Raw genomic sequence first — 72,089 nt, 5'->3', positions numbered from 1 at the left:
TACATTTTTAACACAGTTGGTTAAAATTATGTTGGATATTTTGCTTCATGGGAAGGATTTTCCAAGATTGGAAAAACTCAGACATGGTCCTCTTAAAGAGACTTGATTTCCAAGTTTTTCACATTTTTCTTGTTACCCTCTACATTTTTTTCTGTGGGCGATTTAGGGCCCTGGGCCCCAAATCGCCCACGTAGAGAAATTGTAGAATCGGTGATAACGATTCTGTTAGTTTAGAAAAAGAAATATCGTCATTATTATTGTTATTATTACTTCAATTTTTCCAGTTAAAGGTCATTGTCAAGCAAACCCTAGATTTTTCAAAAGACAGGACCCGTTGCACCATTACGACACTGAATTCAGCTTACTCAAACTAATTCGAAATCAAACTGTCGTATGTTTTTGCGTGTTTTATTTCTGACTCTTACCTTATCAGCGACTTAAGAACTCAAAACTGGCAGTAGAAAATCTTTTATTAGAGTTGTTGGAAAAAAGAGGAAAATTCCCCGATGATGATATTTATGAAAACCAGGAATTCAGATAGTGTTTTGGCCAAGAAATTCTAATGTACTAAAGTTCATTACAATCCTTTACTTATAGCAATGCTGTTCACACCATTCTCTTATCTTATATTATTATTATTTTAATACTTTGTCTGATGCAATTAAAGCAAAAAGAAAAAGAAAGAAAATGCAGGGGGGGCTGCTTGGAGTACTTGTAAGCACACTGTAAAAAAAAATTGTGTAAGGTTGCCAGGATTAATGAGCGTAACGTTACACGAAATCTAGAGTGTGTAGTATCATTGCTTTAAAAATTCAAATTGTTGGAGGATCGTTGCACTATGGTTTCCACCTGCTGTGAGTAGATCTCAAAGTGCATGCGTAGAGATCAGCATCGGAGCAGAACTGGTAAACTCTCCTTAGCGAAACGAAAACCGGGCTTTGTGGCCAATCGAAAATAACTTATGCTTTGCGTATTTCCGTGGAAAGGTTCGGGATTTCATGGGTTTTCATCTATTTCCACGTAAAAGCAAGCATACTTGCAACAATGTTTCCGGAATTGCTACAAGTTGCACGACTGCAATCTTTTCACTGCCATGAAAAGTATTTTCAGCTACCGGTTTAAAGATTGACTGAACTTGTTTAATAATTATATCGGTTTTAATTCGAATGTGGCCCATCCAGGTAGAGTAAGTTCCCATTGAGAGCAAATAAGCCTCTTGATGAATGCTGAATTGCAAGACAATTCAGTTTCAGCTTTGGCCACTAGTAGTGGAAAAGACTAGTTTTAATGGGTGTAGCTTTTGTTTTTTTCAAACTATCGCGTGTCACATCAAATTGATCCATATCTACAAAATTACAGGAATATTTCTATATTCCACAAGGAAAGTAAAACACTGTATGACTATATTCAATGGAAGAACTCTTGTAATAGGCAGAAGAGTTTATGCCTTTATTTGTTTTTAAGCACCGGTGTTGCCAACATTCTTGAGAAATTTGTCTGCTTATTCTGAAATAAAAGTATAAAAGTTTTTGTCTTGAAATAAAAAGCACGACATAATATTTCCTTAGCAAAATGTCAGCCTGCATATTTTGTCGCCTTCAGCACTAAAAACGTTTAAATATTCTTTCCATATATTCAAACTCAGATTTAAAAATATTTTTTATCTTCAAAGGAATGAGAAAAAAATTAAAAGGTAGCAGTTAAAAAAATTCATTGAATAATTTAAGTATGTATTATCGTTTAAAGTAGATCTAGAACAAAGAGAGCGTTCTTAACAAGAAACACTAAATGTCAAGCAGAACAGTAAATAAGTAGGTAATTACTCCTATTTCGACATTCAGTCTTGCTAAAATTCTGTAAGAAATTCAGATGGCAGCATTGTTTTCTTCAAATAATGCTATCCAAAGGAAAAATGGTACCTAGAATTGGCGATCAATGTCAACACTGGCACTTTTTCAAAATTAGGATTTTTCCAAGAGAGAGTTGATTTTTTCTCTCTCTCTCTCTCTTTTCATTTGTCATTTCAAGCCCAGTTTTCAATATAACTGCCTCACGAGAAATTTAGATCACTCTATAGTGAAAAAAATGCAAATGAATAATAAAAATTCCGTAACTGCCTCGCCGTTGCAGAAATTTGGGATGTGAACTCAAAAAACTGCAACGCCTCCTACTTTTTCACTGCTTCTCTCTGCCAGTCAAAAGTTATTATTTGAAAAAGTATGAAAATTATATGAGTAATAAAAAACTCTTTCTGATGGAAGTAGTACTAATATGAAACATTCATACATTCAAAAATTGAATTTGGAGTCATTTCATTTGAAAGTCAATAGAAAAATTGCTTTTTTTTTTTTTTTTGCTTTTGCGCAGTCCAAAGCCCCGTTTTTAATTAATCAACTAATTTTTTTGCACGGGGTGACCCGTTTAACCTACAAGACCTTTTTTTCTGCAACGTTTAGTCCTAGATGCACACTTTCAATTTCAAAAATTATCAAAATAAGATGCAGAGGAAAGAAATGAAAATTTTGAAGCAAGAAAAAAAAATTAGTGAAAAATACGAACTCTAGTTTTTATATGGTCTTCAAATCCCTTATATTAGATTTAGGAAAATCACAAGCATGAAAAAGCAATTCGAACACAAAACAGTTGATATTAATGCGACCAATATTCACCGAGGTAAGAAACGCAGCGTTTTGTGACTTATACCACATACAATACCACATACTTTACACTCGGAGTTAATTACAGCTTTTGAGGGGGGGGGGGGGAAACGAGGATAGATCAAATATAAACCGGAATTTGACTCTAACGCTGCTGTTAGTAATACATCTGGGGTGCTACTTTGCCAATATGTTAGTGGGGACATCTGAAGAAGGGTTTTTGTGTTTGCACACACTTTGGAGATCTGGGCTGCTTCAGTACGCCATGAATGAGCAAGAAGTACATCTCCGTTTCCGTTGCACAACGCATAATTATTAAATTTCTCGAAAAAGAAGGAAACCGTCTGATTCATTTTGTGCTTTTTTTTTCCTCAATCATGTTAGTTGTAAACGACAAAAACAAAAGCTACACTATATTCGGTGCTTTTATCCTATAGGGTAACGACCCCAGTAATTGGCACTTTAAGAGTTTGTCCTAAAACTTACCTCTGTTTTGATTACGAAGAAAAAAACATTCACTTGCAAATATTTTTGTATTAAAGAATGCACATCACATCTATGCATCTATTTAGTTCACTGAAATAAAAAATATTTCAAATGATATATATATATATATATATATATATATATATATATATATATATATATATATATGTACCAAAGTTACCAAAATCACCATTAATTGGTACCTGATACCCCAGTGTATGACACCTTGTGATCCAGTAATTGGCACATGTTAATAGAACTGGAAAATAACTTTATTTTTCACTATTGGATTGCATACAAATTTTATCATCATATCTAATGATCATATCTAATTTTATCATCATAATTAATGTTAATTTAAAGTAGGTAATTTTGCATAAATTAATGTTAAGTCGCACATCTTGACGTTGAAAAAGTATTTTACAGAAATAAAAATAAATTTGGAGTGTTGCATGGGAAAAAATATCGAGATAATTGCTGTTTCATTAATCGGTATGCAGTTTCGATTTTACGAATTATAGCTATTTTCACAGAAAAGGGAACTAGACCCGATGATTCTAAGCGACCATAAAAAATAAAGGGATTCTCTACAGTCGCAATATCTGACTGATGACCAAGCATATTTGTTTTTTATTGTTTCTCTTAAAAATTTAACAGTATATTCTGTAGGATTCAAATCAATAATAGAACCCATATAACATAGTTGCTGCAAAACTATCAGAAATCAAACTAGTGACATATTGCAGAGCATATTAGTATTTATAGGTACATGTGCCAATTACTGGACACTAGCAAAACTGAAGCACACCACTAAATGGCATCCGTCATTATTTCAAAAATCCAAAAAGGGACAAAAATATATTTTTACCCACTCAAAGTAACACCTTTCTACTAAAGAAAACTTCTGACAACGAAAATTTAAAGTATATTTTAAGTCAAATTTTAATAGATTAATGCGCATGCTTCCCTTAAGACAGAGAAGAAACTTTTTCAATAAATATGACTGATTTGACGCAAGCCACAGTTTTTTATCTTTCCTATGCATTGCTACCATTTAGTAACATGAATTAAATTTATACTTTTTAAGGTAAATGTACATTCAGTTGGTATATAGCCTTCTTCTTTTAAAAGATTGGATACGAATCTTATTTTAGGACTTTTTTTTTTTTTTTTTGGAAGTGCCAATCACTGGTGACCTGCCAATTACTGGGGGTGTTACCCTAGTAAGCTATAGCAATATTTATTACCGAGGAGCAAATTTTGTCACGCCGTATATCGGAAAGATGAAATGAACTGGAATGAAAAATTTGTAAATTATCGAAGATTAGGTTGCTAAAGTTCAAAAATTCTGCTCGGGTCCAGTTTTTAGTTAAAAATTGCCTTTTTACGAATTTGTATTAGTAAGCACTGGAAAATGATTTCTCCAAAGTAATTGAAATAGTCGAACAAAGTAATTTTTACCCTAACTTTTGTCATCAAATGAAATATTTATCGGGAAAGAAAGTTGGGTCATAAAGTCTATTTGCTGTATTCATAAACTGTCTACGAAGGGAGTTGTGTTATCAAATCTCTTTTCTCCTCACGTATTTTTTGCAAGAAGAGCGATCCTTAAATCTGTTGTCTTCACATACGCCTTTTTTTTTTTTTTATGCCGGGTTGAACCATAAAATCTGGTTTGTTATTTATTTATTTTTTACTACTGCGTTTAGCACAAAAATGTGTTTCTGCATTCATGTACTATAAAGCTAAATTGTGGCAGTGAGAAGGAAATGATGCAAGTAGACTTTTTTAAGTTTCGAGAAAAAGCATTTGAAGTTCATATCCTAGGTAGGCTTTCATTAATTTTTTTTTCTAAATCATGCTGTATAGCAGAACTTACCAGGGTTACTAGTACAATCCCTAGTACTAATGCAGAGGAAAGGTTATCCAATTATTTGTACTGGTTATCTCCGAATTTTGAATTTTACAACTTGCATCCATTTGCTTCTCACTGCCTCTTATTGAAAAGTTGATTAAGGGGGGAAACCAGTTTAGACGGGTCAAAAAATACTTTTTTTAATGTCATAAAAAGTTAGTAAACATATTTAATAATATGTTGCCAAAATTTCAGTGAAAAATTCTGGTTAGTTCACATGCTATGAGCACTTAGAGTGACTGAAGATTCGAAAACGTTCGCAGTTTTTTTTTTTTTTTTTTCTTTTTTTTTTTTGAAACGCGCATTTTTTCCAAAACAACTTTTTTTCAGCTGGTGGACATTCTAGCTCAAAGAGTTATTGATCAATCGTTCTGAAAGTTTGTGTGAATATTCTTTATTCAATTATACTCTATATGAACCTAACACTTTGATGATATTATTAATAAAAATATTTTTTAATGCAAGAAATGTGAAAAAAATGATAGAAAAACAAAACATTGCAATCAAATGCCTAAAAACGTGCAGTTTTCAACTTTTTTTTTGAATCACAACTAGGTTCATATTTTTAGGAAATATGTTGTTTATGAGAAAAAAGAAATTAAATGATTACAGAGAAAAATTATGGCTTCGGTAATGCCCACCAGGCAACAAGCTCCAATAGCGACTGTCCATGGACTGCAGCTTCTAACTCCACTAATTCTGATGGAAATGACTGCAAAAAAGTACAAGTTGAATAAAATATCCTCCAAGTTTAAAGAAGCTCTGACTATTTCTTTCCTATTGAAAAAAATCACAAAAACACTAACATTTTAGCCTTCTAAACTGGTTATGAATTGTATGTATACTGCTTATGGTTGTATACGTCGGGGTGTGGACACCCATTACTTCCTTGTACATCTATTAAATAATCGATTTCTTTTATAAAATCAAAAGAATGTATGCGCACACGCATGTACTACATGAGTTCGAAGTACAGTGAAATCTCGTTAAAACGAACTCCGTGAGAACGAAAATTTTGTTCGTTAATTGCATCCCAGCAATGTAATGGAAATTAAAATGGGACTGAAAATTTACTTCGTTGAAACGGATATTTCTTTGCATTGGTATTCGTTGTAATGGGATTTCACTGTAATATGTTTTAAATGAAATAGCACTTTCAAATGTAAAGAAATATTTTTATGTTTTGTTGTCATCTGAGACCTAAAATTGTCACAGCAAAATCAAACTGGAACATGAAAAAGAACAAAAATATGCAATATGTTACCGTAAAATCCCGTTTTAACAAAGTCGGTTGCAGCAAAAATCTCGATTTAGCGAATACTTTGGTAATTCCTAATTTAAGGGGGTTCGGGAAGCGTTTTGAAAAAAAAATATTAAACAGTTTACAGTTTTAAAATTTTTTTGCACTGATTCACCATGTATTTAAAAAGCAAAATCATGACAAAAATGTTTTTAAAAAATTTTTTATTTAAATGTAACTTTTTTTTATTTTTTTAAAGCAATCACGATTGTTTATTGCTTTCATTTGACTGTTTTTGGCGTGCTATCATTTTATTTTCCCACCGTCACCCACCGCACCATCACCGTCGACCGGCTCCTCACGATGCTGCTCCCATAGCGAAAACCGTCTCCAGGTTGCATCCATGTCCTACACACACGAACATACATACACACACACGCACACACACATACATACACACACACACAAGCACCTACAAACATACACACACATACACATACACACAAACATATACACACACACACAAACACATATACACGCTCATACAAACAGACACCTACACATACATACAACTACCCACACATTCATGCCTGCACACAGACACAAACACATATGACTACACACACATACACATACACATACCCCGCCCCCACGCACACAATCACTCATACACACAACTACCAACACTCATGCCTGCACACAAACATACATGCCCACATACACATACCCTCTACACAAACACACATATCCCCTCCCCACACACAAATACACACGCCTACATAGACACATGCGAAAAACATAATTTGAATTCAAAATGAAAAAATTCAATTTTTTTTTTTAAAGGGTTGCTTTAAATTACTAAAACTCAAAATATTCTTGGTCAATTTTCAAATTTTTTTCAAAAAACTATGCTCAAAGATCTAAGTTTTAATTTTTTTCGGCGATTAAAAAAAATATTAGTTCAAAATATATATATATATATATATATGAAGGGAAAATTTTAAAAATTCGAAGATGCTTTTTTTAATTATATTTTTTGAGGAAATCGGTTTTATTTTTATTTATTTATTTTTTATTTTTTTTATTTATTTATTTTTTTTTTTTCAAATTTTCCGAATAAAAACGGAAGTAAACTTTGAAGAAGATATGCTCCAAATTTCATTATTTTTCTTTAACAGTTCATGACTTACAAGAGTTTGAATGCAAAAAATCAGGAAAAACTGTATCATGGGGAAAAACGCGTTTAATGTTTTTTTAAGTTAAGTAAAATACAACCCAAATTCAAAATAATAGAATACTTCTCACTTTTTGGAAAAAAGTTTATTCTAACTAAATATAAGTGCAAATTAGGTATTTAAATATACGTGCCACCTTTCTTAGACCTTAAAGTGTGCCTTTCATTTCAAATGTACGCAATTAAAAATTACCTTTGACAGAATAATCCTAAAGTTTATAGTGATGAAGGTTTACATTGAGTCATAAAATTAGAATATTAAAATTAAAGGGGAAAAAACACTTTAAAACCACCAATATCAATATTAATATGCGCCATTTTTTCCCGAATTCAATGCTTTAATCCTTTCATACACGGATTCTACCCTTGTTTACATTAATCGTTTCTGACACTTTCCATATTCTCTTCAATGCGGCAACGAGCTCGATTTTGTTGGCTGGCACCAGGTTTTGAACAGCTTTCTTTAGTTTTGACAGTACTACAAGTTCTTGATCGTATTGAGATTGGTAGAGTTTCTTGACCAGTTCAATACCGAAATTCCTCTTTATGTTTAAAATCCATGAGTCGATTTAGAGACATGACACGGAGTAGAATCTTGCTGAAAGATAAAATGTGTCACTAAATGTGTAACTGCTGTGCCTCAGATGAAGTATCATGCAGTATTATTGATAAACAGTTTAAATCACGCATTGTTTTATATATATATATATATATATATATATATATATATATATATATATATATATATATATATATATATAATTTTCCGATTCCAGCAGCCCTCTTGCACCCACAAACCAAAAAGGATGTGTCAAATTGGAGAGAACGTCTTACACAAGATTTCTCATACGCCTTTTCTTTTTAAACGACAAACCAGAACACCTCTTTTTGTTCACAGATATTTCAAAAAAAGATTAATTTTTGAATACAATACTTTTCAACCTTGTTGCTCCTGTGTGCAGGGGCGGATCCAGAAAATTTTGTAAGGGGGATCAAGTTTCAATCGCTAGTGTTTTCCTCTAACATAAAAAAGTATCAGTCAAGCAGGTGTGAGCACCCCCCAAGGAGGTCGGCACATCCCCTCATATGCTACAGAGCACCGTCTCCCAAATGAAATCAAAACCCTTTCAATTTACAGCCTTTCTTAATTTTTCAATGGCACAGCCTGTACCTCCCCTCATTCCCTTAAATGTTCATCAAAACATATTTTTTCACGCAAATAGGCTGGTCACGTTACCGTAAGCTTTGACTATATAAGATTACAGCTATAAAATAGATGAAAAAAGCTCAAACGACGTGTGGTTTAAGGTGGAAGAGAACGCTGAAAAAACCTTAAACTCATTAAAGATGATTGTTCTTTTGAAAATGACAAGAAACTCAAAATAGCAATAGCCCAGCAAACCAATCGAGTCAATCTTTTGAATTATGACGCACTGAGAAGAAATACTTTGTATAACCAAGCTAAGTAAGGTAAACATTGGTTCTATGTACTATTTTCCAGTTCTAAAATAATTGAAGTTTAATAAGAATCATAGTAAAATTGTTGTCACAGGAGGGGTCAGCTGAGCCTTTGACCCTCCCCTGAATCCGCCTCTGCCTATGTGAGCTTCTCTTTGCTCCATTAGAATCGTGCACGTTTCTGCTTCATGTTTATCTTTGGTCTTACTTCGTAGATCCACAATTAAAACTGAAGTTTATGCAACCGTCCAAGTGTAGTTGGCGTGAACAAAATAACTATACATTCCTTTTTACACTTATGGACGAAAAAAAGCACTTTTTTACGATTATTTTGGACAATTTACTTTAATTTGGGTTCATTTCTGCCTGGGGTTACAATTTTTCTACCTCGTTTACTTCAGCTCAGTGACGGATCCACGGGGGGAGGGGCAATCGCCCCCCTAAAAGGTTTGTAAACTCGAAAAATTTCCAGGAGAAGGTCACCAAACTCTCCCTCTCCCCCGTCCCCCATCCCTTCACCAACACATCACAAAAAAATCACCTTCAACTAAATTTTTACGACTTCAGTTCCAAAAATTTTCCAGGGGAGAGTCCCTTCACTCCCTATTGCCAATGTCATCGAAGATCACCAAAATTTTTAATTTTTAGAGCTTTAATTTTGAAAAAATCGGCGGAATCGAAAACTTTTTCGAAAATGTCGTTAATAATTGACTTCAATTACGTTTTTATAACTTCAATTCCGAAAAATTCCGATGGAGAGCCTCCGATCCCGAGCCCTTCCCCTAACATCAATAAAGATCCACTAACATTATGTTTTGAAGCTTCATTATCGAATGGAAAGTTCCAAAAGCCGTTCCTTCCCCCTACGTCATAAAAGATGGGATGCTGACAACTGCGTTTTCAGGACTTCAATTTCGAAAAATTTCTGGAGAGGAGCTTCAATGTCCTTCATTCCTCATCCTTCAACATCATTGAAAGATCGTCTAAAATAGCATTTTTGTAACTCCTACATCGAGAGGTTTCGGGGGAAAAGTTCTGAACCCCATGTCTTTTGCTACGTCATCAAAGGTGGCCTCTCTCTCTCTCTCTCTTTCTCTTTTTGAGAGAGAGATTATGTAAATAATTTGTCAAATTTTGTAATTGTTTTATAGACTCATTTTTCACAACACCACTTTGATTTCAGAGCGTCCCCTTTAAAACATTTTCATGCAAACCTAAGTTTGAGCTCCACAGCTTGTAAAACATTGCATTAGAATGTCGTGCATAGTATTATTGTTACTATTATTTCAAAATTTGAGTTTTACCGCAAAGGAAATTGCAAATTACTTCTGACACTCTATGACATTAATAAGAATCACTTTACTTATTTATTCAAAGTCGTTGATATCTTATTCTGCTGACAATGCTGGAAAACAAAAATACAAAAATTTCATTCCATATTATTTATTTATTTATTTATTTTTTCATTCAGAATATTTCTCAACCTCTCTCTCAACCGTGAAGATTAACCATTCTTCACGTCACCATTCTCCAGCATTTGCTACGTCATCAAAGGTGGCCTGCCCCCCCCCCTCTCTCTCTCTTTCTCACACACACACACACACACACACACACAAACATAAGAAGTTTACTCCAAATCTATAATATAAGGTAGACTGGGGCACGTTTTACGCATGGGCAAAGCCGGCCTTAAGCCGATTACAGCAAAAGAGCCCAATAGGGCCTCGCGCCAGCAGGGGCTCCGCTCAAAAAAAAAAACATATTTTTTTCCTCACAAAAAATACTTAAGAAAATAAAGGAAACAAAAATATGCTTAACTGATATTTAATCTGAGAGTATGGAGCTCCTTTCATTGCGATTATGGGAATAGGGAAGTTTCCTGACGCAGGTTTCCTGTTAGCAAATATATGTCCAAAATTACTAGTTTCAAATAAATTTCCAGAAGAAAAAAATAAACATATAGCCAGTTGAACATTTTTAAATCCATATCTAAAGCCATACCCGGCGCTATACTCTGTAACTTCCGGTCAAGAGAAAGGAACTAGGTAGTGGGGAACCAAAGTACAAATTTTTAATGATTATCAGCAATTAATACGGTCCCGCAATAACGTAAGGCCAAGAGCCCCTTTCCCAGAATCTTACTATCACATGAGAAATTTTACCCACGACTCCAAAATTTCAGGAATTTCCAAAGCTATCTTCTGAATTTATTTCATTTATATATTTACTTTTATTATTTTTTTACTTTCTTTATTTGTGTTGATAAAAAAATCTTAAAACTCATCAGCAATGGCAATTTTTTTTAATACATTTAATACACAATTAACACTAACGTAGGTACAATTTTGAAAAATAAATAAATAAATGAGAAACTTCAAATAATGCGTGTTTACTACGCGTACAACATCTCCATAACAATTTTGAAGAAAGCAAATTGCCATTCATCTTGTAACGTTTATACATAAAGCGTGGAATTTGGTTTTTATATCTTCAAGGCCAAAAAATGTCTTGGTGCTGCCACCAAACCCTGACATATCTCTATCCTAATGTGACTGAAGCTGTGTTTTTAAAAGACTTCAATTTCAAATACTTCAGGAGAAGGCTACTCAAACGCCCATCACCCTTACCTCAACTTTATTACAAAAAACTGACTAAAATTACATCATTCAGTTTTCAATTTTAAAGGATTTCCAAGGAAAAAAGATTCACAAATTTCACGACCTTTCTTCCCTTCTTCTCCTTTTACGTCTCCAAAGTAGCCTAAAACAGTTTTTTTAAGATTTAAATTTCAAAATATGTCATGGGGAAGGTCTCTGAAACTTTTTTCTAACTAATGACCCCTTTCTTTAGCATCAGTACAATAGCTTAAAATTTCCCTTTTAGAAAATATTACCACAAGAAATCCTCGAACCCTTCCTTCCCATTGATAGCATAAAATTGATTTCAGTTTCGAAAAAAATTCTGGAAGGAATCTCCTCCCTTTTCCTCTATCGTTACTAAACTGGACCTAAGCTAAAGTTTTTAACACTTCAATATCGAAAAATTTTCGAACAGTCACTGAATCTAATAACGTCACCACTGATAGTCTAAAATTGCGCCTTAAAGCCCTCGATTTTGAAAGTTTTCAGCAGAAGATCACCAAATTCCTTTCTTCTCCATTTTTATCAAACATCACCTAATTGGGACTAAAATTTTGGAAATAATTTCTGAAAGGAGACCCCCAATTCCCTATCGTTACCAACACTAATCTTAACTTATCTTAAGTTTTAAAAATGATTCTGTAGGTAGGGAAGCTCCCTTTCCCTTCACTTTACACAAAATTGTCCAAATTTGCGATTTTAGACATCAGCTTTGAAGACTCTTCCGGAGACCGTGGGTGGTTTGTCTGCCCTCTAACGTCCCCCCTCCCCTCCCCCCCCCCCCCCCCAACCTCATCTCCGTACCAAAACTGTTTTTTTTTTTAACTTCAATTCGGAAAGAATTCCTAAGAAGAGCTCCATCGTTCCCTGCAAATTGACAAATTTTGGTGTAGTTTCCTTTTCCGTCTAAGCTATGAATTGCGCGCATAAGCGGCTCGTAGGGGCTGTGGGTAAACATACAATTATGTATGTAGAACTTCAGTTTCGAAAACTTTCCGGGGTGAAATCCGAATGCCGTTACTTCCAGTTAAATCACCTTAGATGGCCTAAAATTGCATTTCTAATGCTTCAATTTCAAAAAATTCCCGGGGGAGCACCCCCGAACTCCCATCTCTCCTCCTCTTTTGAATGTAATCTAAGGAATAGAAAGAAAGAAAGAAACCTATCCTTCATTTCTCAACCAGAGGAAGCGCGAAATCTTAACTTGTTTTTGGACGCTGCTATGCTTCTGGGAATGGCTGGGGGGGGGGGGATAGAGTTCGGTTACGTGAGGTGGGGCGTAATTTCTAAGTTTGGCCTAGGGCATAAACATATGTTAATCCGGCCCTGGATTTATTAGTGTATGAAACGCCATCAGTGTCACGCCAAGTTAGCCTAAAGCAAACTAAATTCTATTACAAATCCTGTAAAAAGACTGTACTGTTCAAATACAAATTATTACATCATTTATTGTTACGGCCCAATTTAGGAAGCGCATGGTTCAATATAGGTGCATATATTCCTAAATTGGACATTTGCAACTTTGTCAAAAATAATTTTTTAAAAAATTGTCATATTTACAGAACATGTAAGTATCTATGGTGGTTCCTAATTAAATTTGGCTTCAGATTCCCTATTTTTTATTTTTGTTTTGCTTCACATTTAGCGACACGGGCCTCTTGTTCTTAGGGGGTCCAATATAGGCGGTTTTCCCCTACGCGCATTTGAAGTAATATTTCTAAATTCATCTTTTTTGACACATAAAAAATATGTAAACTGTTGAGTTTGGCACTTTCAAATTAAAAAAAATTTGGTGTGCTTGTAGTGGTATTCAAAATCTAAAGAAAAACGCTGTTTTGTTTTGTAAAAAATGATGTTCGCAATAATTACAATAAAAATGGATATTGCAGATACAGCACTGAATTTGTAGAATTTGTACGATTCGTCAACAATAATAATTTCATTTTTAAATGAAATTGAAAAAAAAATAAATTAAGAAAAAATAAAACAGCAATAATTAGTTGTTCAGCAAAAAAAGTATAATGAAAAACATAGTTTGGAATAGTTTTGAACATTTTCGGAGGGGAGGGGGTTAAACCCTGAAAACCCACCCCCTAAATACGGCCATGAATGTTTGTATGCTATTTGTGGGTCAAGTCAAAAATCATTTTCATTCAGAATTCTCAGAGTAACTACTTTATTTCTATCTCATCTTATAAGACTGATTAACGGAGATATTCATTAAAAGAGCAATTAACATTCTTTCGCAAAATTGGTGATGAAAAAAATTGTCAAATATTTAAATTGAAAGTGGATGTTTCAAATAAATTGTAAAATTGCATGTGTCATTTATAATTCTTTATTGTACACCTTTCTTACTTCATAGACAGCTAATTTGTTGATGATTACTTTATTTATTAGCTTTTTTAAGTGTTCCAGTTTACTAGGGTTCATTTTGTATGATCTTTAGTATGAATAATTAGTATCGAGTATGCTAATAAGTATAAATGTTAGTAATTTCGTATGATATTCAGTATCAGTGGTGCACCCACGGGGGGAATCTAAGGGGCCCCTCCCAGAAGCATGAAGACGAACCCCCTTGACCAAAGAGAGCCTAAAATTACGTTTTTCAGCCTTGAGTTTTAGAAATTTTTCGGGAGAGAGCATTCATTCTCCAATTCCCATCATAATTTCACCAAAGATAACTTTAACTTTTTTTAAAGACCTTAAATTCGAAAAATTTCCGAGGGAGAGCTACTTTCCTTCTCCTCCAACCGGTACAAATATAGCTTAAAGTGAGTTTTGGAAACTTTATTTTCAAAGTATTTCCAGTACGGAACTTCCGCATTTCCCTCCTTTGCCTTTGTGTATCATCTCCAAAAGATAGCTGCAAAATCTGCTTTAATTCGGAGAACTCCCGTATATTCCATGCTATATCCCTTGGTACACTAAAGATAGTTAAAAATTGTGTTTCTAGACTCCTCTTTGTCGAAAATGGTCCTAGAAGAACCCTTGAAATCACCAAACATAGCATGAAAATGTATTTTTTGGGCTTCAATTTCAAAGCATTACCGACAGTACGTCACCCCCCCCCCCCATCAATCTTTTAATATCTCAGCAAATAGTCTACATTTGCGTTTCTATAACTTCAATTCGAAAACATTTCTGGGCGGAGCCCCCCAGAACCCTTACTCTCTTCTCCTGACACCATCAAAGGTAGAAAAAATGCATTTTTAAGGTATAAATTTCAAAAAATTTCCGGTTGAGAGCCAACTAACCTCACTTTCACGTCACCACAGTTGCATAAATCTTCAATTTTTAAGTAAATTTTGGAATTTAGAAATTTCAATTTAGCAATGTTCTCGAGGGGGATATCCTTCTCATCTTCCCTTAATGTCCCTAAAATTTAATTCTTAAGAATTCAGAAAATTTTCGGGGCAGTTCTCACGAAACGTCCACCTCCGTCTATTCTCTGAAGTCACTAAGAACTTCCTGAAATTAGGTTTTTTCGGGACTTTCAATGTTTTTTAGACTTGTAACTTTTACTACGGGGGAGGGCCTTTTGAAGCTTCATTGATTTTGCCTTTGACTTCACTTATCGGAGCTCCGAATTCACTTATCGGCTATCCGAAACTTCTAGCCCCTCCCAGGAAATAATCCTGGGTGCGCCCCTGTTCAGTATGGATGGTTAGTATATTTAGTATCTTTTCTCCACATCACCCCACCTCTTAGCGATGCACCTTAGGTTTGAAAATTTAGTATGGGGAACATATTGCAAAATTTCTGTACAACAGTAACTTTCGGAAACGTATTGTCCAACTATACTATAAAGCAGAATGGTCCAACTTGCGGGGCGCATCCAGTCTGCTCATTCCCGGCTCCTAGGGTAGGTGACCTAGGCGGTCGCCTAGGGCGGGAGATTTTAGGGGCGGCAAATTTCAAAATTGAAGCATTTTTTATTTTTTTTAAGTATGAATATCTGTTTCAGTGCCAAAAGATTCACTGCTTCAATGCTAAAAAAATAATAATAAATAATTTGGAGTGTATACCAGTGCTTGGATGTGCAAAACGTAGTTCGGAATTTAAAAAAAAATAATAAAATAAATTTAATTTCAGGTGACAAATTGCATGATTTAAAAAGCTTTTAAAAAGATTAATATCTGTTTTAGTGCCATAAGATACACTACTTTAATGTTAAAAAATATAATTTAAAGTGTGTACCAGTGCTTGGATATGCAAAACCCAGTTTGGAATTTAACTAGAAACTCACTTTAATTTTAAGCACTTTACTATTATCTTCATTTTATTAATATACTATTATTTTATGTTGTTATTATTATTCAAAGGTTGGGAATCACTTCACTTGTCAAGATCGGGTAGGCGGCAGAACTACTAGAGCCGGCACTGGGCTTGCTTCTTCATTTTTGTTGACTTTGCCTTTCTTGCAGAAAAATATGTTAATTTAACATATGGACAAGAAGTTCCGTCTAGAACTATTCGGAACTCCAGCGCTCGAATACACTACCATGCGGTGATTTACAAAACTGCCGATGAAACTAAAACATTGCCACGTTGTGTTCCACGTGTGTCTGTTGACGTAAACACATGCAGTTTGTTCTGAGTATTTATTAACGCAATCGATGAGTCTTAGTTTGCTTTCAGTTACAGAAATTAATTCGTCCCTTAGTAGTATTCTCGAGCTTCTCAAAATAATGTTAGTTTTCCTTATTTCCTTCTAAAATGTGAGTTGATTGAAAATGGTGAAAGCGAAATCTGGATTAACAAACTTGAATAACGTTATACAAGGTAAAAAAATTTATTGTTTTGTATGAATTTGTAAGAATATGAGTTTTTTTTTAATCTTAAATTAATTTAACTAACCATCTTTTACAGCAGCATTTAGTTGGAATGGACGGTATGCAAAATATTTTCTTGAATATATTATCGTAGAACAAAATGAAAAATGTTTCACCGAGGAAGAATTTACTTTATTCCTTTTATTCTCAGCTGAAAGGTTTCGCCAAATTTGTTTAGGGTTATAGTTTTAGTATTGTGCGAGCAAAGTAGCCTTGGCGAGATTTCGCGTTTTTAGTTAAACCATTTTTAATTTTTATCATGAGTGGAATAAAATGGTAGTAAGATTACAGAATTCGATAAGTGAAAAGAAATAATGTTCATTCAACTGAAAAGAAAACTACTTCCATATTTCCGTGAGAATTTTGTTGATGATTTGCATAACATGACATAATTAAATCGTAACTCAGAAATTAGAAACATCGAATCAGAAATATTTTAAATTAACCGATTCGGGAATTTGAGAGAAATAACTCAGCTACAAATGCAAAATAATAAGCGCTACCCAAACAAGGCAAAGAAGTATCACCTTCTTTCGATAATAATTTGTAATGTCATATTGAATTTTCTAGCATTAATTGTTGTTCTTGTCAGGCCACAATTATTATTTAGTTTTATCAAGAATTGATAAATATCGAATTCAACATCGTGGAAATAGCTGCTTAGAACTACGAACTACATAGTTTGCATTAATCTTTGACGTTTAGTAATGCTTCTTGAATTCTCATTTCTTTCTACGTGGGCCAGAATATCCACAAGACTTTGAAAATTAATTTAAAAAGAATAAAACGAAAAATATCATACATACGAACAAAAATCACAACGCTTTTAGCATTTTCTTCGTTACCACATGCGTTTGTTTTTGTTTTTAAGTCGGCCATTAGACAGTGACTGCAGTGCCCCCTATAGTTCGTTGGAGTTGCGAATTTCCAGCAAAAATTTGTTTAAAAAAAATCCGTTTTCAAGTACGGAATCTACATTGACTTTCAGTTTCCCCGTAGGCGCTAATGTTAAGGGATTTGAACTGTTCAAAATTGAACGGAAAATTGTTCAAATCAAAAAGATATTTTATATACAAGTTTTTCATCAAAAGCTTTTTCCTACAAAGTTTGTTTGAAGCAAATTCGCCACACAGTTCGGAATTGCCTTGAATTTCCCCGTAGGCGCTAATGTTAAGTTTTTTTGAACTGTTCAAAATTGAACAAAAAATAGTTCAAATCAAAAAGTGAAATATGGGAATGAGGTGTCCTCGCCGAGATCTTTCGAACAAAAAAAAGTTTGTTCGAATCGGACTATTCATTCAAAAGTTATTAGTGGGGGGGGGGGGGGACAGACAGACAGACCGACAGACATTTTCTCCCATCTCAATACCCTACTTTCTAATTTTTAATTTTTCGATATTTATTTAATTATTTTATTTAATTTTGAATTTTTTTTTGTTTTTCGCGATATTTTTAAGATGCATTAAGCCTTCTTTCATGCTTTTTCCTTCTTTTTCTGACTTTTACTGGGAAAGTAGGCTAAAAAAATCGTTTAATACTCTTACTACTTCTGAAAATTTGTAATTAAATTACTTAAAAACTTTTTTTTGCCAGCAAATCCCTTTTTTTTTCTATACAACGACCAATTATGAACTTATATAACGACAGCATTTAACTTATGTCAGGAAAGCAAGATAGATTTCTTGATTTTAAAATCAAGCAGTATTGAACTAGCATTTAAATTTTTTTACATGAATTTTAATAAAAGTTTTTTGAAAAATATGCAATTTGTTCTTTTCCTGGAAGGTATCTGGTCTTCACATTCCTATAATAGAGTTTGAATGACCACCGGATTACTAAAGATTGGACCGCTCTGTTACGGAGCATAGAAATTCAAAATGAGAAAAAAATAATGTTTTAAATTTATTTATTTTTTTTTTAGAACTACGATCCTTGATTGCGAAAATTTTAATTTCTCAGAAACAATTATTCTTTTATTTTTCTGTCTTTTTTATTAATTCACTCATTATTCCCCCCCCCCCCCGCTCCTGGTACAAAAAACTCAATTTAGAAGGCTCCTGAATATACACTGGGCCTAATTTCCCTTTTCAAAAAACTGATAAAATGAAATAAACTATAAGTATCATCAGAGTCCAGCTTTCCTTATGGTTATCGGATCAATAATCTGCGTGACGGGTGATAGCAGTTTCCAGCGGTGATGGTAATTGAGGTTACTGGATTTGTGAAAAAGAGTTGAGAAATAATTTCCGCCCTAGATAATTCCATTCATGCTGGCTATGAGGGTTAAACGACTGTTTATGTAGTTTTCCTCCTTTTTGAAGAAAATATGTAAAGTATAATGTATACAGAGACGTACGATAAGCTATGGTGTATTTATTTTCAGTCAAAACAAGAATTAAATTTCGATTTCGAAGAACAAGAATTAAATTTCGATTTTTTTTTTTTTAATTAGTAGGTTTGTGTTAATATTTTATGGAGCACTTGAAGTTTCTGCGTGTATAAATATGGACGATCGTTTTCATATGCTCACGGAAACCTATAAACTAATGCTTAAGCTTCTAAGAATTTAAAAAGAGAAAGGGGGGAACGAAATTTCTCTTCTGACCTTTTCTATTCGGAAAAGAAAATTCCTAGAATTAAGGAGTCCTTTCCTTAAATTTTCAGGTTGACTGATTGAAACAATGAAGTTGAATATTATCGTTAAAAAAAAAGTTTGGCTCTTGCGCAATATTTTTCTTTTTTAAACGTTCCACATAGCACTCAAAAATAAAGATTTTTTGAAGTTAAAGTTAAATTTCTCATTATGATCAAATTAATTACCCTTTGAGACATAAATATGCTTCTGACAATTTTCCTGCAGATTCTTATGAAAAATGACCTCTTGAATCTAAACATGACCACCTCCAAACTCCCATCACTTTTTGAAATTAGCTCTCCCCTCCACCCCCCCCCCCCCGCTTTTTTTCACTTCTCGAGAAGTCATAGCCATTATTTTTATGCGAAAAGGATGAAAGCATTTTATTAACTACTAGAGATACCCACACGGCTTTGCCCGTAGTAGAAAATTAAAAGGTCTTTTGGTTCGCCTGTATATTTACAAATAATGTGTGGTGAATTTCTCGCCAATTGGCTTACATCATGTTACGGTTCCATGTTAACTTGGTAATTTACTCGTCCATCTTATGATAATTTTTCTCGAGAAAATGTTCTTAAAATTGGAATAGAAAAAGAACAAATTCAAATTTTCGAAAAATCTCTTCGAGGTGCACACCCCGATTATACAAACTAACTTTATGCCATATTTCATGAAAAGCGGCAGAACGGTCTAGGCGCTATGCGCGTCATAGAGATCCAGACATCCTCGAGACTTTCAGCTTTATTATTAGTAATAAAGATTAGCATTTTTCTGAAGAGCAAAAGAGGGAGGAAAGTTCAAAACAATAAAAATTTGAAGCAAAAAGGGAGACTTAAGGAGGTATTCCCCCCAAAAAATTTTTGGAACCATTAAAAACGATCTTTCTTCCGGGATTTCTTTCCACGATTGTTTTGAATTCTTTTTCAGAGTGAAACCAGATTTTGGGCCTTACTCGTATACGCCACGTACCCTTAAATAAGTTTTTTTTTTTTTTTAAATCTTGGAAGCGCCGCATATTGAGTATGAATCGAACGGGGTCGTTTCCGATATTTAAAGGTATTTTTTTTTTTTTTTCTGAAAGAGCATGCTTAAAAACACAGGATTTGACCATTTTTCAAATAATTTGACAAAGTTTAATAGTTTTATAAAATTATTTCAATCGGTTCGCAGGTTCAATTTCATTTTTTACGCTTCTGCGCATGACATCACAAATGGTGAAATGCCACTCACTGATACGATGAGCGCAGAGCGAAATATTTAATTCACTTCTTTACTCGCATGTACTGACAAGGATATGGGTTGATAGCAAGCGCATATTTAATTCACTTTTTAATTATCATAAAGACTACGCCTTATTTGAAAAATCGGACATTTTAAAAAATTAAACATTTTGAAAATAATAGAACTTTGCACGGTCTGCCTCGAAAATAAAAGTTAAGCCAAGTGACACGTGTTCTGGTCAACTGGGCTTAAATAATAGAAGAAAATATATACTGTAAAATTTTTCGTCAAAAAATGATTCTTAAATTTTGTTAACGGTTAATATTTAAGTCCTGAATAAATTAAACGCAACCCTCCATTGATGCAACTAAAATCCTTGATTATCTTATGCAGGCAGTAAAAAAAAAAAAACACACACACACACACACACAAAGGGGGGGGGGGGGAACCATAAAAATGGGCAAAAAAGGAAATTTTTACCTCAAAACAAAAGCAAGATTCTGGGAAACACTTTTTCATCTACATTTTTACGATTAAAAGTGTTACTTTTTACTTGTAGAAAAAAGTATCAACAATGTTTTATAGTTTCCATCAAACACTTGTAAAATGTATCTGAAAAATGTAAACATCAAACATTTTATTTAAACATATTTCAGGCGTACTGGTTCTCCGCCCTCCTCTTTCATTTATTCCCCTTTCCCTAGTTCTCAGAAAATATGAAAATTGAATTTTTATACTACAATTTTGAAAAATTTAGGGGGGAGGAATCTCTGAGCCTCTTACGGTACCACCATTGAAGAACGCTCTCTAGGACTTCAATTTCGAAAAGTTTACAGTAGAAATCCCTACTATCTCCTTTTTCCCTGACATCACTAAGATCGTCTACAATTGCGTTTTTGGAACTTCAATTTCGAAATGATGTAAGGGAGAGATATAATCAAATCGAAAAATTGATCAAATACAATTTCTGAGTCATATTATTTTCCATAACGGCCAAAAATATGGTAAGTAATCGCGTTCCGAAAAATTTCCACAATTCCGAAAAATTTCCAGGGAGGGTATTCAAACCTTGTCTCCCCTTTAACATTATAATGGATCGTCAAAAAATTCGTTTATAGTAGTAGAATTTCGAAAATGTTTCCCAGGGAGAACCCCTGGACCCCTCTATTTCTACGTGCTCAATCTTCGAGAACTGACCGCCTTCTTTCCAAAACCAGAAGTTTTATCACCTAATTCTATTCATATACAATGTATACATTAGATATGATTGAAAAAATTGCTGTGAAAGAGAGAGAGAGAGAGATGGAACGATTGACGTCCATTTCAAATGAGGAAATTTTTTTGCCCCTCCCCCCTAAAATTATTTTCTGGGTGCATCAATTGCTTCTGCCTCTTGGATCCCAGACACTTTCCTCTATGAGCCCCCTTGTTTTACACCTTGTTGTGCTACTGATTGCGACTTGTTTAGAGATTTTAAACCCGTCCTGCCATTGTTTTAAAACATGATAGGTTTTTATTCATTTAGTTTTAAATGACAAATGGGAGAAAAGCAACAATTTAATGTTACAGGATTATTTTTAATGTACCAGTCTATCTGGAGTATTTCATCCCGGAAAACAGTTTTAAGGCTGGGATATAAGTCAGGATTTTATTTCTTTGTTTATTACCGATTTGCATTTGAATTTCTTACTTTAGAAAGAGCAATGAAGGGGGGCGGGCAACACTTGTCAATCTCGCCTAGGACGGCAAAACTACTAGAGCCGACCCTGTTCGGTATTTTGAAACGTGATACCGGAATTAAAACCAGTCTTTGAAATTTCTCAAAAAATGCTGGCAAATATATTGTTTCGTTGCCACATTTCATAATTTTGTACAAAAATTGTATTATTCATGAAAAAGTATTGTGAACAACTATAAAACGAAGGAACAAGTTTCAGAATAAAAAATTAATAGTAAAAACCATAATGCGTTTATTAAATTGTCTCTCAGCCTGTAACTCATTTAAGTGCTCAACTTTCTTGCAGTTGAAAATACTCTTTCTGAATTCACGCAGGTTGGTGATACTGTTAACAATGCGCGAGACACCTAATCTAATCATCTAGAAGTCCTTCATCTTCAAATAATTCGGTCTCTTGCGTGTTATTTTTGGATAAATTTTGTGTTGTGTGTACTATCATTGTTTATTTATTATTTTTTTAATTTATGGCTAGTTGTAATTTCTTTCCGAGAGACGATACTTTTCCGATATTAACATCATTTTCTCTTTAGCAGAAGAGTTTGTGTTTGCTAATTATTACTCTTTTGCCCTTTGGTTTGAAATTTACGATAAACTTGACTAAATTTGATTTTGTCAATTATAAATTTCTCTTATTTGCTTTTGCCTTTTCTTCAAAATTTTTCAATTATAATTATGTTAATATCTGAAAATATGTTTCAATTGATTATGCCTTACAATCTATGCAAACTTTCAAAGCACTATATAATTTCTAAATATTATCTTGCCAAGTATAAAGCCAAATAGCGAGACAAGACAACAAACCAATACTGGTGACAACAAATAACCATTTGTTATGCTAACAAGAAAAAGTTTTTGTCAAAATTTAGTGCAGTTGAGACCAATAATTGAAAAAGACATCGTAAAGTATTACTGCTATTGATGGTTGGAATAAATTGTTCAGGGGGCAAATGCATTCAAAATTACAATCGAAAGTAACTTTCGTAAAAGGGAAAGTGAGTGATCAAGGATATGGAAAAAATAAGAGCATGGAGCACAAAAGCGAACGAAAATGCGATTCATCTTACCATCAAGTAACAATATCATTTTGCAATCTTTCCACTACTTTTATTTAATGATATTTTATTAGTTCATGCTTTTGAAGCCAAATTTTAACATCAAAAAATTGACTTAGGTTCTGTATAATGGAAAAAGAAATGTACATTTCGAATATAAGTAGATATTTAATAAGTTGAATTGAAAATTCTTTAATTGAGAAACTATTTATTAGTTTCAGCTAATACCGAAAATACAAGTATTTTACCTCAGCAAATTCCGGTACTACGAAATTACAAAATTGCTCAAAAAAAAATGCCGGTACTTGGTATACCGGTATTGCAATCCCTACTTCTTACTACAAATCCTCATATATATCATAGTCAAAATTACTGAAGTAACATTCTGATGTCACCAGCAATGAAGGTATTTCTTAAATTAATTACTTTACAGTATAATTGAGAATGTTTTTTGAATTTTGTATATATTTTTACGAGAAAATAGCCGAAATACTTGATATATATATATATTTTTTTTCAACTGTTGCCAATTTTTGGCACCAAAAAGAGTTAATGTACTTCGACATGGCCCATTTTGCCAGAACGGAACAATAGCCCATAGTTATGTGACCCGAAACTTCAACGATCTATCCCCAAACAGGCTTCCCTCAAATGAAGAAGCAATTTTCACCTGTCATACCTTGATGCATGATTTTCCACTGTCATAATATTTAGGATTTCTCAAAATACATTATAGACATTTTTAACAGAGATTTAGAACAGACACTGACATAACTGTTTCAAATCAAAATTCAGAACTACGTATTGAATGTAAATATGCAAAATAGAGGAGCATTCATTGAAACAGTTCTAAGTTGGAGCTCAAATTTTTTAAAAATGGGTTTGAGTATGCAATAAGTTCTGAAATAGAACAACATTCTTGTTTAAGCCACATTTGTACTGACATTTTCTATTGCAAATAAATGAATAAAAAATTCTTTTAAATCATAAAATTTTATTAGTAAACAATTATCACAGGTACAAAATCAAATATCTTGGCATTTTACATTTAAATAAATATATAAAAGCTAAAAACTGTATAAAGAAAACAAAAAAGCGTAGAAAATAAAACAGAGCTATTAGAAAATAATAGCTCTAATAGAGAATAAAATATACAGACAAGACAACAAAAGAAAAATCAACATAACTATAAAATTTATAAGTATCGAAATTAAGAGATATTTTCCAATGAGAATACATTTAAAAATATAATTATGACTAGAATTCCAGAAAGGAAAAAAAATAAATAAATAAAGCCTAGAACTGGTAATTTGTACTTTAACAACAAAAATCTAATATCTAATGAATAAACAAGATATCACAATTTCCTAGTATAAATTTTGAATTTATTGTAACAATTATCACAATTTTTAAGAAATAAAAGTAATGGTTTGTCTTCTTCAATAAATAAATAAACCAGAATACATGTATCAATGCACAGTAAATCAATGCTTCAAATAGTCTATTGTTGTTGTGCTGACAAAACCTGGAAATACATTGGTTTAAATTTTGGATTTTAAGAGTATAGTCAAAATATAAAATAAATAATGTTCTTTCCTTTGCTCCTTGAGTAAAGTAGCATAAAATAAACACTTATATTTTGTTACAAACACTAACTTAATAAATAAAAAACACTTTTTAGAAATTACTTAAATATAATAAATATTCATAAAAAGTTATATATTAACATGTTATATAGAAAGAACTGTTTCACATTATGACACAAAACAATCACAAAAAAAAAATCTAAAAATTGATACTAGTTGTCCATGGGCACGAGGGCTTTTAAAAGATTAACCACTTTAAAAAAAAGCAATAACTATCAATAAATAAATTAAATGTGCTAGTTCTTTCTTACATCATACTTAATTCACAAATCCTCAAAATTTCATCAACATTCAATAGTTCTTCTCCTAACGAGGTATGTTTATGCGTGTAACATCATAAGAGAAAAATGTATTATGATACATAAATATGCTTTCAGCACGCATTTCTTAGTGAACAATAAATTGAGAAAATTAAAATAAAAGGAAAAGAGCAGCAAATGAATAGATAAGAGATGTTTTAATTTGTGTACCCAAAGATAAACCATTCTTAAAATAATGACTGAAAACGCAAAACAAAAATTAGTAGATTATATTTGTGTATGTACGTTTTTCACTTATTCAGATTTAAGCTTGGAATAGGACCAATCTTTCCACTTCTCCTCCACAAATGCTTTTCACCTGATCTCATTACAATTAACATTATGAATTTTGATAATGTATTGAGAGGAAATTTAAAGCCAATTGTGAGATACAAAGATATGACACATTTAAAACTTTTTTTAAAAATTAAGATACACTCAAGCATGTAATTAAGAAGTACTATAAAAATGTAAAATATTTATCTCACAAATAAAATAGCTTGCTGCCAAACTGATCCCTCATTTTTATAAAATTTCTTTAATAAGTTCTGCAAACAAATGGGATCCAGCAAACTCAAATCATGAAAAAGAGTTCATCTTTTCTTAAAAGTGAAAAATCCATATAAACTACAATACACTTAAAAAATGAAAGTTTTGCACTTTGATAGAAAACTTTAAATATGCAAAAAAAAAAATTCATAAAACTTAAAATTCTGAATTATTCATAAAATTAAATGAAGTGCTAACTTCAGTTAATGGTAAATACGGCTCCAAGTTTATAGGCTCATATAGAGATTTTTGTTGGCAATTCATGCCTTGCTCTTGCTTTATTGAATGCAAATACAGCCAATTATCATCATTTTCTGTGCTAAGAGCCGAGTTGTTTTCCGGAACGAAAAAATCATCATAATTATTATTTTTTACATCAGTAGCTTCTATGAAACTCATCTCGTTCCGCTGAGCAGGAAAAAAGTAACTGGGGTTCCTTCTAAATGGATTGTTACAATTTATGTAAGTATTACTTGGAGATTGTTCAGAAATATTTAGCATTTTTGCATTCTCTGCAAAGGAATCCTCATCACAAGAAGAGCTGAAGGTTTCCATACTACTCTTATTGTCTACAGAACCATATTTAAATGTCATACTATTGAAGTCGCTAAAATTTTCCATAAAACCATCAAAATCATCTTCCATAGTTTCACTTGAACCAGAAGACAAATTCTTCATTAAATAACGAGTTGCACTCAAACATTCCATGTTTTCAGGAGTTTCTTCAAAATTTTTCCTTCTCCAATGCTCATTGTCGAGGTTTACATGCTTCGAACACTGTCCAATGTTCGAAGCCCTATTCTCTATTCCATCTCTATTAGCCAATGTGCTACATAGAAGCGTTTCAGGGAATAACATATTTCGAAAATGATTACTGTTAAACTCTCTAGAATTCAAATTGGTTTCTAAATTAAATCCATTAGCACAATCAAAAGGCTTGAACAAAGACTTAAAACCTGCAGAATGAGTGTGATTAACTGAATTCATGTGATTGAAGCTATCAATGCTTTCATGAGGAATATGTAAGTCTTTTGGATTGTTTTGATGCTTATTACTAGACTTTCTAAAACCTGCACTTCTGATGGATTTACATACTGCCTCTCTTCTTGGCTTCTTTGTCTTTCTAGCTGAACATTTTGCAGCATCTAAGCTTTGCATGCTCTTTACTTGATCTGTGACTGAATTCTCCAAACAAATCTTATCATTCAAGTGAGAAGGTATTCTATCTTCCTTTAATTCCCATAAACTGTAACCTTCAGCATAATTTTTCACTTCGTAATTATCCAGAAAAGCCTAAAATAAAACAGAGGCAAAAAGTTAAACAATATTTACAACACGAAAAGCAAAACAAGATCTTCATTTAAATGGGTACTCAAAGTGCATGAGTAAATATTTTATGTATGATAGCCAAAATCAGTAATTGGGTAATGCCCTTAAGTAACCAACAATGAAATCCACGCCATAGTGTGCTTGTTATAATTTTTTTAAATTATGACAGGAGTCAACATTTTGGCCCTTATATTTCAAATATGTAGGTAGGGGAATGTGGGGCAAAGTGATATGGAGAAATATTTACTGTTCTTACTGCTATCTATCTGATAATATTTTAACTATGTAATAAGTATCACATGTCCAGTAAGGAAAAAGCTACCCCTGAAGATCAAAGCATACAATAATAAAAGCAGTATATTGTAATATTTCATAAACGCTCTTGAAAAAGTGCAGATGAGGAACATTTTTCCAGGATTTTAGGATGTCATAAACTATGAAAAAAAAAAAAAAAACTCAAAAGCTTGCACTTCTAATTCTATTGCTAAAATACTTGTTTTTAATGTGTTACAGTTGCTGAGCATAGGTATTGACTTTGTAAAAGATATTGTCATCCAAAGTGGCCATAAAATCCTTCACAATAGTCTTTTTTCAATGTGCTATAGCTCAAGTTCGTCACCTTGCATCATCTATTCATTACTACCATTAAGAAGAACAGATTTCTTCCGATCAAAATAGATTTTTTTTTTAAATTTTGTTCTTTCAAATAAGCATAAAAAAATAAATTTGAAATACTGTCCATCCTTCATGAGAAAAGCTTGTCCTACAATGTAGCAAATGGTTATTAATCTCAAATAGTTTTTAATTCTTCTTTAAAAAGTTAGTTTGCAAATTATATATATAATAGAAGCAGAAAAATAACTTGTTCAGGAAACAGAAGGATACAACAGACAGAAGATATTTTTCTGTTTGTCTCATATTTGAATTACAAAATAACTTTTGAAAAGAATAATAAAACGCTATTTCTGACTAATAACAGTTGTAAAATTACTATAAACTGGTTCAAATGAAATTTACAATAAGCTATACATTGTGGAACAAGCTTTTCTCATGAATGAACGACAGTATTTCAAGCTCATTTTTTCATGCCTATTTGAAAGAACAACATCGGGGGGGGGGGGGGGACCTCACTTTTCGAGCGTTTACATTTGAGGCATTGAGAAGCAAAGGGATGTAAGTGGCAAAATTAATTAAAAATTTGAAGATAACCAGTACACATGGTAGGTGAACTTTTCCTCTGTCTTGGAGCAAGAGATGGTACTAGTTGCCCTGGTAGTTGCTGCTATGCAGCATGATTTTAAAAAAATTTCAATGAAAGGATGTTATCTTTAAATGTGTTTTACTCAAAACTTGAAAATGTCCACTTACATCCCTTTGCTTCTCACTGCCTCATTTGTGCTACACAAAGGATAATGAACTCGAACTCACAAAAATACAAGAATGTATTGACAACCAAAAACACTAACTGTAAGCTCCTAAAATTTCAGGCTTTGAGTGTGATAATATTTTCTGTAACTTTAGTCAAAGCGCATGGCAATTTGTTACAACGAACAATATTTCAAGCTCATTTTTTTTTATCCTTCTCTGAAAGAACACCATTGGAGAAAAAAACAATTTTGATCAAAAAAAATTATGTTTGTTCTAATGATACTAATGAATAGGAAATGCAAGGTGACAAATTTGAGCTACAGCACATTGAAAATAGGCTATTTTTTATGTGAATGATTTTGATAGCTACTTTGGATGAAACTATCTTTTAGAAAATCAATATTTATGTTCTGCAACTGTAACCTATTAAACAAACAAGTATTTGAAAATAAAATTACGATGTACGAGCTTTTGAGTTATTTTTGCTCCGAGTTTTAAAAACCTAAAATCGAGGATAAAATCTGCCCATCAATCTAATGAGATCAAACTCACAATAATGCTAGAACATATCAACAGCCAAACATACTTTAAGCTCTCAAAATTTCAGGCTTCCTGTGGGATAAAATGTTTTGCTACCTTAGCCTAAACATGGCAAATTGCGCGTCTAGAGAACTCATCAAAAGGAAATTATTTATCTCAAGGCACTCAAATAAAACTCAAGGATTTTATGAAAGGGATTATTTAAGCAGATTAGCTCTAGGGAGAAAAGATGTAGTTATATTATAGAGAAAATGGAAAAACATTTAAAAAACAAACTCATCATGTCCTCTACTTCTTGAGAGGTGTTTGGAGCTACTAAAAATTGATTATCCATGATTCGTGGTTGGGAAAAGTAATTTATTTGAAGAACCAACTAACTTTTCTACTATTATACAGCATTAAATTCAATGATCGATTCCAGATTGAATATAATGTTGTATTTTATCTTAAAAGTTACCAGTTATAACAATAAAAAATTTGAAATCACTAATCACTACAATGCATCCTACAAGAAAATACTAGAAATGGCCTGAAAAGGAAGGCAATGCATTTTGCCTGTATCTAAGCTAATTCATAAACCACAATTTCCAATTTCCGTACATTCAAGAGGATAGTTTATAGCTGTACCACTGTTCTTCTCACAAAATAATTATATTTAATTTTTAAAAGGTTGCATAATTTTTATTAGTTTTAATCAACTTTTATGTTAATAGTTTTGAATTAGAAATGTATTTTTAAAAGGCACTGATTTATTAAAAGATGTCATTAAACATTAATCTTCATTGAATTTCAACATAATTTATAAACAACATGTTTTGAAATCATTAACATATTAAAATCAAAGACTGAAGTGGGAAAAGTATTAGAGAGGAGGTACAAAGCAGTGTAATGAGAGCGACACTCACAATATTGATTAACATAATTAATTACTACCAAATAAACGATATTATTGTGTATATCATGGCTTGGAAATGTTTTATTCTATGAAACACACTCTTTAAATTTTACTTTTATGAAAGGGAAGAAATTCTAAATTTTCAGTTATTCATTAACTCAGGCCGAGGACTGCTGATGGCCTTTGAAAAAAGTGAGAAAGGTGACAAATTTGAAAACAAAGGTGACTAAAAGGTGACAAAAAAGTAACTAAAAGGTGATCAAAAGCAATTTGTTAAGAACTCAAAAAACAGAAAAGGATTATCCCTTTTTACTGACTTTTACCAAAATAGCCCTACATGCTTTTTGTAAAGATTTCTACAGTTTCACTTTAAATATATGTTTTAATTTTTTCCATTTTCTTAGTTTCTTCTTCACAATCCTTTCTTTTTTGCATTTCTTTTTGTTTCTGTTTCAATTCAAAATCCTTTTTCCTTTTACATCTATCCATGTATGTTGTGTAATTTACGTGTCCTTGTTGTGCACATTTAATTATTTCTGGACCAATTGGTAAAGAAAGCAAATGAGGATATTCTTTTACAGCGTCTTTAACTATAAGTATGCTGTTTAAAAATCTTTCAGTCCTTGCTGTCTTATTTTCACCAATAAGGTGCTTTGAAATAGAAAATAGTCTTTCAATGTCAGCATTACCATGTCATAATGCAAATGAAGCAGGGTTGGCAAGGTTTGGGACACTACAGTAAAAACCCTGGTTTTTACCGTCCTGTCCAAAACCGTAGTGTCCAAAACTGTCCGAAACTATATTCTAAGAAAAATAGTATTGTGTAAGAAAACATCAAAAAACAGAATAAAATGTATCAAAGTAATGTTTTATATTGAACATTTATTCAATGAGAACATTCAACTTACTTATGCAGCTGATTTTAATCTAGTTGCATAGGAGTTGAATTCTTGATAAAAATTTCAATTTTTATGCATAAGTTTATTTATTTTTGATAATAGGAACAAAATTTCCCTATGTTTATGCATGTGTGCAAATGAAAGCAGGGTTGGCAAGGTTTCTACCATCCTGTTCAAAACCCTTGTGTCCGAAAATGTCTAAGACTATTTTGTGAGAAAATATCAAAAACAGAACAAAAAGTGGCAAAATTATTTTATTGACTATTTAATATATTTATTCAATGTGAACATTCAGGTATAAATATATATGTAATTTATTTATGCAGCTGATTTTAATCTAGTTAAGTAGAAATTATTAAATTCTTCATTAAAAATTTCAATTTGTATGCAGGAGTTTTTTTTTTTTTTTTTTTTTTGCATAAACTAAATTTTTTTGACATTTATGCATGTGTGCAAAAGAAAATGTTCAAAATATAGTGCAATAATTGACTTAAATGCAATAAATTACAATTCTTTTTACTTACAGAATGTATATTAAAAACATAAACTAAAAAAAAGAATAGCACAAGTTTTATAATATAAGTGATTAATCATCAATTTCTTGTTCTTTAATCTAAGATTTAAAAAATGATTTTTGTTAAAAAATCATGTAGAACTTATTTGCAAAAACCATTTAAAAAATTTAGCTTTTCATTTGCACCTAAATATTGTACATTTAATAATATTCCTTTGCGTTATGAATGGAACTGAAATTAGTTGTCTTGGTAGTGTTGTGAATTTCTTTTCGAAACTCTACCAACTGTTAAATAAGTTTTTGTGAAAAAGTTATTGGCAATTTTTTTTAAGTAAAATGTTTTTTAAATGAACATTTTGAAGAAAAATATTATCAAATACTGATTAATTAAACCTCCTTAATATCTTTATTTATGCATCATGAATATTGCAGTGAAAACGAATTGATTAGATCACACCCCTTTAACTTTAACATAGTTTTGGACAGTTTAAGGCAGTTTCGGACACTTTTGGACGGTAAAAACCACCTGTCCTGTCCTAAACCAGTTTTGGACAGTAAAAAGTTGCAGTCTGTTAATAATACGAAATGTAAAAATTCCATGAATTTGTTTGTATTTGCCATTATTTGTAAAAATCGTCAATAAGTGAAACTGTGAAAAGAAACTCTTGCCTACATATTTTTTAAAATCATTACAGTAGAACCTCATTTTAGGTGGGGCTTACGTTCCACCGAAATACCGCGTAAATTGAGACCTAATACTAGTGTTAATATAGGGGTTTCGTTCCGTAGATAACAAAATACATCAGTCTAGAGATGACTAATTGTATAATAAGTTTAATGTGTACTTATATTGACTTCTATGTACAACATGCATAAAGGAAATATAAATTAATTTTGTGTTCTGTTTATAAAGAAGAGCTGGTTATGATAGTCTTTTAGTAGTCATTAAGAATTTTTTATCTGTAATTCTTTGCAGAGCATTAACGCATCCATGATCCCTTGCGTCATTTCCATGATAGAATCTTCCTCCACTAACAAATCAGAAAGATCATTTCTATGGTCTTGGAATAGCTCAAAATTTTTAATATGAACGTTTTTGGTTCGATGATACCGGCGTTACAGACATCGGTATCCTCATTGGTTTTGGCCTCCTTTGTCACTCCTAAAAGCTCTTCTTCCAGTGAGTTACGAACTGTGTGAGTTTAATAACTTTACTTCTGGAAAGAGCTCTGGAACCAATCGCATAAAATGTCTCCAGTGGCTCAAGCTTGGTTATTAGCATGCCAAATGCAGTTGATTACGCGTAATCTGCAATCTTTAGGAGTTTGGATTTTGAAAGAGGGGAAAATTTCATCTGTCTACATTGCCACATCTGCCTAAAACCGAAACTCATCCGAGTAAAATAAAATAAAGATGTTAAATCTTAAACCACGCATAATCGAAATCGCGTAAAATGAGAGTCTACTGTATTATAAATTACGAATGCCAATACATACATAATAGTTAGTAGTACATTTAGAAAAATTTAATTTCTTATTTAGAATTGAATGTTCATAGGGAAATGAGACGGATTGTAATCCACAGTGGAAGATAGAAATTTTTTATCGCCAAGCATATTGAAATGATCACAGATAAAAGAAATGTATGGATTTTATCCTCTATGATGCAAAAGAATTAACATTTTCTTCTTGACAAACAATGGACCATCTACAACCTCAAAAATGATGAATACAAACATCCCTGCTTAAACAAATATCAACGGTTACTACATGCCTTGTTCGATTAAGAGGGGTGTTCGATTATAGGGAGAATACAAGAAACGTATTTTTGAAGTGTTTTACTGGTATTATATTCATTATTACTACCATAAATAATAAATGATTCTTTATTACTTGAATATACACATGAATTTCACCAAAATTAAAATACTCAATGTTTTTATGTAAATGATAAATGACACATATGAATACATAAAAATTCATATTTACTTAGTTTCATTTCTTCTTAAAGAACTCTTCCTCAATTTTTTCAGAGTTTTAGTTTATTCTCCAAACCTGAGTTTAGAAATCCCAAATTCTTTTGCAATTATCTGTCTATGTTTTCTTATTTTTAATTGCCTCCACAACTTTTAACTGAACAGATACACGTAAGTCCTTCCTTTTTGCGTTCATTTTACCACACAATTAGTCCAAAGCAGAGCATAAAATCAACAATTAACCGATTTTAGAAAAAGCTTTTCTGTATTCTCCAGCTACAACCTTGTCAAACATCATGTCTAAACAATGTTGTTGAGAACTGTCTCTTCCAAGCACAAGAACTAAATTGCCCTGGGAGTCACTTTTCTATACAGAAAGCAGCCGATTTACTTGAAGCATTAGAAAGGACAGGGCCTGGATAGTGCTAGAACCAATCAAAGAAAAGATTTAATCCCTGCTCACAGCATGTGGTCCAATTCTTCCAACTCTCCAAACACCCAACTCCTGATGCATATTAGATTACATGTTACAGCTTGAGATAAGATAACAGCTAGAAGCGAACTAGGATAACTGTTAGCCCCTCTTTTGTGCTTTGTTACAAGTGACCTTTTACTTTCAAGAGGTGAACTGGGATTTCTTTTCCAAGAAATAGACAAAAAATTCAATTTGAAATACAAGTTTCACTCCAGAGACTTTGAATATGTATGTGATTAAGCGGGGTATGGATGGAAAAAAAATCTTAAACCGAGGAAATTCAACATTATTGCTATAAGAATTTTTTATGTTCCACATATTTGTAGTCCTATAAGTGGGGTATCTGATTATCCGTTACCCGATTAAACGGAGGTGACTGTATTTTCAGAAAAAGAAAATTATTGAGTAATCACGAACACTTTCAGTGAAGAGGTCAGAAATTTTTATGTCTTAGCCAAGGCTTTCAATTTAATACATAGTTTATGTGTCATTTTTTAATGTAATAAAATAGCAAACCAAACTTAATAAAAATGTTTTAACCATGATTTCGTATTAAACATGGTCATGTTTAGGGAGTTCAACTGTATATTATTTACTTCTGTAAAACCACATCAAATATTAATGTGTCATATAAAATTGTGCCTTTTTACATGACAGGTAAAATTCTACATGATTAGTACATGAATGTAAAATTTGGGTATCCTGAACAAAAAAAGTTTTTAAGGAATAATAAAATTCTTACATTGCTTACAACTTCACTCTTCGGCACTTGAGCTTCTGATTCATCTGAAAAATAGAAAAATGAAGAAAATTATGCTCAACCAAAAAAAAATAAAGTACAAACAATTTTACAGGATATAAGTCTGAATGAAATTGTAACTATATTCTGTAACTAGTTATTTCTTCTTTTTTTAAAGCACTTTTATTATGCTTGACATGTTTGTCCCAGAAAAATATGAGGTCTGCTTTTGCTTATATCTCAGCAACTAGACCACTTACAGACTTTGGAATTTCACTAAATGAATTGCTCAATATTAACACTGAAAAATTAAAATTCTAAAATAAAATTATTATTTTGGTTAGGATAGAAAACGGCAAATTTCATGTAATTACCCCATTAAATGATTAAATATACAGGGTTCATACTCAATTTGGATAAAAAATTTCCATGACTTTTTCAGGACTTCAAAAAAATTTTCATGACCTTGTTACATGAGGAGAATAGTGCTATTTAATGTAAAACTTGACAATTTCTGGAAATGGGCTTTAGAAAAATTGTTACATAAGTGCCACCACCTCATTGAAGCACTTACTTGAGCCTGAAAAAATATCAGTGCACAGTGCAGAAACTAATAAATTATTTTTGTCTTTATCATATAAATTCAAGCAAAATAAAAATATATTGAATGCAATACACTGATGTTTAAATGTCTAATAAATATTTAATAACTAGGGCAGAATAGTAATGAATGGGACAAAAATTGAATGAGTCATTTCTAAGTTTCCAATAATAAATTTACTTCATAAAAACATTGTCCTTTGATGTCAATAATGCATCTAATCACCCATGTAACTTGACAGTATATGCGTTCATTAAAGTAAAGCCACGTTTTTCAGTAAATTCATTTTTCTAAACCAGATATTTCAGTTGGCCAAAAGGATCAGTTTTGCGAGCTGTATGCTGGGCACCACTGTTTTAGAGTATTAGTGTTCCCCTATTTCTATGTTTTATTGCCTGCCTCAAGTCTTCATTTTCTAAAGCCTTCAACATATTGAGATAAACTCTGGTAAATTTCATTATGAATTTTTTTCAAGTAGTTAAAACAAACTCGGATGCAATTGAATTACACTTTTTGAGGGGGTGTGGCAAAATCCAGAATGTGCAAGTCTACAACTACAGAATACAAAATATAAAAAGTGCTGAAAATAATGGTGAATTCAAAATTAGTGATGCCCCAGTAGTAAAATCACACTACAAAAAAAAGGCGAGCAGCTGATACAGAAGCCAATGAAATTGGATTCCAAATTTGGATTTGTTTTTGAGATTGTTCAACTTATATGCAATATCACTAAATCACTCAATATTTCTAACGCTCTTTTAGCTATTGTTACTTTTTTACTGCCCAAGACATTTTTCCATGACTTAAAGGAAACTTCCAGGTCTGAAATTAGTTTATTTTTTTCCCATGGCTTTCCAGGATTTCCATGACCCATACAAACCCTGAATATAAAACCCATTGTTTCAAATATTTGTTGTTTTACAACAGTAATATTAATGGGAATCATAATGAAAATTTTGAAAGATGGCTTCTCCAGAGCAAGCATGAAATGTATTCCCTATCATTGCTCTCATCTATGTCAATAACCTATAAGGGGGCTAAGTAAAGAGGTATATTAGGATATTTATCACGAGTAACTTCTATGTTTTGAAACAAATTATTTCAAGAACCTTTGATATTTAAATGGTTTTAATTAAATTAACAAAAAATAAATCCTAGAGAGGAACAAGCATTAATTTTTAGTGCCAAGTGCATAAAATTTTAGACACGTATAGATAGATTTTTCCTTTTAGTACGGAGCATTCAATGAGAAAGTAAGGTGAAGTTTCACAATGGTAACATTATTCTATTTCTGAAATACATTTACACTAAAAAGAATAAAATAACAGAATTTTAAAAAAAAACTAAGCACTTTTCATAATGCACTCAAAAGGACAAAATAACTTTTCTGGGTCAGAGAGGACAATTTTATTCCTGTAGTTTTCAAAAATTCCAAGAAAATGACACCACAAAGAAAAGTGCGGTTCTAGTCATTTCAAACCAAACTTCCCCAATAAGAAAAATATGCATGTTTCAACACTTAGATTGAAAGCTAGATAATGATTAGATCTTCTCATGACTTGAGCCGCACTTTTCTTCGTTTGTGGCGTCATTTTCTGGGAATTTTTGAAAACTACAGGAATACTTAAATGTCTCTTCTGACCCAGAAACGTTATTATGGCCTTTTGAGTGCATTATGAAAAGTGCTTCATATTTATTTAATAGTTCTGTTATTTCTATAATGCAACATAATTCAATTTAGTTAGCATTGTGGAAAATAACAAAATTATATGTGCACACTCTAATAGTCCATAAATTGAACTTTTGAATTTTTTATGTTGCATCCTCTCATTTTGGTTTCTGAAATAAAATTAAGACTTGCAAAAATTTTCAGACTAATAAAATGATTTTTAGGGGTTGCTGTGAAGCTCCACAGTTTTGAAAATTCAACATCTTTTCCATAATTTGATTGAATTGTACATCAAACTGATAGATGTCAATACATACAGGATGGTTAAATTTTCCCTTTTACAAAGTTAACTCATAATCAGCTTTAATATTTAGTTGGAAGTTTTTATGATAATAAGCTCAGAGTGCAAGCCTTCAACAGTTATCGTATTGACAATGCGTAAAAAGGTAGAGCATTACCCATCCAAGTACAAAGCAAACAAATCCTGTACTTGGTGTCTCAGAATTCAAAATACTGCTCAAGATTTGAAAAATAAATTCCCAGCTGATGTTCTTTTGACTTTACTTGAACTAAAAATTTATAGAAGACATTGTGGATGTGGTAGTGAAAGCTATAAAGGTTTGATATAACTAAATATAAATTACTAGTTCTAGTGCAATTTTCTTCCCATTTGCCTTAAATAAGTTATTCAGGGTATCATTAATTAAATATCTCTAATAAATGTTCATCATTTATATCAGTGTGTTTACGATCCTGTATATAAATTGCATAGCATTAAAACTGTATCCAAGCAAATTACCTTCCATTGGCTGATGTTTCTTCAGATGTTCTAGTTTATTACTCAAAAATATAATGTTAGCTTTTGTATGCTTCACAAGTGGCATTTCCTTCTAAAAAAGAAGATGAATACTTATGAAATGAAAAGGTACCATATAATGCAGCATCAGTTAGCATGCAATAAACAAGTGAGATTGACAAGCATAATAGGATATTTGAATTTTACAGCATGCCGGATAATTCAGGGTTCATTTTGCAACAGAAAAAAGTTAACTTCCCTTCTCAGTTCAATTACAAAGCATATTACGATAGGGGAAAATAATGAGGAGAGCTGATTGGCTCATAAATGGAGAAAGCGAGTTTAATAACGTGGAGTTGCATTATATTTTATAGTGCAGCTATATTTATAATGCACAGAGGTTAAAACTTGTCTTTGAAAAAGTTACTAATTTTACTCCTTATTTATGAAATGTCATTAAATTAAGCCATGAATTTAAATTTCAAAGCAGATAAATATTTTGAGTTTAATTGTCAACAATTGCTATCACAATAAACCTTTAAAATTGTCTTAACAAGCATCAAGATTTGATGTAGTTTGAAGGTGATGGCTGAAAAAACATGAAAACAATTAAAAGAAGGAATCTCAACATTTAACAAATTTCAACAATGGCATTAAAATAAAATAGAGTTTTGAATATATATATTTTTTTTTTGTATGTGTGTGTGTGTGTGTAAAGAAAATGAAAAAAAAAAACGTAATGAATTAATTCTGAGGCAAACAAACTGAAACAAATGCTTACAATTGCACCGTGGATAAGATTATCTCCATGTTAGGAGAAACACTGTGTGTATGATGGACTTTGATAGTTTGACAACCTTTTTTTTTTTTTTTTTTTTGAGCAAAATAAAATTCAATGAAATGAATAAAGAAAATATGCCTGTGCATTTATGATGAAATAAGAAATATGCACAAAAAATGTATAGAAATGTTATTTATTAAAATCAGGACTAGAGATCAAAATTGCATAAAAATACATTAGAAGAAAGAGAGTAAAACATTTTTTAAAAAAAGTAAGAAAACCCATAAGTCAAATAACATTACTCCAACCATAAAAATGTGAACAACATAGAACAAGACCCAAAAACGGACACCAGTAAACAAAAGAACACTGATGAGCCTAACTTTTTTTAGTATTTAAAAGTTTTCAAACCTGTAATTTATGAGCACTCACGGACACCGAAAATTCTTTTATCGTAACAAAGTTATTCTAATTTACAAAATTTTAATAATATGAACATGGGTCACAATCTCCAAGAACTCCTAAATTAAAATTTAACTGTACTTTAAAAAGTCTTTTTTTGTGTGTGTGTGTGTGTACATCCACCTATGGTACAAGTTGTAAGCTAAAAGTTTCATTCCCCTTCTCCTAAATTTAGCACCAAAGAAAGAAAGGGGCAGCTTTTGATATTTGCAAGATTAAATAAAATTGATTTTTGAAGTACAGTAAAGCCTCTAAGTTGTTAACCAAATACGCCATCACTCTGTTTAACTCTGTGTATTCCTTTGGTCCTGAGACAGTCTCATACACAACAGTAAAAAATAACAGGCCTTCAAATGTCACCAAATTTGATACATTATTCTCCAGGAAACTAATAAAAATGGCAAAAAGCATTTTTGTCCTCTATTTCGAAAGCTATCATGTTCTTCAGCTCCACTCCAGCCTTTACAAGGAATTTTCAGTCACACTTGTCACTTGAGAAAAAAAAACTGTTCAGTGCATTTGTGTGTTGCGTTAAACATTTCTCGCTAAAGCTTCTAGTTTTCGAAACATAAGCAATCAAAGGCAGCTTTAGGCCAACTTTAGTCACTTAATAGGGAATCATGAACCCAATCTGCCCTGGTAGAGTGTAGGGTTTATTTATTGATTTATTTTTTGACTTCACCAGAGCGTTGTTTCATAGTGAATAAGCCTCGCTCTAAGGGCTATTTTTTCTCTTGCAGTTTCGAACTTTGATAAGATTTTCAACATGCCAGGAAAACAAAAACTTTGGTTTTTTCTTGTTGTTTATTATCTTTGTTATCCTCATCATCTTTGGGAAAAAAATTAATTACAGTTCTGAAAAATCACCTGTTTCAAACACAGCTCTTGCCAAACAAAACCATACTTCCTACTACATCAAAGCTATGGAAGTTGCTGAAGAGTAGGGGAATATAGGGCAAAGTGAAATGGTGAAATATATTTTCTGCTTTTAGCGCCACCTAACTGGTAATATTTTAACTATATAGTAGCACATGTAATCTATTCCAGTCAGGAAAAAGATACCACCGAAGATTAAAGCATACGATAATACAGACAATTTTCAAAAATTGATACTCATATTTTGTTTCAAGTCAACCTCTAGTTTTGCTATTATAAAATGATCAAGTTCTTGTTGTTAACATTTAAATTGTGAATTGAGAGCTTCTAATACTCCGTGAAATTAAACTTATTTGTATTTTAAATATTTTCTACACTCAGCCCAGTACATGCGGGGGAAAGTGGATAAGGCAAAGTGAAATAGTTTGTTTTGTTTACTCACTCAATCATTTACTCAATCACTTATGTATCCAATTATTAATTTATTCATTTAGTAATTCACTTATTTTCTCATTTATTGAATCTTTTACCTCCTTCACTAATTTTTCTTAATATAAGTAGGTCAGTAAGAAAGTTAGTTGCACTACTTTGTAAATATGTTCTATCTAAGCCTATTTTGGTGACACTGTGTGGCAACATTTCAGACATGTGCCTTTATCGAGTGACGTAGTGGCTTCCTCGAAGCAAGTATAGTTTTTCTGCTAATCAGTCGCAAACATGCCTCGACAACTGCAAGTAGTGTCCAAATTGGAAATGCCAGCGGTTTTTCGTTTTTGTGGGCAAAAAGGTGAAACTGCACTGAAATTTATGAGCAGTTGCACGTAATGTATGGTGAACATGCAATGTCGCGTTAAGCTATCTGGAAAGGGAGCAACATGTTTAAGAATGGACATATATGTATTGATGATGCCGAGTTTGAGAGAAGACCATCAACTGTAACAATTTATGAGTGGGATCATCCTCCTTATAGCCTTGACATTTAATCTTGTGACTTTCAATGTTTCTGGTATCATGAAAGATGAAATTTTAAAACGAGAATACCTCTGGGATGATGCGGTTAAACCTGCAACCGAAAGATGATTGTCGGGCATTGAACGGTATTTCTTTTAGTGATGTGCCGAATCGTTAAAAAAGTAGATCCGCAGATCCGGATCATGAGTGTCAAGATCCGCGGATACGAATACGGATCTCAAATTTTTTTTTACCCAATTCAACTATCCAAGTGTAAAATTTGTTACGGAAGGTATTACCGTCAGAATAATGGCAATTTCTTCAAAAAATGCCAACTGCGGCAAAAATATAATCAAGACTATGATTTACTCCTTAAATAAATCTCCGTTAAAATTGAGGAAGAGTTGGAAAGAATGGGCCAGCGCTGCATAAATGCTTAGATGGAATGTGAAAAATTATTTCTAGCTTACTCGGTAGATGTAGGACACAGGAGCAAGAGTGTAAAGCTGTCACTGGACAGGCTCGAAATAATTTTTTGTATTTTATTTCAGCATAAATGCAGCGCTGACCCATTCCACCGAAATTACTCCGACCGACTAAATACAGAGCCGGGGACACCTTTACAAACAGTTAATAGAGATTTTAGTCTCACTTTTTTGAAGGATGCCGAGAAAAACAAAAATGAAGAATAACAGAAACCCCAAATCAATAACAAAAACTAATATTAAAATAAAAATTAAAAAAAAAAAAAAAAACAACAAAACATGTCCCAGAGAGCCGACCTTATATTAAGATGAATTTCGCGGGTTAGAACACACATTTATTAACAAATATGAACTGACAGAAGGAAAAAATTTTTAATCATTGAGCTTTTTCTCCTTATCTTCCGACTATGAAATCGCTACCAATCACGAGTATAAAGGCTTAGAATTGCATTTAAAATTTACTTAACAAGATTATAGCTCCTACTGTATATAAGTTGGAAGTTTCAAATAAATATCAAATGCAGAAAACTTCGTTTTTTCAATTAGGGCCAACATTTTTAACATACGGGTAAATTTTTACTACCATAAATGTGAAAACGTTAAGTCGATTTTTAATTAATATCTCCGGAATTAAAGTTCTACAAAAACGAGGCTAAGCTAAGAACACTTTCGATCAAGTCAACTTCTGAACGAAAAATGAATTATCAAAATCGGTTCATCTGTTTAGGAGCTACGCTGCCACAAAAAGACACACTGATACATACTTTTAAAACTCATTTCCCCTTCCTTTTTGCAACGGGGTGGGGGGGGGGGGGGGGTTATAAATCGGCTTCTGAAATGATACCTTATAATTTAAATAGGGAATAAAACCTAATTTAAATGGAATTTAAGGGTCTTTTATTCAAATATCTAAAAGTTTTTTGAATAAAAATGATCCGTTAAGATCCGTCAAAAAAGTAACGGATACGGATACAGATCTTTATTTTCCCCCGGATATCCGTGGATACGGATACAGATATCCGGAACATCACTAATTTCTTTGCAGAAGGCATTGGAAACCTTGTACCACATACCAACAAATGTTTAAATAACGGAGGTAACTATGTTGAGAAAAGTAGATTTTGATGAAACTTTAAGATACCAATAAAGTTATTGCAAAAATTTATATCCTGTTTTGTTTTCTTGAGCAGTGTAATTAACTTATTGACTGACCCTTGTATTAATTAAGTAATTTAATTTTCAGTTTATTGTTTCAGTAATTTTTTACTTATTCATTAAACCTTTTATTTACTGATTTACTTGATCAAAATATTTTCTATAGGAAGGGGACCCTGTTTCTCCTGCAAAAAAATCCCATCCACTTAGGTTATCAATCTGCTTAAATCACCAAAAATGTTTGGTCCCTTGAGTGACAAATGAACAAGGTTTTACAGCAGAACAGAAAGTTGGATTGGCCACTTTTTTTTTATCAATTTTGCCAGTTTACAATTTCAGAGCAAATTTACAACTGTAAAACTATTCAGGAAAATGAAAGGGTTAATAAAACTTTTAATGCAATGGAAGCGTTTAGTAAAAATAATTTTAATGATAAATTAGGCAAATAATAATTACTAAATTTGTATACATATTTACAATTTAAGTAAATACCTAATATGAGAAAAACTTACCAAACTACATGTGTCTTCGCATTTTTTATCCATTATTTCTAGAACAGCAATATATTTTTCATTAGAAAGTATTGAGAACATTAACAGAAAAAAAAAAAACATCCAGTGAAGACAGATTTGCAGCAGAAGAAAAAAAAAGCAAGAAAAATCCGTATTTTGGAGCAGGGGCATTCCACGGTATTTTTGACATTATGTAGAGTCCATAACGTGACCTTTTTTTGCCATAACTTTTTAATTTACCGTTTGATTTGCAAATTATTTTAATATTAGCTGGTGTGTTGGTAGGAAAAGATCAAAATAAAATAATATGCTAATCAAACAGTAAATTAAAAAGTTATGGCAAAAAAGGTCACGTTACGAACTCTACATAAATGTCAAAAATACCTTGGAATGCCCCAGCAGCAAAAAGCAGCTTTTATAACAGAAAAAAATGCAGTGGAAACAATTAAAACTTTTTCAAAAAAAAATGGAAATTCCTGACCTAGAAAATAAATGTGAAGTTGAAAATCAAAAGAAATAAGAATCAACTTTTGATACCATACTTTAATTAATTAAAGTAGCACAAATAGGAAATTCGGTAATATACCATAAAATTAGTACACAAAAAGAATGTGATTAATGGCAATTGTGAATTTAATAATGCTTTGGCAGAACATTTTTACCATTTGGCCCCAAAACAGAATACTTGACGATTTTCTGCAATGTGAAATCATTTGACCAAAATAGTTCTGCCAGTACTTCAAGCATTGTATACAAAAGTAACCAATGTAACCTTTTCTACAAGTTCTCTTCCCCCACATAAATTATCTGTTCATCCCCCTCAACAAAAATTAGCGGCATTCCGAACTTTTGTTTCCCGGGCTTTAACAATTTATTCTAATTCCAATTTACTTACTGCAGAATTGAATTATTTAAAAAGTGTTGCATTAGATCGGGGGTTTACAATTGACATCATTGACACCATACACAGAAATCTTATCAATACAACTAATAAAAATCAAGCACTAGCTAAGATGAATTATTCTAATTTGGTTGTTTTACCCTTTTTTTCAAGAATTAGTCTTCAAATCGCAAGAATTTTTAAAAAGTTTAATTTTTTGGTTGCATTTTCCCCTAACACCCAGTTCCGGAACTTGACCGATGGGGCATTTATAGTATTTCTTGTCAGTGTCAAATGGCATACATAGGACAGATCCGACATTCTCTTAAATTCCGTATTAAGGAACATGAAAATTATGTCAAGAAGCAAGATTGCACAACACTGTTGGTCTTTCAATAATATTTTCGATTTTTCTTCTGCCAAGGTTATTCATGGGTGTTCTTCGATTTATGATTTAGATTTTTGGGAATCCTATTACATTTGGAAAAATTCTGTTTCAATAGTTAATTATTTGTCGAGTACTCCCCCTTTCCCTGGTGTTTAGAAATTTTATCTTTAAAAACTTTTTTCTGTTTGTGATGTTTTTCCGCACTATAGGTGTCGTTGCTGTTTTTACTCACTCTATAGTACAAGTTTTGACTGCTTTTTTACACATACATAATTGTTGCTTCTGGCACAACATTGCAGTAAAAATATACATTAATACACAACTTACTTTTCTCACTTGTCTTGGAACTTATTTCCCACTTTTCCTTCAAATTGGTTACATACTTCAAGTACAGAATAATACGTCGAAGTTTATGTACCTAGATATTAACTGTCGTTAGTATTCATGGATAAAAATTCTGTTAAAACAAGCATATTAAAAACTGATAAATATTAAACAGAAATATTAAACAAATCTAAATTTATCTCAAAAAATAAAATACAGGTTGGATTGAAAATAATTGTCGACACAAAATTATTAATGTTTAAGCAATATAATGGCATAGTTAATAAAAATGAGCAAGTGTTATAGTTGCGGATATAATTGGATTTTAAAATGTGTAAAAACTGGAACTAATGCATTAGAGCATAATATGAACTATGAAGCTGGAGTTGTACGCAGGGGTGGTAAATAGAGGCCAAGAGGGGGCGGTCGCAACCCCAGAATTTTTTGAGAGCAATGATAAAAGTGATCAAACTCAATTTACGTAAATCACCAATCAAAGTTGAAGAAAAACAATCTTGCTGCTTCTCCGTAATGGTTGATGAAATTTGACACATTTCCAGACAAGAGCAAGTTTTTCCCGTTTTTAAATTATTAGAAATTCATCAAGCCTTTACATGCCTTTTCAGAACAGAAAAAAAACTGATGAAGAATCATGGTTAATTTTAACGAAAGACGTAATTTCCTCATATAGGCTAAATATCTCGTTCTGGTTTCTCTGCATAATGATGGTTATGAGAGGCCCGTGCAGTGGTGTGGCTGCATGATTTTCACATGAAAATGCTGTGGTATTTTATATTCATTGTAACGCTCATACTTTAAGTGTCTATTTAATGAGTGTTCATCACTTTCTTCTGCTAGAAACACATTTCAGCTGCTCAATGCATAGTATGCTTTCATAGATACTCTTTAAAAATACATACTATTTTTGAAAAACATATCTCGCATCAACAAATATCTTTTCTGGGGGCTCTTTCACTATGCAGTCTTCCCCCCCCCCCCCCCGCCCATATCATGATTACTTAATGTTAGCCAATATCTGTTTTGTTCCATATGGAGGTAATTCGTATTTAAGAAACTCGACCCCCCCCCAAATGAAATGCTGAAATGCTGCCCCTGGTTGTATGCCAAATATGTAAAAGTTAGCAGTATGCCAACCAACTTTTGTTTGAATCTGTCTGTTACTCCCTGAGATATAGCAGTCACTAATACTAAAGAATTTGATTGTTCCACTCCCCTTGGAGGAATTGGCGCCAGAAACTATACCAATTTACATGGGGATACATATATGCACGAAATTTTATTCAATTTCATGCAGTAGTTTTTTAGCTCAAGCTGATGCAAAAGAAAAAAAAAAAAAAAAAGGACACCCTCATAGCAGACAGCCGTTTTCCAAAAATGGGTTCAGCACACCTCAAAATATGTAAATCCATCGAAACTCAAAAATTCTCATGAATCCAATACTTTTTTCTAGAAACCTGATACAGAAGAAAGTAGCAAAACAATGAAAACATATCAGATTGGAAATCTTAAGCTATGTACACAAAAAAATGAAATATTTAGGTATACTACAAGGGTGTTTGGCTACAGTATAAGGGTAAGGTGAATAGTTCTTAGCCCTATTGCAAGTTAGCTGGGGGTATAGGCGTAATTTTATGTGTAATCTTAGAGGGAGCTAAGACATATTTTAGGTTTTAAAGCTTTATGAACTGATGAGCATAGTCGTATTTTATTACTTTAGTACTTAGTAGTGCGACGTAGTAGATGTCAATTTTCTAAAATAAGTGATGATTTATATTTGAACCTAAAACATCCTGAAAATATTTGAATATGTTTGCAGTTATGACGAAAGCTTTATTATTAACTAGTTATTGTGGGATCTATCACATTTGAAAGAGTTTTCTTTTGTTAGTTGTCTAAAAGGAAAATTTTACTGCAGAAAAGTTAACAATCCTTTTTTCTAATCAACTCTGAAAATTAATAAAGTTCTCTAAATGATGCACATTTAATTATAAAAAAACATACTTTCAGTTTCAAATTTTTCAGGTGGAAGTTCAAAAAGTGTTATGAAATTATTCTGTCATAGTATAAAGGCCCAAAACATTTCTGTGTAAGCACATAACAGCAGGTAAGAAAGGTAGACTATGATTTAAGCTGAGCCGCACAGGCTTTGGTAGGAAACATAGCAAAAGTGGATCATATTGCTGCAAAAACTAAACACCATAAATTAATTCTATATCACGTGACCTGGTGGTCCCCATCCAACCCTCTCCGATTTGTAGGAATTTTAGATTGGTGCAGACATGCTTTTTGAAACTAACCTATGCAAATTTTCAGCTTCCAAAACACAAATCATGAGGATCTAGGATATCTCAAAAAGGAAAAAAAAAGTCCTCAAAAAGGAAAAATTGGCCTCCAATGGGGGATCGCCTAAACATGGCGATTTGTTTCACAAAGCTGATCTACCATTTTGGAGCCCTTTTTTTTTTTATCCTAGATCCTCAGGATTTGGGTCTTGGAAGCTGAAAATTAGTATAGATTAGTTTCAAAGGCACCTCTATAAAACAAATTGCACCTATATAATTTTTTTTTCAAATCGTAGATGGTCAGGTGGAGATGACGAAGTAACTTGGCATGGAATGACTCAATGTTTAGTTTTTGACGCACCATTTGATAGTTTTCTACCGAAGTCTGCTTGACTCAGCTAAAATAATAATGAATCTTTCTTACCTGCTGTGCTGTGCTTATACAGAAACATTTGGGGCATTTTAATATGACGTAGGTGTCCAATGTGATCCAAAATGTCAAGAGTCAAATTTGGTGCCTAGTGTTTGAAACCAGGTATCAAATCAAAATATTTGGTCACAAAATATACTATAGTCTGTTTATTTCTAACATTGCATAATATGCATTATTTATGAATACATATAATATTTGGTCACAAAATATACTAAAGTCCACTTATTTCTAACATTGCATAATATGCATTATTTATGAATACATATAAATAACTAGCGGACCCAGCAAACGTTGTTCTGCCACATAAATTATTTCTGGTTAATATTTTCGTTGTTAAATAAAAAATAACGAATGTGTTGTAAGTGTGTAGAGATGAAATCTATAACAGAAGAAGGTCGCTGCAGACGATGATCGCTAATTTTTTGACTTTTTTTTTGGTCAAAAATACTTATATTCCCAAAATTTCACCCTCTTACACCCACCTTTTTATTTTTTAATCACAAATTTCCCAATTATCAAGATTTTTCCGCAACAGAATCAAATAGCGAAACTGAAAATGTTCGACCACGGATTGTATGGAAGGGCAAATATCCGGTGTACAGGTGGAAATGGACGCATCTATTAGTTTTCAGGGATGCCAGTGGGGGTTTGCAGATGTATGTTAGCCTCTAAATTAAGCAGAGTATCCTTCAAATAAGAGGAGCATGCATATCAAATTTTTACTTTTCCTCCTCATTCAGATCGACTCGTCTGAATGAACGTTTGCCAATTCCATACAATCCGTGACTGAACTGAAAAAGCCTTGCTTAAGTCAATTTCAAACACTTTATTTGTTACAAATAAAAGATGGCAATAAACAAAATTTTAAATCATTGAAAATTTCCGATATTTTGCCTGAAAGTCACGAAAAAATTCTGAAAAGGATTTCCCAATTACTTAGCGGTTTGAAATATACTTTATGACTTATTCTCATACCTACCAAGTACACACAAAACATTTCACAAAAATCGGTCCAGTCGTTTCAGAGGAGTTCAAACACTAACACCATGACAGGAGATTTTTTATATATTAGATTAACATATTTTTTTTCTAATGTAGTTACTTATAGCAAGATTTTGCAGAAGTAATCCCTTTTTATGTAAGAACACAAACTTAACATTCAGAGAGTTTGTCTGGGGCATAGACATTGCAAATAAATAGCGATCAAGGTAAAGCACCTTAAAGTTGACAGCAAAAAACAGCTCCTTAAGCTGACATCTTAATAGATATATATATATAATGGAAAGAAACTATGGTACAGATGTGATATACCCCCCCCCCCCCCTTGGCGAGGATAGAATTTTTAGCTCATTTCGAAAATCGCCAACGTTGGCGATAAAACTTTTTCCGGTAGCCCTAGTAACCCTGCAGAATATACCCGGGAAGTACAGATGTGAACTAATTCTTTTCGCACGTGTGTCCGTGGAGGTAGGTGCACATATGTTCCGCTCTTAGGGGGATTTTAATTTGAAGTATTTTTAAGTTGAATACTCTAAAATAAAGTGCACGGCCTGATGCGGGGTTGGATGAAAAAGAATTTAAAAAAGAGGTAAGTGCACTTACTTTTAAGTATTGTGTTCTTAGATAGTTTTTGATATCTTTGTTACATATATCGCGATGTTTATTGTTGTTTTATCTTCTTTTAATGATTGTCTTCATAATGTATTTGTTGCTCAGTCCTACTCTTAAAAATGCTGAATTTTATTAATAAATCTGCACAATAATGGTGCATATTTCACACTTAAAAATGTGTCATTATTGTACACTGAACCGAAAGAGCCACCCTTGGGTGTCTCCATGAAAATATACATAACTGTGACCATACTCCGACTGTAATGTATATTAACAGTTGGAGGGATAACGGACCGAGCGGAGCGAGGTCCTGGCGAGCCAGAGGTCTCATAGTACTTTCGTAATGAGACCGAGGCAGGGCCGGCGAGCCGAGGTCTCATTACGAAAGTACTATGAGACCGAGGGCTCATATCCCGGAGAAATGAGGAAAAAAAAATTAATGCATTAATTTCGACTTGTAATTAATACAACAATTTATTTCATTGTATTTTAATATGTTTACAAAAAACCCCGGCCCTGTACATTTTTGAAGCATATATTCGTGATGTTTTTTGTTGTGCTTTTATGTTGTTTTTATATATATTGTGTTCTGAAGTGCTTTGATCACGTTTTTTTATCTGATTTTTCCCTGTTGGCGCTAAAAAAGCATCGCTAAGAACGATGTATGACATATGTCGTCATACATTGTTTTCTTGGCGACGCTTTCTTGGCGCCAACAGGAAAAAGTCGCCAAGGGTGGGGTATATCACATCAGTTCCGAAACTATTTTTTCGGGACACCTGCTTCACAGCATTTTGCTTTATTATACTTATGAGAAAGAGAATTAAAAGAAATACTTTAGTTTCTTTTTTGTCAGGAAGTTTTGGCACATGTTTAGCTGCACTATCCAACAAGTGATGAAGTCTATGATGGCGAACCCTACAATAGAAACAAACATAAATCAGGAACATTTCCTAAAAAAGCAACTGATAAGCAATTTTGTGCTTGCAATGGATCATCCAATGCACATAAAAAATACAAAAACAAATATATAAAGAATATCATTAAATTCTACACAAGTTCAATCAAAAAAGCTTGAAAAAGGATGCAAAAAGCAAAATTAAAAAAAAAATTGCAAAATTTTTATAACAAAACTAAGTGTAGCACAGTCAGATCCCAAATTAACGAACCTCTATTCAAGGAATTTCGTGATTTAGCGAATTTTTCTTTTTTCCCGACTAAAATGAAGGCAAAAACCCCTACTCACCGAATAATAAACCCCAAATAACAAATTATTTTAACAGTCAAAAAAAAAAAATGCTAATTTGAGTTAGGAAACATGGGATTGTTTTCCAAATGTTACATCCATATTGTCCAAAGCAGAAAAAAAAAAGACTTTTCTTGGAATCAGCAATTTTGGAGATATGAGGGCGAGGAGGTAACCAACAAATAGTGATTCTGATGCAGAAAGTGATAGTGAAACCCCATTAAAACTTACTTTTTCAAATGAATTACATGGCCTGGAAACTAAAAACATAACTCATGCAGCAGGCTTTCTAAAGACACAGCAGTTTCTTCTCTCCATAAAAAGTTGAAAAAAAAAAAAAAAAAATATTTCGAGTCAAGTATCAAGGAAATTGTGAAACTTTTATTACTCAGTAGTTAAAATTTTCAAATTAATTAGGGTATAATAAGTCGTGGAATGCTGAATAAAAAGTGTGCACTTTCTAATTATGGATATTTTTGCACAGTTGCTTACTAGGGATTTTAGGTAAGGGAAGTGAATTTTTTTTCTGACCCTGATATTACCAATAACCCCGATTTGACGTATAAAAGTTTTGGTCCCGGTGAATGTGTTAAATTGGGGTCCGCCTGTATTTGAAAACTTCTATAGAGTTCTTGCTCAATTTTTAAAATTAAAATACACCTACTGAAGTTTTGGAGGAGTTTTGAAGTAAAAAATGAGATTTTGAAAAACTACTCTTATCACATGAAATTCGCTAGTTTCTAAGCAATTTTTTAACACAATCCCTAAATATATGACACCTACTGAAGTATTTTTTAAAATCTAGATAATAGCTGACTTTCACTACTGGGAGTGTGAGGGGAGGCAGTAATAATGTATAATTATAAATGTATGAATATATTAGAGTCGTCTCTATCATTGAATAGTGAAGTTAAATTGACAAGTAAAAATTTCATCATATCCAGACTTGAACAAAAAAATACGTTTTGAGCATTTTGAAAAAAAAAAAATTAATAATGTACATCATTAGAAAAAAAAAATAATACAAACAAAGTGTATTGAGCAATTGAATTTGCTCAATACTTTATTAGAGTATAATAAATATATATTTACAAAAAGAAAGAAAAATACCTCTCATTATTACGATGAGCAGATGCAGCATCCATCTTCAAGAGATCTGGCCAAAAAATGCAATTACTAGATAAAAATCAATGAATATGCATAAAAACTGAAATAAATTTTAAGCTATTTGAACCTCACACAACTACAAGCAAATTTCTATGAAGAATGCTTAAAAATTCAAAATATACGAGGCGTATTTTTAAAGTAAGTTCCGTTTTGATATAAAAAAAGAACGAGTACAGATAGAGCAAAGAAATTTATTGCACAAAAATCTACCATCCTTACGCTATTTTTTGAAATTGCTCCCGTGATTTTCCAAACATTTGTCATAGCGTGGTACAGGTTTTTGTATACCTATTCATAGAAAATTGCCGCCTGTGTAGTCAGCCATGGGATAACATGTTCTCTGAGCTCATTATTGCTGTTGTGCCACAGACCACCTTGGAAAGACTTTAGATGCCGAAACAAATGAAAGATGCTGCGAGCGAGGTGAGGGCAGACCAGAGGATGTTCAAAAACGCACCAGCCAAAGCCCTGTAAGAGTCCTTATGGTTGACTAAACGAGCGGTAACTTTGTACGAATAGGTATACAAAAACCTGTACCACGCTATGACAAATGCTTGGAAAATCACGGGAGCAATGTCGAAAAATAGCGTAAGGGTGGTAGATTTGTGTGCACTAAATTACTTAGCTCTATCTGCACTCGTTCCTTTTTTATATAAAAACGGAACTTACTTTAAAAACACGCCTCGTATATCGCTCATTTGGAAGAGGAGTGCAACAATACGGATGAATGAAATTTTACAGGAGAAGTGTTTGAAGTTGAACTCTTCAGACAATTTGCATTAAGAAAAGTAAGTTTGCTGTGCTGTCTTGTGGTTAATATTAGAACAAAAAAAAACTGTCATTGTTTTCCAAAGAAGATAACATCATTTGAAGCCCATTAAGTAAAAAAAAAGAAAAAATTAAAATTTCATATTGTGGCACTCTTTTTCCAAACAAGCGTTATGTATAGTTTGGGGGGGGGGGAGGAATAAATAAATATTATTCTGACCAGAAAATATAGGTTAGGCAGGTTTCTAGGAAAATTCTTCTTCCCCTATCAGATCAATCAGCATGAAAAGTTTAAAAATTTGAGAAATACTTCAGACTTTTATTTAAATATTTATGCAGAACTTAAAAGATTAAAAATTGTCTATAAAATTCGCAAAAAAGAAAACCATATTCTAGATGAACTAAAAGAAAAGAAAGAAAAAACACTGAAATAGTTTGAAAAAGGAAATTTGAAAGGGGAAATCTCTGCAAAGATTATAAGCCATTAGCATTAGAAAGAACATTGTACCACGCATGGATTTAATTTATGATAACACATATTGGGGTATATAGCCATTCTCAGCGGAGAAGCTTTTACCTCTAATAATCCGCAATCTTTTTTCATATTTTATTTTCAGGACAATGTACACATGCAAGATGTACATTACATACGAATGAAAGAAGGCCCAGGGCTACAGACAGGAATCGAACCCGCGCCTCCCTGCTTAAACCACACGGCCACCAAGGTCCCTACAACGCATTAAATTTTAAAAAATGAAGATAAAAATATTTCAACCTCAGAACAAGTTCAAAATGCTATTTCTTATAGCATCTGTTCTTTTTCTCCTCATCACCAGTACCAAAGTATCGTAGGAGGGGGGGAAATCCATCACGATGAAACATTCAACAAAAAAACAGCGCAAAAGTTTGTGTCACTAAAATAGATTTGAATATCTCGCACAATATCAAGAATAAGACAGACGATCTGTTTCAAACATTTATGATGGTTGGAACAAAAAACGAAGCTAACCTTACCGAAAAATTTAAAGACCCGGAAGGAAACGGTGCATAATTTTTCTGAAAGAAAAAGAAAAGTGCTGATGAGGAACAATTTTAAATTCAGAGAGGGTCTCAGCGAAAGAACAAAATCTCACCTCTTGAAGAAAACGAAATCGAGTGAAGTTTCCTATTATTGTCGGAACAAATCGAGTTGAGTAAATAAGTATTCAAAATCGTCTGCTAAAATAGCAGCTGTAGCAGACGATTTTTAAAGATTTTTCACGCACGGCTAAAAAAAAAAATTTCTTTGCTAAAAAAGAAATTAAAATGTCTTAATTTGTTAACATTTTAAATATATTTCATTAGAAATTTTAAATTAAATAAGGATTCTCTCAATGAAATCATTTGCGTTGTACAGTGCGTCGGTCTTGAAATTGGTTTTGTTTCATTTATGAAAAGAGTAATTAATGTAAGTGCTTAAAACTTTTGTCAAACTAAGTTATCTTTAGAGCTTTTTCATTGATTTTCAATTTGGAAATAGTATTTTTTGGCCTTTTTTTAAATTTTATAAACACACGATACACGCAATAATAAAGAGTAGTCGAATGGCAACATAAAATAAAGTTTGGAAAAAGGATGTGCAAGGAAATCGGATGACGATGGAGGACGGAATTCGTAAGTAATAATTATAAAAATTTGTTACTTTCTTTGATTACTTATCTTAATTTAAAGAAAAAAATCACATATTCTTTCGTCAAATTCTCACGTTTTGCTACTTTCCGTTCGTTTAGTTTATTGTTTGTTTGAAAATTAGCATTTCTCTCTTACTTCAGTTATGTTTACAATTTAAAAATATGACTTTATGTATTTAAATTTTGGGTTTTGTTTCGTTAACTTAGTCATATTTATTAAAGAAAATGCATTCCATATATTAATCGTTTCAGATCTTTGTGTTACAACTCGCAAAAATATTACAAAAATATAATTAATTGCGCCTGCTGTTTTGTTTACAAGCTTTAACCTTCTTGTTTCAAATGATCATTTTAGTTTTTCGATCGGTGAGAGATCTTTTGTGATTCTTAAATAGTAGTTTATAAGGAACTAAATTTGTGCGTCGACTGTTTTATATTTCAATTGAAATATACGTCGATTCTGTGCTTCGGTAAAACTAAATTGCTAATCTTCATTGACTGTCAATTTAATATTCGAAACGAAGGCAGAAAAAAAAGTGATTTTTGACCCCACAAGAATGAATTATGATTCAAACCTTTTCTCTTCTTCCATTTCTTCAAAAAGAAAAAAGTTGTTTTTCTTTACTAATAATAAAGCTGTCTGGATCTCTGACGCCCCTAGATCGTTCGGCCGATTTCCATAAAATTTAGCACGAAGTCGGTTTGTAGCATAGGGATGCTACATGTGCACCTCAAAGCGATTTTTCGAAAATTCAATTTTGATCATTTTCTATTCCAATTTTAAGAAAATTTTACCCATCCAATTATCACAATGTGGAATAATAGTAAATTATGAAATTATCATAACGTTGAACCGTAGCATGGGTAAGCAATTTAACGTTGCAAATTGGCGAGAAATTCATCATCCATTATTTGTAAATATAAAGATGAACCAAATGACCTTTTAATTTTCTATTACGAGCAAAGCCGAGCAGGTACCACTAAGTAATTAATGTTTCTGCATAACAGTCATTCAATGACATTGAAATAAAAGCAAAATTACAAAACTTACAAAATACTGATCCTGAACATAAATGAATCCTTGGTCATCGAAGATAAACCAAGTACAGAATGAATTCAATTGTAGCAACCATCTTTTAACATTTTTTAAACAGGATTGTTTTTGCAGTTGTGTTATTGCAAGTTTTTCCCTCTTTTTGTCGTTATCATAAACAGTTCCAAAATAAACTCATTTTCCATTTTTCCAAAAGTACCTCAACAAGCTGTCTTTATCAGTTTGTTGAGGTACTTTTTTTTATTGCAAGCAGAGTTCTTTTCATTGACTATGCATTGGTGAATTCAATTTTTCTTGCAGTGCCATATAAACAAGCGAGTTTGATTTGTTCTAACTATCGAACAAATTTGTCTCCTTATTTGATACTTAAGGGATTTGTATTAATCTGTTGCTTATTTTGAGTCTTGATGTGTGCCATTAATTGCATGCTGACATAGTTAATCTTCAAAGCTGAAATTGAATTGCTAACCAAAAGGGCATGATACTTCAGCAGCAATTGAAGATGATATATTATCTAATGTTGCACTTGAAACATTAAAATTTCTTTTTAAGAGAGAGTTTGGCACGGAAAAGGATAAGTTGAAGTCAATACTGATATTATTTAGATACAAATGAATAAGAAAAACATGTAAAATATCGGAAAATATACTAACCCAGAATTACCCCACTAAACTGAGGTATAAATCAGCATGCTTTTATGCTTACTTTTTTTTAAAAGAATAAAAAATGTCTGTAGATATGAAAAGCTTAGCCCATTTGCTATTAAAAAACAGCATCAAAAAAATCCTTCAACAGTGTTTCACCGACACAAGTCTTGAAAAAGAAACCTGATTTTCAAGCAATCTTTTTTGAAGATCTTTTTATAGAAGTATGAAAAATCTTTTTTCTCTCTTATTTACTTCACTGTTGCATTGTTTTTGTACCAGAGATGAAATCTCATGCAAATCTATGAAAACTTTGAATGAAAAAAAAAACTGTCCGTGGTTATCCCAATTTTTAAATGAGTGACCATTTAGAGCAGCGGTTCCCAACCTTTTTCTCTTTGCGAACCCCTTGGAACAGGCAAAAAAGTTCGCGAACCCCCTGATGTTGAAATTAGTAACATGTAAGAAACAATAAAAAAACAGCATGTTTGCTTTCCATTTTTTGCAGCATTTGATTGCAATAAACAAAAATATAATTGTAAAATATCATTAAGTGCAAACATTAATAAAAAGTTAAAACTACATCTACAAGAAAAATTATAAACAAGAAGTTTTATAAACCAACTATTTTTTTAAGCATACTTTAAATTGGGGAAAAAATCCTTAATGCGATATTTGTGGCTGTTTGACGGAACAAAGAAACTGAAAGTTTGGTTCAGTGTCTGACAGTTTGAGTCTTAAATCAGGCTCTGCATTCAATCTGCTTCGGTATTTATCTTTGAGCTAAGTATAGGAGGAAAATCCTTTCTCGCACAGATATGTTGTACAAAATGGTAATAAAATTCGAATTGCTTTTTTGGACAAAACGGTATAGTCATTTCTTACACTGAGCCAGAAGTCAATTAACGAGAGCTCTTTAAAGGTAGTTTTCAATGAATTATCACAGGATAACTCGATGAGCATTTCCTTTTCAGGTAATGTCAGGGTGTTCTCTAAGCATGGATTTCCTTCAAAAGGATTGCGTATCCAGTTGTTTGAGAGAGGGACGTTACGCCTATTAGGAAAATACTCGTCAAAAGTTAGTTCAAGATGTTCAGAAAACTCCTAAGAGAAGTGAAACAAGAAAACTCACCCATTTCCAGGCATTGGATCCAGAAATTCAATTTTTTTACCATAGCTTCAATTTTATCATATACAACGAAAATATTAACAACTGCACCTTGCAAGGATAGATTTAATTCATTTAATTTTGAAAAGATGTCAGCTAAATATGCAAGCCTTTGCATCCAAAGAGGATCGAATATGCAAGTGGACAAGTGAAATGGATGATCAACAAAAAATGCTTGGACTTCTGACTTCAATTCAAATAAGCGTGTCAAAATTTTGCCACGGGAAAGCCATCTAACTTCTGTGTGAAGAAGTAAAGTAACATGATGGCTTCCCAATTCCTTACAAAGTGCGTGAAATAGACGGCAGTTTGTGGCACGTGATTTTATGAAATTTACAATTTTTACCCGCATCATTCAAAGTAGCGGATAATTCTGCGGGAATACGCTTACATGCTAATGCTTGTCTATGAATGCAGCAATGAGTCCATTCAATTTTCTCGTTGATCTTCTTTACTAGCACCGCAAAGCCAACGAATTTTCCTGTCATTGATTTTGCACCATCCGTGCACACACCCACACACAGAGACCAATCTATTCCATTTTCTTCAAAGTAACTGTTGACCAATTCGAAAATTGCTTCTCCAGTTGTGTTGGTTTTCAAAGGTTTTGCAAATAGTACATCTTCTTTAATTGTATCGTTAAAAATATACCTAACATAGACAAGTAATATTGCAGCGTTTGCTACATCAGTCGACTCATCAAGCTGGATCACAAAATTATTCTCTTTTATTCTATTCACAAGTTCTTTCTCCACATTACTTGCCAAATCAGTAATTCTGCGTGATACTGTGTTGTTTGATAGCGGAACCAGGTCAATTTTTTTTGCTGACTTTTCTCCCAGCATACACTTAGCAATATCTTTAGCACACGGTCCAATTAAATTTTCTGCAATTGTATGTGGCTGTCCAGATCTTGCAATTCTATAACTGACTCGATATGAAGCTTCAAGGGCCATTTTACTATCTTCGTTGGATTCTAACAGGAACGTAGAGACGCTACACTTTTTATTATATTCCAATTTTCTTTTAAAATATTCGATAGGTTTGTCCTTGTGTGTCGGATGCTTTGTTTCGAGGTGTCTTCTCAGAAGTGACGGTTTCAAACTGCTGTTCGCTAGAACTTCGTTGCAGAGAAGACAAAGCGGTCTAGGTTCAGACTCTTCTCCGGTAAAATAAAAGCCCATTTGTAAATAGTCACTGTCATATTTTCGCTTTTTTCCTTTTTTCTCCCCTAGTTCACTTTTCTGTTTAGTCGGGGGAGGCGGCAGTTCATTACAGCTATCTATTTCAATATCCTGTGTTGATTCGAAAGTTACTGCTGATGTTGAGGGTTGATCGATTGACTGCTTGTCCATTTGTCGCTCAACCAAACTACCAGTTTTCAACCATAGATCCATAACAGCAGAAAGTTATTGAATCATAAAAATTACCAACACGATTATAACTTCACAAACAGAGTAGCAAGTTCACGTAGCAAAACCAATTGCAAACAAAATCACTTGTTTTCAAGTATCTCTAAATATGTCTGTTAACAACTATTTCCCCAGAACTATGAGCAAGCTGATGTTATATATTTTTAAAAACGAACAGATGGGTAAAATCCAGTAATAAATTTTAAGTTTGGAGCCTTTTGCTGTCATGTCTGCTATTTGATGACTGAATTCGACGGAAATTCCCGAGTTATATTTCAACCAGATTAGAAATAATACCCCTATGATGCATTGTTTGAGAATTCTTTATTTTTTTCGTCGTATATATATTATGTATATTGTTTGATTGACTCCACGCGATGGCGCCTTTTTAAGGTCATCGTGATCCCCGCCACAGCTTAATACAACGTTTCTGCATGGCGCCTCGCAATAAAGAAGGAAGGATATCTCTTTTTGTTGTCTATCGAAAAAAAAATGAGAAAATTTCTTTTTAACCAAGATTATAAAACCGCTGAAAGATTTTTTTTTTTTTTTTTTTGAGCTTAATACAAGAGTCTGGCGCGTTTTCAAATAAAAAAAAAAAATAGTAACTATGTGTGCAAATTGAATATTTTATAATTTTTTACCAAACTAGGAAAAATCAGCCATTGCACCGAAATTTTCGCGAACCCCCTTCCTGCACCTCGCGAACCCCTGGTTGGGAACCTGTGATTTAGAGGAAAGCGAATCACAATTTTGTGGTCATGTTTTGGATGTTCCAAAGAGAGAGAGAAGTTTTATCTTTTTTGTGCAATGTTTTGAAACCATTTGCCTTAATATAGAAAACAAGAAGAGTGCGCAGCTGCAAATTTTCTACTTCAGTAGGATTGTAGGCACTTGGAACAGTTTACAGGAAGAGAGAGTGTGAAATGAGTGTGGGAGTATGGTAGATAACTTTAAATAGGAAGGGCCGTTGTTTTTCACTGACGCTGATAAATTGACTTGGACCAGCCTAACTGAACTTAGAGCCTGTTACTGGTCATAACTTTTGTGTTTGTATTGAATGATTCATTAGGTATGTTATTGAAAACCGTTTAAATTATGGATGCAGTATAAACCCCATCAGGATAGAAGTTGCTGAGTGGAAGATTCACATTCACTATGTATTTTAAACAGTGGCGCAGCAAGAGGGGTTTGGGGGGTAAAAACACCCCTAGAGGCATTGATTTTATCATAAACTAGCAGAACCGGGCAGACGTTGTCCTGCCTATAGACATATATTTTATCTCCATATGGTGGATGTGTTGGCATTAAAACGTTGGTAATTCATTCATTTAATTTTCAATCACAAAAGTATTTATTCTTTAATATTTCAGACTTTTAACTATGTAATCGAACGAACTTTGAGTAAAAGTAATCTTTTATTCTCATCTAGCTTAAGGCAAGTGGATATACAATATTTTTGGTTTTCTGATTTGGTGTATAAATGTACAGAAAATTTGGTGTTCCTACTCTGGAGCAAGCCACATATAGCTGTCCATGCGAAAAACATGGATTCGCTAAATGTAGTCCGGCAACGCGCAGCGACTGCCCCTGAGCTTTGTTGATCGTTATTGCGAAAGCAAGGCGCACAGGAAATTGTAGTCGTTTGAAAGTGAAGGGCAAATCAGTAGGAATCATAGGAATGCGCGGAATCAGCACATCTTCACCCTTACATTTGCCATTAATTATTGTTGCTTCAATCACGTTCGGCATCAGTTTTTTCACGGAAAGTCTGGTTCCATTGCATAACTTTGGCGTGTTGAGATTTCGTAGAAGCAATATTGGTGAACCGATTTTTAGCCTAAGTTTGTGGGGTGGAACTCCAGGTGGTTCCAATGAATTGAGAAACTCCACTGGATAATTAACAGCTTGATCTTCTTCTATGACTGTATCAATGGATTTGTATTCCATAATTGCACCAGGAAGTTTCAACTGAATCATGTTATTGATTCGATTGACGTCATCATTCTTTGGGGCTAAGATAGCACGTTCGCAAAGCCAATCCTGATTCCTGAAATTGTTTATAATGTTCGGGAAAACGTTTTTCTCAAGATCTTCTTTTGATGACTGTAGTTGGCAGAAATTCGGTGGGAACGATATCTCCTGTGTTGCTGGATCAACAGGAAGTTTGCCGTCGCCCATGTCCAAAAGTTGTTTGGCAAACGTTGCTGCAAAATCATCTCTAAGTAAATGCACACGCATATTAGTCGACAGTGTAATTTTCTTTACATGTCTCCAGAGAGCTGAATTTTTCAGGCATGCTGCCAGTTCGTCTGCTGGTGTTGATCTTGGCATAACGGGCAAAGTTTGACGGAAATCACCCGCGAGAAGTACTACAGTTCCACCCATCGGACGCTGATCGTTTCGGAAATCTCGCAAAGTACGGTCAAGCGCCTCAAGTCCTTTTTTATGGGCCATGGTACATTCATCCCAAATAATGAGTCGGCATGTTTTCAGCACAGTTGCCATTCCAGATGTTTTTCCGATATTGCAAAGGGGGTGTGCAGCTAGGTTTAAATTCAACGGCAGCTTAAGAGCCGAATGCGCAGTGCGTCCTCCATCGAGAAGTGTTGCTGCAATTCCCGATGACGCCAAAGCCAATGCAATATCATTCTTCATTCGGATTTCAGCGAGTACCAAATTGAGTAAAAATGTTTTTCCTGTGCCTCCTGGTGCATCAAGGAAAAGGATTCCCCCATTTCCACTTCGCACATGCTCCATAACTGTGACGTACGCGAGTCGCTGATCATTTGTCAGTAGCTTTTTCTGAGTCTCAACATTAATTTGCAACGCCTTGACGTCATACTGTTTTTCCCCGCAATACGTCAATATCGACTACATTGATGCTAGTACGTCTAGGAGAAAATAGCCCTAGTTGATTTAGGTTTTTTTTGCTAATTGAGATACACGTAATCTTCGAGTGATATTAATGCTGCATTGAAAATGTCTTCTGAATACTGTATATCCAGGTTGCTGGCTCTGCGTGCTTGAAGCAGTATGTCTTCGCTCATACTCTCTTTGTGTTTCTCCCAAAGATCTTTCGGACCTGAAGGAGCACAGGTTGTCAAAATAATGGCAAATAGAGTTCGAATTTGGTCAGCACGCCGTGTTTCAGAGGCTTCTGTTAATGCATTGTCCCAGTGATGATCATTTTCAAGCATTCCAAGTTTTAAACGAACTTCTCTATATGTCTGATACTCTTGACCATCTATGGTTTTGATTGCTTGGAACGATGTTGGTCCTTTGATCACGTGAAGCAGCATTCGTAAATAGTAGCATTCACCATGATTTGGGTGAACAGTATACACGCGGCCCAACGTGTCAGTAGAAAATATTCCAGATATCGAAGAATGTCTTGCACCTCGTTTTCTTCTGCTAAACGTTTTTGTTGATTGGTTCCAAGTGTAATACTGCGGGACTTCGTGATAAAGCAATGTTTTAGCGAATTCATCAGTTGAACACAGTTGGAAAAAAGCGGTCAATGTTGTGTTCGGTGGACTTGCCAGCTCTCTGGTGTGCATTCTCTTCCGTAAAGTAGACTCGTTGACCATTTTCCAAGTGAACACTGAGATGCACAACAGCAGGAAACCTTTCATGAATGTCAAAACCAAATATTCGCCACACAGCATCGTTACTGCTTATATAACGTCCCATTTGAAATTGGTCGACTTCATTGATGGGTGCATTGGGAATTTGCAAGCCCGAAAACTGCCATATCACTACCTTTATTCACATATTTACATATGTATTTAATTGACTTCACTGAATTGCAGGACTCTACATTGATATGCGCATTGAATGATTTTGAAAGCAAAGGAGAATAAGGCACAATCCATTTGTTATTAATTTCGATATCAACTTTATTGATTTTGATAGTTGTTGTATACCCTCCGTCATCAGGTTTTCGTCGTCTGTGCAGTGGATAACCATCGCCACCGGTTTGTGTTTCTTTTAACAGCTGACGTGGATAATTTTTGGTGCATCTACCGTCTTTCATGCATGGCGAATGAGGGTTGTGGGGCCCACATGGGCCATGTATCATATTCTTTTTGATAATTTCAAATAGCTCAGGATCTTCTTCTGGGTTTGGTAGTTCAGCACTAATGAAGTCATCGATTTGAGTTGGAACAATTTTTTCCACCAACCAAATTAAGACATGAGCGTGTGGTAAACCTCTTTTCTGCCATTCAACCGAATACATCCGACAGCGAGTTTCTCCATATATATGATTTTTAGTGATGATATTCATGAAGCGGATCAATTTTTGCTTAAAAACTCTCGCAATGACATCATGTCGATGAGACGATTGCTGGCCAGGCAGAAGTAAGTCTTTTATTTCAACCCAAGATGGGTTACATGTGAACGTTATAAATAAATCTGGGCGTCTATATTTGCGAACATATGTTAAAGCATCCTGAGCATATTCGTGCATATGCCTTGGACTTCCAGTATACGTTGCCGGAAGTATAACCATTTGTCCAATGTCAGCAACTTTTTTTTCATTCGCGATTGTATCGCGTAAATGAATGTACTCTTCGGCTCGGAGCTTCGATTGATTGTAGCGAATGTAATCGAGTCGTTCACTTTCGACTTTAGCGTACATATCAATGATGAATTGTTGAAAAAGCTGCCGACAGTTCAGGATATGATTGGATTGTTGGGCGCGAATCATTATACGGTATGCATAAAAATTCATACAACTAACTTTTTTCGTTGTGGTAGCACCAGTGGTGGGATTTGTTTGATACAATTCAAAATGATATCCGTCTTCTCCTCGAGGAAACAGAATTGGATATTGAAGTGCATCGTACGATCGGTGTGTTTCAGCAACACGTTGCTTCGTTTGATCTCGTTTGCAGATGACGATATCTCGCCTTGTAATCTCTGTCCCGACAATTACAGCTGCTACTTCAGGTGCCATCGGAGCATTAAATCACCTTTCATGCTCATTGGACGGCCTTTTATCTGCCCTGATAATTACTTTGAAATCGTCAGATCTCACACCATCCAATGCAGATTTAAAATCTCTGATCAAGCTGTTGTGTTCGTGGAATAACTCTCGTAAATCAGCAATAATATTGCGATCTGTAGCAACACTTAATGTACATCGTCGGTCAATTTCGGTCTCCACATTATCCATAAAATAAATTTGTAAAAATTTGGGATTTTCCTCTGGAATTGGAAGAAGGGAGCCAATTTGATGATAGACCTGGCCTTGTACTTTAAATGTGGGAATGAAATTATTATATCGTACAATATTTGTAGCTCCAAATGATGTCATTTGAAAGCACGAGTTATATTTACGAATATGTTGTAGAAAGTGTTTCGACTCCCGTGTAATTCCAGTCACGTAGGTTAGAAGTGGCTCTGGTGGTTCAGCAAGCGGTGGCAAATTTACTTTGCCATTGGAGCAACACATACCAGGAGTCTCTTTTTGAAATTTCAAAGCGCGACAATGTACGCAAATTGTAGACATTGGACCAATGACAACATCGCGATGCATTTTGTAATCAAAGTCCTTGTCGTAGTTAAATGCCGCTTTCTTGAGATCTATTCTAGTTTTTGTTTGAGAGTGCCGTAAGCGTTCAGTTTCCCGTCGTGCGTCTCGCTCTTCTGGGGATGCAGCAACTCTTGAAGTAGAAACTCTAATTCTCAGGTCTTCCAGCCTTGCGTCTTTCTCTTCAGATGTTTCAATAGCTCTTGAAGTAGAAGCTCTGATCCGTTCACTTTCCAGGCGTGCCTCTCTCTCTTCAAATGTTTCCGCAACTCTGCTCGCAGAGATTTGCAATGCTTTTCTAGAGTATCTACCAATGCTTACTTTTTTACGGGGGCATTTCAAATGATAATTTACTATTTAGAAGCTAATTTTTCTTTAAAATAGTAAAACGATATTTTTTAACGTTGGAAGATACAAATGTTTACTTCTCAAGAAATATTAAAGTCACTTTGAAGACGAAACTAAGCTTGACAACAATGGCGGACACATTGAAATTTTTAATCTTAAGGATGATAATAATGCGTAAATTTAAAAAAAAAACTGAAAAAATATATCAAATCGAAAAAGTAATAAATCATTTTGAAGTGGAAAAAACGCCAGAAAAATGGTTAATCTCTAGTAATCGGATGGCATGATTTTTAGGAGATATTCGTCTATACGTATAACCATCTGAAAATTTACTAACAACATGTCTCTTACGAAGAAGCGAGTTCCATAAATTTTGAAAATATCAACAACAGAGCGTGCAAGGAAATAATTACATTTTTGGCAAGGCTGAAATCAATTTAAGTGTCCCATTCAGCGTTGAATTTATACCATTCCGGACGGAATTAAAATAATTTTCAATATTGCTGCATATTATGAAAAACAATACGGGTGTAAAGTAAAGTATTTTTAAATGAGACTAAGCTACTATACTTTTTAAACACATAAAACGTTCAAAATCTGGATACTTATGAAGTGGAAAAAAACGTTCAGATTTGAGTTAGAATGAGGGGTTTCAGTTTTAAAATATCGTCAACAGTCCCTCTAAAAATATCTATCTGAATAAGGAAAGTAGTCCCCCCCCCCTTCCTTCGGAATAAGAAAAATTTTCAAAATAACACCAACATTCTGTTTTTGGTTTTGGTTTATCCCCAGTTTTGCCGACACTTCAAACTTCCTCCCGCCTTTAATATTTTAATATATTAAAAGGTATGATTAAATCAGAAAACGGGGGGGAGGGGGGACGAAATGTCGGCTAAACCGGGAAGACACTTTTTTTAACCCCAGCAGAATAGGCACAATAGCTTCAAAAAAATTCCCTTTTTAATGAATTCTCGAAACGTCATCTTAGAATATCGACGTCAGTCCCTCAAAATCAACATCAGCATCAACCATTCTGAAATAACGATAACGGCTCATCTAAAAATTTCCATTACATTAAAATTAATAGTAAAAATCTTCATTAATACAGCTAAAATCCATGTCTTCGGCCGGCTAACAAAAATTAAAACGGTCTGTTACTAATTTTCGTCAAAAAGATATTGTCGCCAAATCATGAGATACTTCTAGTCACCATAACATGGAGCTAAACATTTTCATCCAAAATGTTTCAAAAATGAGTAGTAAAAATTGGCGATTGTTTGAAAATGTGCAAAAAGAAAAATTTATGGAAGTTTTTGTGCTCTTTAATGGATTTGCCTAATTTAGTTTATGGTGGATTATTTTACATCTCGAAAAAAGTTTTAAAGATTCTTTTAATGGCGATATTTTGTTTACATGGTGAAAGCTGAGAAACATTGGCTTCAAAAACAGCGACAGTTAAAAAAAATTGCACAAATGTATTCTCATAAGCTACTGAAATCTTTGCAAAGAGTTTGGCGAGATTTCTACTGGTAGATTGGATCATGAGTCTGATCAGCACAAATAATAAAAATATAACAATAATTTCATTAAAGTTCCATTTAAATGGAAAATAATCAGCCAAATCCTTTTATTATCAGCCAATCTTGTGAAAAAACGTTGATTTAAGATTTGACTTGAGAAAAGCCTCGAACAGTCACACGAAACGCAAAAATATTGAAGAGTACAACAATTCTAGCTATCAACTGAGAGTTGAGATGATACATTAAATAATGAATTGGGTTGAGGAGAGCCTTCGAACATGGAACGAAAAAAGCTCATATCTCGTTTTTCACACAACTTAGAACTTTCTAACAGATGCCATCTTCAGCAGAAAAATAAGCGCTTTCGATGGACACATAATTTTAATATGTGCACGTATTTTTTCGCCGTCATATTGGGGCATTTATGCGAAAATTTGGACGAATTAGAATAAAAAAGGAACTATCAATCGGATTTTTTTCGAACTGGTCTACAAACCTCCCCAGTACCAAAAAGAACAAACGGTGAAAGTTTCAGCCAAATCTGCCGGGTAGTTTCTGAGATCTTAGGGAACAATTTACCAAACTCCACTTTTATATATATAGATATACCCGCACGTAATCGTATGTACACGCATTAACTCGTGTATGCTTGCATAAATATATATATACACGTAGAAATACAAATGTGCCTCTGTTCATGTGATATTTATATTTTACGAATGTAATCTGAATTTAAAAAGTAATCAAATCAATTTGATTACTTTTAATCTGATTACTTTTAGTCTGACTAAATTCAATCTGATTAATTTAATCTGAACTAAATCAATCTGAACTAAATTAGTTTTTTTAGTCAACTAACGAGTTAGTTTAAACTAACGTTAATCTTCGTCTGCAATTGAATTAAATTTTTAAAATATTAGTCTGAACTAAATGGGAGTCAGATTACTTTAGTCAACTAATCAATCAATTACAAACTTAGTTGATTTTTTTAGTTGATGCCCAACACTGGTTGCTAGCAAGCGTAGAGCGCAATGTTAATTCGCTGCTTGATTATCATAACGCGGAAACGTAGTAGAAAGATGCGCCAAATTGCATCATTTGTGACGTCATAAAGAACACGCCTTGTTTGAAAACGGACATTTTTAAAAATTAATTATAAAAAACTGTTGGGAAAATGAAGGGGTCCATGTAATTATTTTTGCTCATTCTATCAATTTCAATGACTAAAAGTAGTACTTTTGACCGAAGGAAACCATCCCATAATGGTCCAAATATGGAAGTCTTGCTGTATTGTTACTTATAATTGAAAAGCTGAAGGTTGTCTCAAAGTAATGGTTTTACTTTTTGGTCAATGTAAACGGGCTCATTGATAGATTTAAGAGAAGTGAAAAAGATTTCACTGACGGGAAAAGGTGCATTTTCCCATTTTGCCACACACCTTCACCAGTTAGTATGATTTAGTTCCTTTATTTTTGCTAATTCAAACGGTTTGCTAATCTAAGAAGACTCTCCTTCCTTTCAATTTGTATTGAAAATGTTTTATTGTACATGCGTTTGGTAAGAGTAAGTTTAATTTTGGTTGCACTCGCAATAGGGAAAAAAAAGCTTCATCACATTTAGAAAAGTTCCCATCGATCAGCACGATCTAAACATGCTTTGACTGAGAGCCAACAAATTAAAAAGAAAATTCAATCCTTAAGTTTTACGGGAAATACGTTAATGTATGTAAAATACCAAACTTTAAGTTCACTTCTGAGAAGAAAAAAACTTAACTTTTTCAAGAGAAATTAAGCAATCAAGAATTTTTTTGAAAGGATTACAAACAAATTTTGAAAGAAAAAAAAAGAAAAAATGACTTTTTTGAAGAAGAGTAATAAAATTTTCAACATTCCAACTCCAAACGATAAATACTGATATTATCTAAAAAGAACTTTTATTCAAATCAGAAAATAAGTCATTTGTCCCAACTTGCTGCCTTTAATGAATTGCAACTTTAACACCGTCCTTGTTCCAAAGCCAGCCTTAACAAACACACCACCTTTTCTTCTTCGGCGAAATGTATTTATTTCATTGTTGAAAATATCTCTATTTTGAAAGTTTATGTTAAAGGATGATATTAAGGCGTAAAAAGTTTTTGAGTCGAAGTTACCAGTCACGATTCTTTCGAAACTAGTTCCTCTGGGAAATTAGCACGGTTACTTTGCTCTTTCAAACTATCAATTCCAACCAGTTACTTCTTGCTCCATTGCGTTCACAAATTTATTTCTCTTTTGCTAACTGACTCTCACGTTGTGCTCCAGGTACTTTCATCTTCTTAATGCAGTAAAATGGCGAGCTATCATTTTATCTGCCGTTAAACGTATTGTGCGAGTTGAGTTGTATGTAAACTCATCCTATCAGCATATGTTCTTCTGATGCTCTCCAGCTTCGGTTGCAGTGAATGCAATATTATTCTTTGCTTGGATTTTATGATGTGATAATATTTGCGGAGCAGTTTTATCTCATTTTTTATTGCTGCAAACTGACTTTTATTTTGTGTTTTTCATTGTGTTCTGATTTGTTTTTGGATAATTAAGAGATGAAGTAAGTGTTTTCTTATATTTTTGGCACAATTTAGTTTTCTGATTTTGACAGTTCCGGCATTTTTTTTTAAATGTATCTTTTTTACAACATTGTGATGATGTCAAACTCAAATTGTTTGTGAGTCGAATGCCAACTTTCATGCCCGTGATAGGTCACGCTATCCTTTTCAAAAAAACTGAACAGACATAAATTCATACATCGAAATTTACGAGTAGTTATCTCTAAATCATGGTTGCTACTCATTATTACCTTGCAGTTTCTGTATTTTCATGTGGATCTTCGAATATATTTACATTTATTTAGTAAATTTTTCTGTAAAAAAATATACTTATTTGTATCAAGGTCTAGAGCGTAAGTGATGCAGTGGAATGCAAAGAGGAATAAGTGCAAAAGAAAGATTTTGAGGAAAACGAGTAAAAAGTTTAAAAATAGGGATTTAACGTTTTTTCCCCCAAAACACTCTGAATACCAGCACCTCCAAAATATCTTGCCGCGAAACGTCTGACTTTTTCTCGCATATTTGCATTGGTCTCCAAACAAAAGTATTTCTCCGTACTTACTTCTTGTTCCGCTCTTTACTGTTATTCCTCTTTAAAAATTTAAGATTATACTGGGAAACTTGTTTTTGATTATCTTTTGGCCACAGAGTGTAAAAATTATTTTAACTTTATTTCATCACACCAAGATTTTAAGGTGCATTAGGCTTAAGGCACCATTCAGAAAATATAGGACAGTAAAAGATTTTCAGGGCAAAAGAAACAATTTTTTTTTTTTTTTTTTTTTTTGGTGAGTAAACAATTGCACATTTTGCCACAATTCAAAAAATTAGTTTTTGTGCTTTTAGTGAACATGGAATTACTTTATATTTCTTGCTGATTTTTTTTCTGTGGTAAAAAAAGTAGTTAAAAATGCGTTACTATTAATTATGATACCTCAAAAATTAATTATCTCAATTTAATTTTAAAAATGGTCATATTGTTCACATCATCACATAAGGTATAGAGAAAAAGCTTGACGTGGCAGAAGAAAACTTGCTCCTAAAATCAGCATGTGTTTTTCTTTAAAAAAGCAAGAAAATTAAACTTACTAGAAGTTTTGCTTAAACTTGTTACCCTATGTTATCTTTCAGTTAAATATTCAGAAAATAATTGAAACAGATTCGTGACCTATGAAAAATGACATCAAGTGCCAAATATCTCTTTAATTTCTGCTTTATTACAATCTCAAAAAAAAAAAAAAAGTATTATGGAGACAGTAAATTGCCTGTTAATTGGCCGTGTTAGAATAGCTCAAATGAATTGTAGTGGCGCTTTGAGTGAGTTCTAAAAATCGCTTGATTTTGTAACTGTCAGCTGATGGGAGATTAATTCTCTTTTTCGGCAGAAAGCTTGATAGAATTTCACGATAAAATGATTTTGAAATAACGCTTAACAAGTAAATAATGTTTTTTTATTGCTTAGTTACGGAAACGATTGAATATAATTATCCGTGGAAAGATTCGCTACCATTTCCCGGTTTGTAAAAGAATTTATTACTAAAAATTAAAATTTTTCTGAATATATTTTGCAGAGTTTTACTGTTAAACATATCTATCTTTATCTTTCTTTAATGCTTAGTTGGTCTTAACCTTAATTAATTCAAAATGCGTAAATAGCCTTAATCCTTAATTAGTATTTAATCTTTTTCAGTCTTTAAATTCTTTCAATCTTTAATCAGTCCATTCTAAGAAGGAAGTGTGTTGATATTGTATGCTTGACCAGGGGCTGCAAATCTTGTTTGACTATCGATGATTTTTAACTACTACTACTCTTACGATACTAACGTCTTCCTAAATATTATTCATAATAAATGTGTAAATTTGTTGGTGGATCGCTTGTGATACGAACGTCCGGTTAGTGGTCCACAAATGTGCGTGGCCAAAATGAACAAATGCGAAAAAAGATCTTCATAAGTTATTTTTAAAATTAGATCTTTTATTAAAATTAATAAAATGTATTTAAAATAATATGATTAACTCAAAATATCGCAGCATTAAATTGTTTAGTAAGCATAATACTTATTAAAAATTTTTTTTCATTGAGGAATTAAAGCTGAAAGCGGAGCTTCCTTGGAGAGAAAACACAACCAACTTTTAAACTGATATTTCAGCCATTAGTAGGATTTGACAGCCTCATGCGTTTGATATTCCGAACGATTTGTTTTTCCAAACCGCCTCTAGTCTCAATTAATGCGGATTAACGAGATAGTGTTCACGAACAGTTGATTTTAAATCCATTTTGGGAGCATATTTTAATATCTTTCACGGCAATTTATTATTCCTATCACTTGTTCAAACTATGAGGCTATTTATGTTAATTTTCAACGTATCATTCTTTTAATCAGATTTTGTAACGGGAAAGTTCTGTCTATGTTTCTAAACAGGTGCGTTTCTACTGCAAAACTTTCCTTTCAGTATATCTGTAAGTTGACCAAGCATCGCTACATCCTGAATTACGTTGTCTTTGTCTCGCACCAAGGCCACTTACCGCTCAACATGTATATTTTCTTCAATTGAATACGTTACCTTGTGTTGAGGTTATGATTTTAAAACAGGATGTGTTACGTGAGGGGAAAAAAATGTTTTATTGTATCATTAGTTTACTATTTCATTTGTTCCCGTTTTAGAGATTTTTTGAAAAAGAATTGACGATGGCAGATACATTTTCAGCCAGTTTTTAATGCAGAATTTTACATTTTTAGTGTAACGTCCAAGCCCATTGTTCAAAGTTTTCTAGGTGGGTAGTGGTAAAGCCCTGGATCGTAGCTTTAAAAGTTGCGACGCGTCCGCCATCTTGGGGTCTAAACGCCGCTTCTTTCCCCATATCTGCTATGGTGAGGTAGCGTGTTTTGCTACTTGATTGTGCTTCTTATTGACTCAGTGTCAATCTACAGACAATGGGGCTGCTTCCTTCAGTCAAAAGTACTACTTTTAGTTACTAAAATTGATAGAATGAGCCAAAAAAAAAAAAAAAAAAAACTTTCATTTTCCCAACGCTTAATTTTTTTAAATGTCCGATTTTGAAAATAAGGCGTGGTCTAAGCGAATTAAATATTGCGCTCTACGCTTGCTGTCAACCAATCGTTGCCAGTACTCGCGCGCAAAGATGCGAATTAAATATTACATTCTGTGAATGGCAACAATGAATGCTATTTCATCATTTGTGATGTCATCAGCAGAAGCGTAAACAATGAAAGTGCACCGATTAAAATAATTTTTTAAAAATATTAAACTTAGTCCAATTATTTAAAAAATGGTTAGATCCTATGTTTTTAATCATGCTCTTTCAGAGAAAAAAAAAACCGTCTGGGGGGTGACACTCAAAGTGGAATTGCAAATTTCTGAAAAATATGAAACTAAAATGCATTTTTAAGACTACAAATTAGAAAAAATTTCCGTCCACCCCACGTCATAGAGTGAATACTATACTCAGGATTAGGTTCATATTGTTTGTACTTAGACTGAAAATTGTATTATGCATTTCGTGCTTATATAGAATAAAAAAACTTTTTTTTTTGTTGCGTTAGTGTATGTGCGTGTGTGTGTGGGGGGGGTAACACCCATGCCCCCCCCCGCTCCCCGTAGTGACGCCACTGATATATGAATATAAATAAAATAAAAAATCAATGTAAATAAAGCACAAAGTGTTGTAGAAAATTAGAATAAATGACTATTTCAAGGCTAGACAGGTTCCTTCAGTGCCAAAAGTGTGAATTATAAAAGACAAGGAAGCAGATCACTCACGATTTTCTTGTTGTGGGTTTTCTAGACAATTTCTGCCTTATTTGCACTGATTCTTCATTTTACTTATGTGTCTAGTTTTGAAGCATGAATGGAGGAACTAAATGGTCTGTCGAGTTTTGAGGAACAGTCTTCGTGCAGTGGGAATTATAAAAGACTTCCCACAAGGATGTCCTTTTCCACAAAATCTTAGGAAAACGGTTTTACTCCAACGACGGAAAAGAATTCTTTGGTTTGCAGGATTTAAAGCTATCTATCACGTGTTCAAAAAGATCCGCCATTCAAAATATCCATTGTTTATTTTTTATCTTCTGAGAGAACAAAGTATGCTGTTTTGATAGCACCTGAAACTTATCTCTTTGTTGATTACTGTGTAGATAGATATTTTGAGGGAGGAGGGGCAGTGTTTGTGTATCTAAAAAATGCAGATGTACGTCAATTTCTCGATCGTAGTGTAGAATTCGATTCCTAAAAAATGTTACAAATGTAAAGTCACGCTGTTTTACAAGGCAATTTAGTTACGTCCAGATAGTCAGTTTCAGAGTCCTCCAAGAGCGTCGGCGCACACCTCTCAAAAGCTATGGAGCATCTTTAAGAACCGGACAGTGCAAAAGAGAGACTAAGTTAGAA

General features: G+C 33.1%; 1 protein-coding gene across 1 annotated transcript; it reads right to left on the bottom strand.

Annotated features, from left to right (window-relative positions):
- Positions 1-24,495: 24,495 nt before the first annotated feature.
- On the bottom strand, positions 24,496-50,935 carry LOC129225100 (uncharacterized). Its single transcript, XM_054859659.1, has 7 exons — positions 50,922-50,935; positions 49,402-49,483; positions 44,222-44,312; positions 42,627-42,664; positions 37,408-37,498; positions 34,342-34,385; positions 24,496-26,897 (listed from the first exon to the last, which is right to left on the bottom strand). The coding sequence occupies exons 4-7, from the start codon at positions 42,657-42,659 to the stop codon at positions 25,761-25,763; spliced, it is 1,305 nt and encodes a 434-aa protein (XP_054715634.1). The 5' UTR covers positions 42,660-42,664; positions 44,222-44,312; positions 49,402-49,483; positions 50,922-50,935; the 3' UTR covers positions 24,496-25,760.
- Positions 50,936-72,089: the final 21,154 nt, after the last annotated feature.

The sequence above is a fragment of the Uloborus diversus genome, chromosome 6 (assembly GCF_026930045.1).
Source record: "Uloborus diversus isolate 005 chromosome 6, Udiv.v.3.1, whole genome shotgun sequence".
NCBI lineage: Eukaryota > Metazoa > Arthropoda > Arachnida > Araneae > Uloboridae > Uloborus > Uloborus diversus.
This window is presented reverse-complemented; position numbering and strand designations above follow the sequence as displayed.

Coding starts and splice junctions, on each gene's coding strand:
- LOC129225100 (XM_054859659.1), bottom strand. CDS start 42,659: ATGGATAAAAAATGCGAAGACACATGTAGTTTG. Junction 34,386..37,407: donor GAAACATCAGCCAATGGAAG/GTAATTTGCTTG, acceptor TCTATTTTTCAG/ATGAATCAGAAGCTCAAGTG. Junction 26,898..34,341: donor AGAGTGAAGTTGTAAGCAAT/GTAAGAATTTTA, acceptor GTTTTATTTTAG/GCTTTTCTGGATAATTACGA.